Genomic DNA, 72,089 nt, shown 5'->3' on the forward strand with positions numbered 1-72,089 from the left:
GGCAGTGTCACAAGGATGGCTAGTGAAATCACTCTTCGTGGTTGTTCCTCAAAATGGGTAAACAATCAAATGGAGGTGAATGATCAGCCAATGAAAAAGTGGAGGTGACGGTGCAAACACGACCAAGGATTTAACGACTGAAGTACTACATTCACGATGGTTATTTACCGAGGAATAGTTCATTTTTTAACGAGCTTAAACGCGGGGGCAAACATTTGCTCATGTCTTATGTTTATTTTTTAACGAGCTTGAACTATGTGCTAAAACTGCTCGATGCGGGTTTATTTTTTAACGAGCTTGAACCTTGCGGTAACACTGCTCGATGCGAGTTTATTTTTTAACGAGCTTGAACCTTGCGGTTTGATTAAATGGTCCCATTTTGATTTTACCATAAATATCTCTATTCTTTCAAAGATTGTACCGTATCTTGTAGTGTCGGAAACGTAGAAATATCGCTCTTAAATGTTGCGGATGATCAGTCCGCTTTCACGAATGAGCCGGAAGGTCGTCGAGGAATGGTTGAACGATGTTTTTGATGTCATGGAAGGCATAATTCATTTCCCTCTGAAACGTCGCCCCTGCGTTCTTTAAACCAAAGGGTAATTTTTTATATGCGAATGTGCCCCATGGACAAATAAATGCAGCCTCTGACTGGTCCTGTGGGCGGATATTTATTTGATTATACCCGGAGAATCCCTCCATGAAAGAAAATATTTCGCATTCGGCGCATTCATCAATTATCTGGTCAATGAAGGGTGTAGGGTAGTTGTCTTTCGGACAAGCTTGATTTACATCCCTATAATCGATGCACACTCTAATTGTTCCTTGTTTTTTCATAACAGGGACAATATTCGATACCCAATCGGTTAGAGGAACCAGGTAGATGAAACCAGCATGGAGAAGTTTTTCAACTTCTGCCTTAATGGCAACAGCTTTCTTGGGGTGCACCTGCCTTAGTCGTTGTCGTACTGGTTTGACATCTGGATACATCTTAATTTCGTGTTCAACGATACTCGAGTCAATGCCTGGCATTTCACTATATGACCAAGCAAAGACATCTCTGAATTCGCGAAAAAGAGCGTTATATATTTCCAGTTCTGAAGGAGAACAACATTTTCCAACATAAATATTCTCTACAACATCTGTTTTGGTCGAGATATTTATGGCGATAGTCTCTTCAATGTTGGACAAGTTTCGCTTGGAATCCACCGTATTTATAGTATTTGATAGGAAATCAAACACTGAAGGATGATAAAGGTCATCTTGAGTATCTTCTCCACAATCCGGGAGAAGGGAACAATGGTGGGAATCATTCCAAGATGCCCCTTCGATTACCATTGATTGGACAATTCCTTCGTCAGTGACATGCACTCGCGACCAAGGATCTGAAGGGGTACCATATTCTTTAGACCTATCTATCCAAACGCTCGATGAGCGTTGATTTGGGTTTGCCTCCCATGCTAGGAACATTGATTGCTACAATATTTCCGTTGGACTTGGGGGCAAAACCATGGCATGATCCATGTCGATATCGTTTTCTGAGATCTTTTTAGAAGATATCATATTGCAGGTTCCTATTGACGCTACTTCCGCCAGGTTGATTGGAGGTGGAAGGGCGAAAGTTCCCATTAGTATAGGATCTTTTAGTAGGCCTACTCTGATATTTTGAAGTGAATGGGGGCTTCCATGGATCATGGGAATGCTTCCTGTAACTTGAGAACCATTGGGGAGGAAGTTTTGTTGATCGACGATTGTAATCCCTCCTTGAAAGGGAAATGCAATCTTCCTAAAATAGGTCGACACAACAGCCGCCATAGCATATATCCATGGTCTTCCTAGTAGGATGTTGTAATCAAGATTTCCATCGATGACTTCAACATCTATTTCTACTGTTTTACCTCCTAGTTCAACTTTCAAGTTACTTAGGATACCATAGGGGGAATATGTCCTTCCGTCAAATGCTTTTAATGTCGTCGAAGATCGCGACAAGGTTGGAGATCCTAAAGTTTTCCAGCAACTCATCGACATAATGCATGTAGATGCCCCCTCATCAATAATTGTTCGATGAACAGTTTTGTTGAGGGCTTTCACTTGAACAAGGAAAGCTAGTTGAGCTGGTAATTGAGGATCGTATCCTTTATGATCGAAGGATACAAGATTGGAATCCTTTGGGTCTACCCCACCAATGGTTGATAATAAAGCCTGCCTTTGGGATGGGCAATTCTGTAGTACTTCAAGAGTCGACATAGCGGATGGCGATTGGGCCAAATCTTCCACTATATTATAATGTTGTGCCGCTCTAGCGCGGGGATTAAACATCGACTTGTGTACTACTCCCTTTGGCGGTTTCATTGTCAATTCAGGAATGATGGGTGTGCAACTTCCGTCGAAGTTGTTGTCGAACTACTAGGCTGATCTTTATCCTTGTTGTTCGATAGCTTTGGATTCCCATAATCTTTGTTCCTTGTCAATATCAAAGCATCATTTTGCTGTTTTGAAACCGATAACGTTAGACTTGACACCGGGAAGCATCTTCACTCTCAACTAGATTCGTTCCTGGATTTGGAAATGGATCAGTTAACACTGCGGAGGTTTTTGAATTCTTGAAGAATTTATTAAGCTCAGCTCTGTGTGGACAATCTGTGGTCTGATGATCCTTATCACATATAAAGCATGGATTTTTTGGTTTCCTATCTCCAGGAGGGTTTGAAGAAGATTTCTCAGGTGATGATTCCTCCTGTTTCTTCTTCTTCCCTTTGCCTTTCGTCTTGCTCCCTGGTTGTTTGGTGTCTTTTCCTTTATCTGTTGATATGGCATTTACTTCCGAAGCAAGAAGTTCATCCTTTGCATTTTGACTTGAAATCTTACGGGCCTTTTTGGATGTAGCCTTTGTCGATTTCATGTCTGTTGTGCCAATCACGCCATCACCGACATGAGAGTCATTGTTCGATTTAGGAGGGCAAGTAATTGAGAATTCCGGTCTAGGGGCGTCAGGTATTTTATCGTAGAACGTGTCGGACTGAGTGTAAATCAAGTCCAGATATTGTACACGAGCGATAACTTGCTCTTCTGTTACGACTCCCCCCTTTTCCACATCTTCCGTGATGGAAGGCAGTAATGACTTGATAAACCATTCAGCTAAGAGCTGATCGGGGACATACGTTTTTACCATTCTACGACGACGTCGCCACTCATGTATATGATCAGATATGTGAGTGGCCGTTATCTGTTTGAAGTTGGTAAGAAGTTCTGCTCCCATTTCATACCTTATTGGTAACTGAAAATGGGTTAAAAAGGTTGTGGCTAAGGTACTGAAGTTGTCGAACGAAGCTCTAGGCAATTCGATGTACCATTTTGCCACCGGACCCGCTAACGTCCTCTGAAAGAGGCGAAGTCTTATCGAATCATCATTCAGGTTGTTTGATGAACACCATAGATGAAAGGTCATCACGTGATTCGATGGATCTTCACCCGGATTTCCATTAAATTTAAGAATATCTGATGGAAGTTTATGCAGAATCGTTGGCCACCAAGGGGCGTAAGCGATTGGATCGTTTGTTAACCGGTTTAAATCAGGTAACTCCAAAGTTGCCACAAAGGGTAACTGTTGATTCAGGTTAGGTGAAGCATACCCAGGATAAGATGGGATTGCCTGAGCAGTTGGTCTTTGCATACCAGCATAATGCATTTGATGCTGGTATGTTTGGTAAGGTTGGTGGGCATGACCATTGTAAAATGGTTGATTTTGACCGTTTTGAATGTACGGCTGTCCACTATTAGCAAAGATTTGTTGCTCAAAACCTTGGTATACTTGTTGGAATTGCAGTTGTTGGCATTGCACTAGCCATGGTTGTGAAGCCATGTGCTGTTGCCCGATACTAACAGTTTGACCAAGATGAGGGGTAATTGTACCCGTCTGAACCTGTGTCGTTCCACCGGTCGGCGATTGTGGTTGAGTCGCAGGGTCAAGGGGCTGTTGCATTACAACCTGAGAAACCTGAGGTTGGCATACAACAGGCAGCGCTTGAACTTGCGACACCATCACAATAGCTGGCGTAGTTGGGATATTTGACATAGGTAAGCATTGTTGCATCGAGTATACAACTCTTGGTTGTTGAGGTAGTATAGGTACCCAACCGCTTGAGGTAATTCCAGTATAACCTGAATGTGGTTGTGAACTCCCGTATGGATATCCTTCTGGAGGGGATAATGAAAGGGTATACTACCCCCCATACGGTGGTAATCCAGAACTCAAGGGAATTGTTTGCCCTTGGGGGCTGGACTCCCCAAATTGACCTCCAAATGGATCAATTTGTTGAGACTCAACATAAGAGTTTCCGGATATTATTCCGGATGAACAAACAGGAACTGACCATACTGTCAAAATGGCCCCTGAGTGGGCTCCTTCTAGTGGTTGAGAACTAGTCGGGACAGATGGTATACCGACGAACATTGTTGGAGTGATAGCAGGGAGTTCTGCCATTGCTGTGTCAGATGACACAGTCCTAGATGTTGATGGTTGTTCAGACATTTGTAGTCTATCCAAAATATTACCTAGTGATTCTACAGGAGCTTCCGCTGGTGGTAGAATAACTTCTGACGAAGAAGGATATAGAGTGATCCCGACTCCAAATTGCGTTGGAGTACTTGTTTGAGGATCTTCTACAATTTCTTCTATGGCAATCAGACCAGGTGGAAGGGGAAGACCGTCAGGTCCGTAGAATATTTCTGGTGCCAAAGAAGGTGTGAAATCGGCAACGACAGATGTTTGAAGAGCAAGACTCTCCGAACCGGTTGTAGATGGAACTGGTTCGGTAACACAAGTGTTTACTCTCAGACTAGGATCAGTATCACTGTCCTTCTGTGGCTGCTGAACTTCTTCTGTAGAGGCAGGGATTCCAGAAATGTTTGGAGTAACCAGAGTCTCTGATGTTGTTGGAACACTTGTTCTAACTTTAATAGGAGATTTGGAACCGGTTAAACGAGTTCGCTTTGTTCGTACTGGCTTCGATTCCGGAGACAAAGACGGTTGACTCGCAAGCCTCCGCGAACGACGGGGTTTCAATTGACTTTCTTCCACGATTGCAGATTACTCGATCAACTAAAATAAAGGGGAAGTATGTTTCCGAATTAAATGAATTTTAGACGCTTTGACACAACTTGTTTTTTCAGTTTTTAAGAGTCGAGAAAAAACAAAAGATGACTCTAGTCTCCTTCGATTTTTAATGAGCCTGAAGTGACAAGTGCTCAGATGGACCTTTTCCGTTAAGGAGTCTGAAAAGGAACGAAAGGGACTACTCTGGAAGTCTAGGTAGAGGGAGTACCAAACCAATCGCAAAACTGCAGAATACTTTTTACGGTATGGCAGTCAATCTTCCCAAATGCTGTTTTCAGTGCATTGCGATCGATAGGCGGCAGACACGGCTTCCTATGGATCAAGGATTAAACCTATTGGGGTCTCCCAAAATATACTCGACGGTACGTGGGAGCACAAGTCCGTACTGGCACTTATCGTCTCAAAGTGGAGGAATCACCCAACCATCAGTGAGAACAATAGTTACCAGGCTTTACGATGCCGGAATACGTCTCTAGCCTATACTTCTAAATGTTGTGCGTTAAGTTCCAAAGCGTTGTTAGATTCATTGAATTTATTTTAAGTTGATCTTGTTTATGAAGTTTGCCTTTCGGGTTCACCACGAGATGTAGATGTAATTCCTAAAATGCAATCTAAGATGATAAACAAACTTTTTGTCTTCTTTTATGCAATGAAAATCCTAGCTACTAGGGAAGAAAAAGACAGAATCTTTTCACAAAGAGAAAAGAGCACACTCTAAATGCACTTTCCTAAATCAAGCCAAACAGACTGTCTATATGTAAATGCACATGCATGTATTTTTTTTCGACTTTCTTAGTATATGGATGCTAAAAAGAAAGTTGATGCACAAATCTGAATTTCTTTTCAAGCGACGAAAATCAACAAGCTTCTTTTCGAAATCAAAAAATGGATACGATTACAACACCTTACGATTTTGAACTGAATGCTTGTTCTTGACACTAGAAAATTACAAATTTAGACCAAAAGCAATAGTAACAGGATAATCGACCGTCAACAGCAATCAGACCTTTTCCTATGATCGAAATCGACACTTGAAACAGATTCAAATCAAAGGACGACAGTACGACTATGCTACTTTTGCAAAGGAGAACTGTAAATGACTCAACAAACACACAAAAACATCTACAGTTCTTTTGTACAAAGGAGGCGGAATAACAGTAAGGAAAAGGGGTTTCAAACAGACATATACTGATCACAGGCAGCAAAATTCAGGAATAGAACTGGAAAGGATGATCCACAGAAACCACAGCTGCACAGAGCTAGTTTGATCAGCGCACCTATAACACAGAGAATCTGAAATGCAGTGCAGTTTGTCCACTCAGGAAGTGCGCTGAAATTCAGAATCTCTGAACAGTACCTGCGCTGGGCCAAAAACGAGACTCTGTTCGGTTTCCGGGTCACAGTTTGCAGTTCAGTTCTTGGGTTTTGGTCGAGTAAAAAGCAATCAGTAATGCAATAATCAGGGGTAGATCTAAGGAGGATCTAAGAGCTATCACAAGGGCAATCAGATAGTTTGTGAATCAGTTGTTTAAATCATAAATAGATCCAGTAGATGGATTGAAGTAGCAGTTGTCTCCTTTGCATTTGTTATGGCAAATGCAATTCGAATGCTACTTGTAAGTTTATGAAACAAACAACAAAGAATGATAAACAAACAAACTAATTACTTCCCCAGTGGAGTCGCCATTTTGTTACAGGGAAAAGTGTCTACTTAGAACTGCTCTATCCCACTAAGCTGTGACAGCTGCCTTAGAAACAAACAGAGAAAAACTACTTTTGTATTTCCTTTATGAATTATAGATAGAGAGGAACAGAAAGACCAACCTCTGTCTTGCGCTAATCCTTCGATTTGATCCCTCTCTTCTTTGATAGTCCCCAGCCACCTGCTCCCTTGCACGCCCGGCTTCACAAGGTACTTGTAAGATCACAGAAGCATAGCACTATACAAAGACATGGATCTATAATCATAAACAATCTAGGATCAGATGTAAATTGACCATACAAATGTAACAAGCATCAATGATACAAAAGCATGGAGGAAAACTCAAATAGCTTTTATTGATAAACAAGAAAAGATCCACGAGGAGTTACAACCAGTTGTTCTGACCCAGCAAAGAAGCCCCTCTTCACCTCAAACAAAGCTTATATCACCCAACAATCTGATGTTTGTCTCTAGAAACCAACAACAATTCCTTACAATATGCAAAATTCCAGCCTCTGGATCTCTGGGATGAGGGATCCATATATAGATATCTATAAGGGGGATGAGTCAGCTTGTGATTTGATTAGTGTCTTCTCTCTGACAGTTCTTGCTTCCACTTGGAGGCTGAGGGCCTCTTACTCATCCTTGGTCGAATTCAGTGAGGCAAGTGTCACAGGAGAAGATTCTGGAAGCTTCCATTGCCTCTCCACCTCGCGGAATGACATTGCCATTTGTCATTTCTCACCCATCGCACCCCACAGAAGGGACTTTTGAAATGCAACGCACCCTCACAGTGTATTTAGGTGAGATGCAACGCACCTAGCCAGTGGAGCAGCTGCAATGATCCTGTTTTGACCAATTCTGAGTAGTTTCTCATGGAGAACTTCTGGGAGAAGCTGTAATCTGTTGACCTTGTTCCTCTAGGAGTTAGAACAACACTTTTAGGGACTTAGGAGCCCTTGGTTTATGGACATTTCATGCTTGGGGTTGCAGGGCACAAAAATGTCTATAACAAACACTCCCTCTTAACTAGGGAGGTATTCATAATTACATAACTGGTACAAGGATTCTCTCAAATTGAAATATTCTCATATGAAGAGTTTGATTAATAAGCCATCTTTTATGCATCAAGATCATAGCCGACATTTTCAACATAGTAAGGCATTAACTAACAAGCTCTATTTATCCTAGAGCATAATGTTGCGAGGCTTTACGTGAGACACCACACTACCTCTTAAGGCATTGACCTGATCCTAATGTTCACTAGGTATGTCCTTTTAGGACTATTCTTATCTTGGATTACTAATCCTCAAAGAATATCAATCCTCTTCGACCACTCTTATCTTGGATACCTTGTCCAATCCTGAAAGAGTTTCGATCTACTTCCTAGATTAAATTCTATATCCTCAAGGAGTATCAATCTCAAATGCTTATCCAATCCTCCATTCTCCTTCCTAGTGCCTTCACTAGACTTACGAATGTTAGTCCTAATCTAGTGCATGACACATGGAGAATATGATGTCTAACATCACTCCTTCTCAAACAGAGGGGAGATACTCATTCCCTCTTGATTAGGGAATACATCTTTGCCCCTTTTTCAACATTTAAGGAAACTTCTTACGTAATGTAAACCATAGAGGAGATCCCTTACTTCCTTTAAATTGGGAAGTCACAAGCTCTTTAGTGTGTCTTCATTAATACATAAACTACTAGTTCTTCATGGAGATATTTAAGTAGTTGTATGGTTCATCCTTTCCTTTGCATATCATCATATGGATATTTTGTAATGGAGCCAAAATTTTTCAGTCTGTGATAGGGTTCAGGCCATCAAACCAATCAAATTAATCATGAACGTGATCTTCATTATCATTGAAACATAAACATTAGGTTATCCTTTTGTACTGATACCTTTCAATCCCAATATGTGTAGACATTTTGACCACGTAATACTCCAAGGATGGCCAAATCCATCCACTCAATCGATGTATTCATTGGATGAAGCTCAAAACAAACTGTTGTAGATCTACTTGCCTCAACTATCATTATTCATTTATGCAATATTATTCTAGGTAGAAAAACCATATCCAAACTAGATAACCAATACCAAAATATCATAATTACCTCAACATGATGGCCTTTAAGATATCAGATTCTGTTTTGTTCTCTTTGACATCAACAACCTTCTATATGGTCTATCTTCATATTGCACAAGAATCCTTCTCCATGCTTTCACTTTTAATCAAAGTTCCCATAGAATGAACCAATCAACAAGCTACAATATATTCTTCCTTGGATTTTTCGTTATCAACTCTTCGTATCAAGTCATGTTATCTTATAGACAAGTCTTGTTCTTTAGCCATTCTAAAGCATACTAAACTCCTTCTTTCAAGCATCAAGTAATCATAGGAAGACCTCTCATGCTCATGTTACTGATCATATTCTTATGACAACTCTTTCTCCAAGATTCCTGTAGACATGAATTCTACCTTCTAGAGAAGAGTTACTAAGAACATACATACCTTTTCTTCCATACAACCAGCTAGCCATCCTTTCTTTGAATCAATTTTCTTTTATCCTTATCGAAGATAATTTTCCCTTTATAAGAGGAGAAAGGCTTCAATTCTTCCTTTCAAAACACAACTTGACCAACTTCATCCCTTCATTATTTAAGATAATTGTTTCCATACTAGAATGGAATATGTATTAGTCATGTCATAATGCTTCTTCCAAATATTAAATAACCTTCCCTAAATGATGGTTCTTGGAGGATCCTAGTGATCCTTTCTGCAGGATGACTACCTCTAGCATTATGTTAGAAAATTCTTGGATGAACTATGATGTGCAATATCATCCAAATCTTCTCATTCTTGTAAGCTATATTATTTATTACAAAGCAATTTGATCATGTATACTTTAATTCCTCTACTATCATATGCTTTATTATATGATGCCATGCTTCACTAAAACCAAAACTATTCTAGAGAATGAAATGGTGCATGCTACTCCATTTGCTACTTTCTAATAAAAGAAAGGAAAAGTACAAATAAAACTAATAGTGATGGAGCTCCTTCCTTTTGGATTCTTTTCAGGTTCTTCCTTTTCTTCAGCCATGTGAGCTCCACTCCTTTCCTTCCTTATGTTCTTTTTCTAGTTTTGAATATCCCTCTTAAAATGTCCATATTCATTGCATCTATAGCATTATATCTTAGACATATCTTGTTTTCCTTTGGATTTTACAACAAAGTCTTGAGACCTTTCATTTGATTCACTACGACTCTTTACTTTCAATCTTGTTTCTTCCAAGACACATTGAGCCCATAGTTCATCAAATGGAGTAGTATCTTTTATTGAGTAGACACTAGTTGCAAAATTGCTCCATTCAGGTGGAAAAGCATTTATTACACAGGTGGTCATCTCTAAATCAGATATAACTTCTCCAAGCCCTTGCAATTGGTCCCTTAATTGTGAGATATTCATAAGATATGTGGCCATATATTTATTCTTTTATACCCTTATTTTATATACTTGATTCCTCAAGGATATTTTCTGACTTGATGTACTTATAGAGTACAATTTCACCAGCTTATCTTCAATAGATTTAGATGTCCTAAAATTAGCAAAAAAGGGAATGCGATGATCCTTTAAAGATTCCTTAAGAATCATTCGTACCATCACTTGTCCCTTACTATATCTTTCTAATTCTTGAGTCTTTTCTTTGTCTAGTTGAGCAATTTCTCCAAGAACATATTCCATGACTTCATTTTCTGTGAGTACCAAATCAATCCTCTTCTTCCATGCTAGAAAGTTTCTTGATCCAACGAGCTTGTTGCTTTCCTTGCAAAACGAAGTGATTTGATTTGTATATTAAGACATGGAAGACAATATGGTACTTACTTGTCAAACATGTGTCCTTCTAGATAATGCCTTTGACTATATTAATGTTTTCAAGAACCTTCAAGAGACTTCAAAGGTGTCCTTCAATAACAAAGAACCTTCAAGAGAGAAAGATAGATGTTCTTCTTTAAGATGATGTAGTGCACTAGAAAACCCTCAATGAGAGCTTATAGTAACCTTCCTTCTTATATCAATAGGTCTTCTTCCTTAAGCCCTTCCTCATGTCCTTAGAAAATGATATATTTTAACAAGCAACCTCCTCTTATGCCAACAAGATGATCTTCAAGTTGCCTTTTCTTCACCTTAGCTCTGATACCATCTTGGAGAATCAAGTAGGGAAGTTATTAAAACAATTATCCTACCCTTAATAACTACTTACGAACTTATGTTAGCTTCTTATTATTCTTATAATATTATTTTCATTAGATGATTATCAAGATCATAAACCATGAAGATTATAAAAAACAATGGACACAAAATATAGGCTCCAAGCCAGGGAAAAACCTCTTCAAAGGGGAAAACCCAAAAAGAATCTCTCCTCTTCTTATAGAATCAAATCAAATCATAAATCCAAGACCCAAAGACCAAATCCAAGACATCCTCCAAGCACCAAGTCAGCCCTCCAATAATTCCTTCCTCAAAGAAACTCTAGCCATCAAGGTCAACAAAAGTCAATCTTCAAAATTTATGGTCGAATCAGAATTTAGACCCTTTATTTCAAACTTGCAGTTTGAACTTGCAATTTTTGACTTGTTGTAGTCACCTAAAAACCCTAATCTCACATGTGTGAGAAAATCCAAGCATAAAAGTTTGAGTTTGCTTCTTTCCTTTGACGTTCTCTTGTCTTCTTGTCATTCACTCTCCTTTCTTCCTTCTTCTTGTTTCTGATTGAACTTGAAGTGTGTCCAAATGAGTTCAATCCTCCTCCTTTATATACCCTTCTCAAGAGGTCAAATAAGCCTCTCCTAGGCCAACTTTTCACTGCTAGGGCTGACATGGTCTTGAAGGTCATTTTGACTTTCTACACTAAAAAATAATTTCTTTTTCTTGTTACAAATTTCCCAAATGTATCTTATATATATGAAAAAGACTCTCTTAACTCAATAAACACTAGGAGCATGAAGAACATGCTTGAGCTAGTTGAAAAAAAAAATTGAGCATGAAACCCATGTTTAAAATAATAATTATTTTTCTTATTTTTGCAAATATATACAATGTCAAAAGTACAAAAGAAATTATGAAAATTGAATCTAGTTACATTCTCGAATAAGGAAGAGGCAATGAATCCTAAGGAAGCTAGTAATCTGTTTAGCCTGCAAGAGTAAAAAGACCAAGAAAAGCGAAACAAATGAAAGAGGGGGAAATTATATCGTCCTCCTTATGTTGTAGACAAAGTATACATTGACTACTTTCTAGGAAAATGTAGTAATCTAGTTGCAGGGGTTGTTTTTTCCTCAGCCCAAGTGTCTAAGTTTTTAGCAGGGCCAAGCTACTCATAGAGTTGAAGCCATCTTCTGAAATTTCCCAAATTCAATTGCAGACTGCACCCAACATGAAAAAACTAGAGATAAACCAAACTGCATACTTTAATGCCATAGATAGATGCCTCCTATGCTAGAAAACACGAGCGAGAAGGAAAATCACAGATGAGGTGATAAGAGTTGCACTGTGGATTGGTTGCATGTTTAGTTGCATTATGGCTGACATATTCCATATCTGAACCATTAATTCAATCACGGGGGCATGTTGTCATGTCCCTTGGTGCTTCGGCGAGGTGGGACGTTGGAAACCCCCCACTCCCCCACATAGAGATTCTTAACATGTAAATAGGCTTTGTTATAATACCATGCGCAAATACTATAACTTATCAATACCATATATTCAAAAAACCATGAATTATTTTATTTTAAGTTATTTCTATGATGTTTTTTAATTAAATAAAAAATTAAAAAAGACTTTATCTTTGAAATAAATCTCAAGTGTCTATCCTAACTACTCATCTTCATCATGTGAACAGAGACCTATTTATTATCTTTAATTTGGATGGATGGCAAGCTCTTTAAATTAACCATATTCATACATTTCTCATACACATGAATATAGATCCATCTTATCCACCCATATAGAAAGTGCCAAGAGGAATCAATTTTCTTAAGGTACAAACCTCTTTTAAGTACAAAACTTGAAAAAATGTTTGTACTTCTATAGATTTGATGGTTGGTGTTTAAGTACAAAACTTGAAAAAAGGTTTGTACTTCTATAGATTTGATGCTTGGTGTAGATATATATATATATATATATATATATATATATATATATATATATATATATATATATATATCTATATATATATATATATATAAATATAAATATGACATTTTGAATGGTAGATTACAGAGTTTAAATTACAATTTTAAGAAATTTTTACTCTTTAGAAAAATTGATTAAAATATATACTTAAAAAGGGAACAAAATATATAAGAGTGAGACTACTTAAAAAAATTTAACCTAATTTTTGTTTCCAAACTTTTTTCATCAAATATTATATATATATATATATATATATATATATATATATATATATATATGTGGTTGATACTGAAATTTTTACATTAATTATTTTTTTATTAATATATTTTTACTTACAATTCAATATTATTTAACTTTGCATATTGAAATATTTTATTATAACGGACATTGAATATTATTATTATTATTATTATTATTAAATGTGAGATTTTACTTTTACATTAAGAATTGAATGGAGAGGGACCAAATCTATGGAGGTGCAAACATATTTTTTGAGTACAAAACTTGATCCCTCTCAGGGCTTGATAGATCTAGAATTAAGACGGATATAAGCTAGTTTATAATATCTATACATTGTGGCCTTTATATATTATATATTATTATTGTATTTTTAATTATCTCTCTCATGATTATAAAATTAAAAGAAAATTCCTTTAATAGTAAATCAATCTGATTTTTATTTTCAATTTATCATTTTTTATTCAAAAATAAAAATTTGTTAATATTTTATTTTCATTCACATATTTTATTTTAATGTAGTAAAAGTAAAATAATGTGATAAAAAATTTATATTTTAAAATTTCAATAGCTTTGTTAATATCTATAAATTTCTTTGGAAAATTTAATAAACTAAACAAAATAATATTATATAAACTTATTTACATTAATAATTAAAAAAAAAATCTCTCTTAAATTTTATATTCAAATTTATAATTTTCTTACAAGTTACAATGCACCCAACAAAATTGAATCAAATAAAAAAACATATAAAATTATACAAATGTTTAACCATAAATTTTCTTCACATATTAGTAACATTCTTCATATATCGGTAACACTACATAATTAATTGTTATCACTTTGAATGCAAACATAGTAACCATTGATTCAAACCCTGCTTATGAATCTAGATGTGTGGTCCAAAAATTAAATAACAATTATTTTTGGGTAAAGTGAAACAACACACATAAAAAATAAAAAATAAAACCATATCACTAATATGCCCGATCCCCAAATCATATTCCAAATATTCCCAAAAGTCTAGGAGATTTTTTTTAAAAGGAAAGTAAAAAACATAGTGAAAAAGTGAAATAATCTGGTGAAGTGTTGATATTTTAAATTTTAATGGCTCTATGTCCACTGGGTCTTAGATAGACGGTGATCATTTGTGCATTGTTAAGTCACTCCCAATGTTAAGTCAGTGATTGAATTCTCTGCCTGATCTCAGTGTTATTCTCATACACGACCATGATGTAGCATCACCATTACCTAATTTAGAAAATAAAAAAAATTAATGGTTCTATTAATATATATAGAACTTTTTGAAAACATTACTAACCTAAACATAATAATATTATAAAATCTTATTTACATTACTCATTAAAAAATTAATTTTAAGACTCTTGAATTTTATATTTAAATTTATTATTATTTTGCATGTTATATGTGTGAGTCAACTAAATATAAAAAGATAAAAATATTTAACCTTAAATTTTCTTCATTTATTGGTAACATTCTCCATATATAGGTAACACTACACTACATAATTAATCATTATCGCTTTGAATGGAAACGTAGTCATTATTGATTCAAAACCAACGTAGTCACTGTTGATTCAAAACCTTATTAAGAGCCTAGATGCATGGTCCAAAATAATTAAATAACCATTACTTTTGATCTATTTCGTAAAGTTAAACACTACACAAAAGAACTAAACCCAAAAAACCAGTCCACAAATATGCCCAAAACTAAACCTTAAATATTATTCCAAATATGCCCAAAGATCTAAGAGAAGAAGTCTAAAAGGAGAGTAAAAATATGGTGAATCAAAAAATGGTTGATTGCTACCGAACTTTTGTTTGTGTAATTCTTTACCTACAAACTTTGTCCATTTTGTGTATGCTTTCGAGCTTGAATGGACGTATTGCTCAATTAAGTATAATTATATATGATAATAAATATTTTATATATTAAATGGGATTAACCCTAAAATAATTGTAAATTATAAAATATTATATTAATAAATATATTATCCACTCTCTCGTGCTTTAATCCTAACCAACAGATCTAAATCATATTAATTTTTTTTTATCTATATTAAATTATAATATTGTAAATATAAATTATCAAATATTATATTATTATAATTTTAACTCACTTGGAAAGATGATAAAAAATGTTGACTTGCATACTTTCTTGCATTACACCTTCACACCTCTCCCATATTGGGTTGTCCTTTCTGCTCAATAACAAGTCCAAAGTAAAATGTTTTACATCTTCTTCATATTGGATTATAAATAGTACAACCACATTAAAAATGTTAATGTGGTTGATATACCCAAAAGCTTCATAAATATAATAAAAAATATTATTGCACAAATTTTCTTGATTAACCATGTATAAAAATGTTATGGGTAAAAAAAAGGGAATTACACATTTTATTCTAAAATTGACCATTTTGCTAAATAATTGTTTTTTATATATTAATTTCTCCATCTAATTAGAATATGGACTTATTACAATTGGAATCATCTCAAATCCCTAGGAAATTGGTGGGCGGGAGCTACGTGGCACAAATCTAATTTAACTTGAGAAAAAAAAAAATCCATTTTGCTAAATAAAATTTGCTTATATATTAATTTCGTCATCTAATTAAAATATGAATTTATTAGAATTAGAATAATCTCATTTCTTTAGGAAATTGGTGGGCAAGGAGGCAAGTGACACGAATAGTCAATGCAACCTAACAAACTCTGTAACACTTACGGTAGTTGATAAACATTTAGACAAAGCGTATGCTGAGCACATATTCCCCTGAAAATCAATCTAAATCATCAATTAAAAAACAACAAAAATCAATATATCCTCATCCATCCACCTTAAATTGAAATAAAAAAAAATTAACAATCATTTTAATAAAACTATTTAAACATATATATTCATTTTTGCTTTATATTATTGTTATTTTTTATTATAATTAACATCATATTTATTTAAAAAATATATCTGCCAATAAAATCACACATCGTCCTCATAATAAATTATACAATACCCCTCTCGACGCAATTACTCATCTTCCGCATATAACGAAAAACCTAGGAAGGGCGATCAGGTATTTTCGTTGACCTAGAACTCGGTGCTTTAATTCGGAGAGAATGCGATATCATCTGCTAATCACTAAGTTTAATCATGAACTTTCCAATCACTGCGCGACACATTTTCTTCTACTCTAATTGGTTGAGAAATTGGTTCGTGGAAGGTCTTAAATACAATATTAAAAGAGAAATTGATGAACAAAACTGTCGGTGGATTTAAAGTTGGAGTATATAATGGTCTAATTTCCAATCAATCAATGTAGGGAACCACTTAATGGAATAATTTAATTATTTTCCTTCTTGAGTTTACAATTTTGTCTTATATTTTTAAAAATAAATTATGGCATTTTTTAGTATTTTAAAAAGACAGATTTTTATATAAAATATATAAAAAATACAATAAACAATATAGCATTTAAAATGGGTTAAATTCTCTAATATATAAAGTTTCCTTTTTACTTTAAAAGAGCCTCAATTTTATAGTTGTTGTTGGGAACTCTTATACATGGTTTAAATGTTCTTTGATTGTTAGGTATAATTTGTATTTAAAAACTCTATGTAATTTAGTCAATGGGATGCAAGAATATTATATTCATTTTATGGATGGTTGTACTGTAAAGAAGATTGTTTAGAAGGTGAAAACCAAATTGCAAAACCATGTAAATATTGATAAATTATATGTCTAAACTTTTTATAGAAGAGGTTATTGAAAGTATACATATAAGAATATGAAGATTTTGATTGAAAAAAAAGTAACTTAGCGCACTATTATTTATAAAAATAAAAATTTTAATAAAATTAAATCAGTTAAAATAAATTATTATGCAAATCATACCCAAATCTCTACCTTATTATTTCTACATTTTAACAAATAAATTTACTTATTTTACAACTAAAATATTTAATTCTAATTCTAAATGATATTCAAATTTCTACTTTTCTATTTCCACATTTTAACAAATAAATTTATCAAATTTATCTATTATATCTCACCATTAAAATGTTCAAATTCCATCCCTAAATGTATTTCATATCATCCCTTGCATACTTGTAATGAAACAATTACCATTGTTGTGAATATGCTTCCGTTGTAGACTCTTTATCTACCTTTGTTAGATTGGTTTCCTCGTGCAATAACGTGCATCTTTTACTGCAAATTGGGCCCACTCCCCCCACTGTATTTTAGCACAACCATTCACTGTACCTTTTCAAGCGCACCACGTTGTAACTTGCCCTCTCCGGCATGGCAAGTTTTCCTACTCTATTGCCTGTCAGGTTACCCTTATGTCAATTATGAATATAAGAAGCAGAAGCACCAATTTGATTGTTTACTGCACTTTTTAATAGAGGGGACATTCAGCATAATTGGCTAATTTTGATAAAAGAAAAGAAGTAAAAGATGAGTGACATATATAGCAAGTTATAATAGAGGATAGAGGGTAGAGGGGACATCAGTATAATTGTCTAATTTCTAAAAAAGAAAAGAAGTGAAAGATGAGTGATATATATATAGCAAGTTACTTCTTTATCAAAAAAATATATATGATAATGAGATTAGCTAATCTAAATAAATGGACTCACGCTATAAAATTTAACAACCCTAATGAAAGAAGAGAAGAGAAACATGTTCACATTTGCTAAATGAGGCTAACTAATTTAAATAAGCACCATGTAAAATTTAAAATCCTTTAGGAAAAAAGACAAACAAAAATTAAGATTGGATTTTAGGTCTTTATCTTTATTTATTTTACTTGAAAAAAGTAAAAACAAACTAATAAAATTGGTACAAAGTTAGTGAAAGAGTTTGACATAAACTATTTGTTTACTACTGGTATACATCTATTTTAGCACTAAATTTACCAAAGGTAGAGAAGGGTCAAATATTTTTACCAAGTACATAGAGGGACCAAATCTCCCAAGATGAAAATATATTTTTGAGTGCAACAATTGATGAAAGATTTGCACGTCTAGAGATTTGATGTCTCTTTATACTTAGTATATCAATAGTTAAAATGGATCTATGCTAGCTCTTCACAATATTATTTTTCACATCTCTCTTTATAAAAATATTATTTTTCTAAATTTGATTATCTATATATATATATATATATATCTATATATATATATATATATATAAGTAATTTCTTTTACAAATTTTCGTATTTTTTAATTTGATTCCTAATGTATATAATGATGATGATGATGATGATTAACGTCCACTAAGATCAATGTCGTCTATCAGACCTCAAGAAAAGAGAGTCTAATTTTTATTCTTCAAAATTTTGTTTCTGTGATCAAGGAGCAAGGAAATAAGCGTTCCAAGATAGATATAGTTGGGTTGGCTTAATAAGTCAAAGAGATTGGAGGTGTGGCTAAAGACAGGGAATTGAGAATGGATGTGGGAAAGAGTCGGCCAGTCTAAAAGGAAGTGCTTTTCATCTTCCACCTTCTTAGTATCACCAATCTGACAAATTCTATCGTCCTAAGGAGTCTTGGGAGTACACCACCACCCGGTATCACTTCGAAGCTCATGAGAGTTAGTTCTAATCCTAGCAATATTCATTTTCTTCTTAGTGCTAGTCAACACAGACAAATAATTTTGGTTATCAAGGGTGGTGTTGATCACCTCCTTATAGTACCTTAGCTTCCTTTTACCCTCCAACTCCTTAGTGTCCCACATCTTGTCGTTAAAATTGGAGGTAATAGTATCTTTCATATTATCCTTTCTTCCCATGATGATTTCCTCCTTAATCCCCCAAAGGTTGAGCCAAGACTGAGCATCCTCATGCCACCCGTGCTTGAGGTGCAGGTGGGGGTTTTGACTAAAGTTAGAAGCAATTTTTGGGAGCCTCTTGGATTCCATGTTGTGAAGCTTCTTCTTATACATCAGATATCTAAACATAGCCGCACTTTCAATGGGAGGCAAGACAAATTCAATCAAGAGGATAGGATAGGGAGTATTTCCCTTGATCTTGAGGTTATAGGTTATGCATTTCTTTTGGATCATCTCAATCTTTCTCCATGACTCCCTAGAGATACTTCACCCATAAATTCACATTCGTATAAGATAACAGGGGTGATGAGAGTCTCAAAGAGGAACCTTCTTTTACTCCACATGTAAATATTGATTGACTTACAATTGTTTTCAAGCTCATAATAAGCTTTCCAACCTCCAATAATTCTTTTCTCAATGCTATAATTCCAGTTGACCAGATGAGGAAAGCCAATACCCAAATATTTATAAGAAGAAACCCTCTCTAGACAATGCTTATCATAGACGAAACTACCATGGGTGATCTTTTTGGATTTAATGATCATGACTTTAGTCTTGTCGGTATTAACTGTCATACCCATCTTGGAGCAATAGACATGAAGAGTCTTATGTTGCTTTTCTAGGTCATCATGGCTCCTTGCAAGAAGAATGATATCAACATAAAGGAGAAGAGTAATGATAATACCAAGGAGCTCGCCACGTTTGCATCCCGTAGTTTCTAGATGCTCCTCTAGTTTATCAATGTAAACACCAAAAAGGGTAGGGGAAAGGGGACACCCTTGCTTAACCCCAATATTTCATTTAATATCTTTAGACCACCCTTTGTTTGTCTTAAGCTTGGCAATGACAGTCTCGTAGAGGCAGATCACAACAATCCTCAGTTCAGGAGGAACCATGATCTCTTCAAGCCTCTCCCAGAGCTTATCTCAAGGGACAATGTCAAAAGCTTTTCTAAAGTCCACAAAACAACAAAAGAGATCAATTTTACTATTGTGACATTCCTCTGCGATGATCCTAAGAGTGACAAGGTGGTCGATAGTCAAGTGATGTCTCCTAAAACCAACTTGTCGTTTAGCTCTTTTACCCTAGTTCTCAAGCCAAAGGCTAAGCTTTTTTTCCAGAATGAGCCCATAAAGCTTGGCTAGGATGTGGCTAATCATAATGGTCTTGTAGTTAGAGGGAATGATTTTGTCCCCATTTTTTAAGATAGGCACAATAAGGCTTTGCGTCCAAAGCTTAGGGAAGCCATGCTTTATAGCCAAATTGAGAAGCTTGTGGAGATGAGGAATGAGGATAGATTTTCCCATTTTAAAGATCTCAACTTGGTAACCTTCAATATTGATGACTAATATAATTTAGAAAAAAGATATATTGAAAATATTGAATTTTTATATGCTTACTAATTAAATTTAAATATGAACTTTTGAAATATAATGGTGATTAATATAAATCATTATTTTAATTTATTTGTTTAAATGGATCTTAGTTTATTGATACAATTATAATTTATATACTTGAAAATAGTAAAATGGGAAATTCTTTTTGGTATGGAGGGATAAATCGTGTTATGTTTATGAGTTTCTCAGCTGAGAGGAAAAGTCAATAAATTTTCTCATCTGAGAGTTGAAAAAATTCTCGGATTAGATTTTTACAGTGTTTCATCCGAGAGTTTGGTCAGGTTAATGCCAAGGTTTAAAACTCTAGGATGAGAGTTTGACAAGTTTTTGACCGAGAAGTTTGGTAAAAAAAAAATCTCAGACACAAACTCTTGGTTGAGAGTTTAGATTGTATTTAAAACTAATGACTGAGAGCTTAGGTTCCATTTATATTTCTCACATGAGATTTCAGATTCCATTTAAAACTCTTGTATGAGATTTTATATTCTATTTCAAACTCTTGGCCTAGAGTTTAGATTCTCGTATCATAGCTTAGATTATATTTAAAATTCTCATATGAGAGCTTAGATTCCATTTAAAACTCTTGTATGAGAGTTTAGATTCTATTTAAAACTCTCAATTGAGAGTTTATATTCCATTTAAAATTCTCGGCTGAGAATCTAGATTTTAATTAAAATTCTTGGCAAAATCTCTCGGCTGAGAGTTTTATGAGGGAAAGCCCACTGCTGTTAATAGAAATCATAGTAGCAAAAATTCTCATACTAGAGTTACAAATTTCTGAGATGATAATTGTTTTCATCTCTTGTCTGACAATTTTTCTAGGCCGAGAGTTTTCGGTCAATGAAAATTAGGAAAAAATCTGCAATTTTTCAGAAATGGAAACTTTAGAGAAGCCAAATCCTTGTAAAATTTAAGAGTTAGATGAGTCATTTGATACCATCAGATTCATCTTTGAATCTAGTTTCTAATGATATAAGATTTATTCATTTTCATGAAGAATTGATATTTATTACTAATTTTATACTAAACTATGTCACTACAAATTTTGAGAGTTCTGAAAATTACTTGAATTGAAAATTCAATAACTTCAAAATTGAAACACCAAATCATTTGAAAAATCACTTCACGCTTCCTCTCTTTGTCATCTTTAAAACAATATTTTTAATTGACTTATTGATGATCACATTAAAAAGAAAAGTGATGGATTGTTGAATGTGTTGAAAAAGCACCATTTTTTTGTCTTACCTTATTTCATTAAATGATAAAGCATAGTGATTGAATTTGAAAATTCTTCCAAAATAGTCCATGGTCTAGTGTAACTTGTGTAGATTGTGATGATATAATTATTTTTCCCAAAATGAATCACCATCTCTAAAAACCATGGTGGTTCGTTAAGTCACTCATTATACTTGCCTGAAATTTTCAAGTATATGCAATCAATAAACACCACATTTCTCTCGCTATATATGTCCATAAAAATAAAATTAAAAAAATAGAGTACTGAGGCAAGACAATTCTCTACAAATCTTGTTTTTATTGTAAAGAAAAAATCTCAAAGAAAATATGAGTTCCTGATGATTAATGTTTATAAAACATAAAAATTCACAATTTTATATGTCAAAAACTTATAAATGTTTTTTATTTTTAATTATAAATTTATTAATTAAAAAATTACAATGTAATAAATTGAATTCACTTGAATAATTGAACCAACATTACGTTTTATTATTATTATTTTTTACATGATATCTCTCCTAAACTCTCTGTGTTGTTGTTAGGATCATAAAACTGAGAAAAGTGCTGGTGTCTAACTGTACCATTGCTTGGGATGGAAATGGCCACGAGGAAAATTTTACTTGGAGTATTTATGCCTTTAAATAGCCTACATTCCACATGAATACCATGGATTATCATAAATTTTGAGATTGAAAACCGCAAAGTAACTTGACTAAGTCAGGTTTACCTATGCTACCCTAACAATCAACCCCTTAAACTTGACTTGGGAGATTAACTTTGTCCCAATCACATTTTCAAAGCCCTTAAAAAAAGGTTACCATTTATTGGAGTATATTGGTAACTAGCCTTTGAATGCACAAGTTATCAATGACACCTTTTCACGTACATTGATGAGCCCCATAAATGGTTCATTATATGGGCTCATTTGGCCTCCTAACTCAGCTTAATCCACCATTCTCATTAGTTTATTGCATGTTTTTGATTATATTTATGCTAATAGAGTGAATTGGGTTACTCATTATGCCATGAAGTCTAATGTGTGCTTTATGCAGATTTTTGGTCAATTTTGAGACAAAGTCAAAGGTTTAATGAGCATTTGGCAGCCAATATTCCAAGAAAACAAGGGAAAGGATTTGTAGGAGGGTGTCCCCCTCATTTATGACCCCCACTTTGAATCCTCCTTCAAAAAACTCGGAGTACAAGCAGCCACATCAATGCATCAAAGGGGCAACCGAGAAGGTGAAGAAGAACTGATGTCTATCTCTAGTCTTGGGAATCAAGTCTCCTTGATTTTAGGAGAGATGTTGGAGGCTCCAATTGTATAAATAGGATGGCTTAGGTGCTCTATAGTTTAGTTGGATGTTAGTCAAATTTTTGCACTTTTGTTGCAGCTTTTGCTCAACTCATTTCGAGCTTACTTTTGTGAACAGTTTATGTAATGTGACTATTATTTTGATAATGGAGATGAAATATTTTCTGAGCCAGCACTGAGTTCTTTCAGGGGGCTGAAGCTCTTGGGTTAGGGCCCAACCCAAGCTTCCCAACACCTCTTGTTTTGTATTTATATGTTTTTCTTCATTTCTTGAATTAGTTGTTGTTAGATAGATTTCTTCCTTAGTAGAATAGGTCGCTTTTGGTGGTTTACATAGCTATTTCCATTTCAGTTGCTAAAGTAGGTTAAATAGGGGTAAGATAAAGATACAAAAAGGCCATCAATAGAGCCTGACCTCCTTTCCTCCTTTGGGGACCATGAATTGAGGTCAAGATCTGCTTGCTGCCATAAAAACACAGTTTTGCTTTCCCCATGCAATTTCTAGTGTTACAATTTGATTTAGAGGTTAATGCTTTGCTTCAGATCCAGTTTGTCATGCTCATTTATGTTTCTGCAATAAATCTCTTTCCATGATTTCCTTTCCATATAGCATTGTTCAGCATTTTATTTTCCTAGATTAGAGTTTAGGTTAACTTGAGATATAGTTCTGTTTTTTGGTGCAGCTAGTTCTTTTCTTGCTCATATTCAGTGTTTTGATTTGCAGCTCTCTTACAGTACATCTATACTCATAATAAGTCAATAATTCTATCATGACCATCTCTTTTGCTACATGTTTCACATGTCATTCATCGCCCTTCATAAATCTTCCCTAATTCCTGCACTTTTTTCAAAAGCTTTCCTCTTGTCTCTTGAACAAATCCAACCATCATTTTCTTTCCTAATCATCCTTGATGAACTTCAGACACCTTAACACCTCCCTATAGTCTTAAGCTACCCTTTCCCAACATTTTTCCACCTTTAAAACCTCTAAAATAGCCCTCGACACCCTCCTGTAGATTCCCTGCAGCCTCTTGTAGAATTTCTTGTGCGTGGATTTTTGAAGTCCGATTGCAGGTAAAGCCTCCAGAAGGTCACCAGAGGCATCCTAGGACCCCTCCACACCTTGCTACACCTCTTCAAATCCCAAAGTCGCCCTCTAATGCCACCTAATCGCTGCCACATCCATAAACAAATAAATTACATGCATAACAATTTCACATAAAATACACCAAATTCCAAAAAAGATGTTTTTTTCTTATTTCCTTTTGGAAACAACTTGAATAGGTGTAGTTTACTTCCTCCATATGTAATAGCACTCCTTTCCTAGATTTTCACCTCTTTTCTTGCAAAAGTAGGGTTAGTCGGTAAATTAGGGTTTGCTAGGTTTACCTCACATTTCAATCTTCTTTCTCTTTCTACAAGTAGAATAACCTCTGTAGAGTAAGCTTTCCTTTCTTTCATCACATTTAAAGCTTCTTCTAGAATTCATAGAAGTTGGCTTGAGCTCCTAGTGATCTTGCGCCAGCTAACCAAGTGACAGCCTTCAGTAAGAACTAGTACTTGTGCATACAACACCGTCGCTTTCAAGTTTGTTACGAACTATCGGGTTGATAAAAGTAAAGTAGGAAGCCCCAAGAGTTGCAGCATTATTGCTGCAATACTGGTGCTCACCACTTTTTGCCGCCGTCGCTGGGGAAGCATCAGATTGTTTTGTGATTACTGCTTTTCTTCTATTTTCTACTGCAACATTCTGCTAAGTAGTTCATTTCAGCAAAAGTAGAGTAGTTGTTTCTCTCAATTTCTGCATTTCCTTGCTTTCATTTCAATTCTGCAATTTCCATTTCAGCAAAAGTAGATTAGTCCTTTCAATTCTACAATTTCCATTTCAGCAAAAGTAGATTAGTCCTTTCAATTCTACAATTTTCATTCCAGATTAGTCATTTCCTTGCTTTCATTTCAATTCTGCAATTTCCTTTCAGCAAGTTCATTTCAGTAGTTGCAATTTGTTGTTCAATCAATTTCAGTTTTGCAGGTACAAGCAGGAAAATAAAAAAACAAAAATCACCCAAAAAGAGATTTCCTTTCATGCCTCGTAGGAACAAAGATAATTCAGGGAAATTCTTACCCAACACCCCCACCACATCACAAAGCCACCCTTCTCTCTTCTTCGGTGGTAGTGATCCAGAAGAACCTTTAGGAGAACAACTTGAGATATTTGAAGAACCTATAGGAGAAGAAGAGGAAGAAAACATCCCTCCTGAGACAATGGCTGAAAACAGAAATGCTAGGGGGAATGGAGAAAGAGTAGAAGGTACCTTTCACATCCGAGAGACCAATGGGGAAACTAAAATGAAGAACATAAGCCCTTCAGCCCTACCTCACTTCCATGGATTGAATACAGAAGATCCTGACACCTTCCTATTTGAGTTTGCTATGTCGAACCTATGACTATGTAGAAGATGAGCAGAAGTTGAAACTGTTTCCTTCTACCCTCAAGGATGTAGCATTGCTTTGGTTCATGGGGTTACCTGGCAACAACATCACAACCTAGGGTCAGATGTAGTAAGCCTTTAATAATAAATATTGGGACTACTATAGGTCAAAAGATACCAAGGAATAAATCTTCTGAATGACCATGGGAAGTGATGAGTCCTTGGAAAATTATGAAGAGAGGTTCCAACTTAGTTATAAAAGGTCCAGGTGTACACTTGACCCAGAATCTTTGAAGTTGGTCCTACTCATAGGAATTCCGGAAAACCCTCTAGACACCCTACATTTATTGGCTGGGGGAGACATCTACCAACTACCTTATGAAGACATAAAGACTGTTTTTAGAAACCATTCTAAGGCAGCCAGAAAGAGAGGTAGGAGGAGTCAACCCACAGCCAATACCTCCTCATCTAGTTCATCCCTTAACGGTGAACTTGGAAACATGCTAGAAGATTTCAAGAGTGAGATGATGTAGACTGTTGCCATGCAAATGGATACCTTGCATATCAAAAGGAAACAAGAGGAAGTAGAGAGGGCTTTGGCCATTTTTTGTCCTAGGTGCACCAGAAGGCATCCTAGGAATGAATGTTCATTAAACTCTATAGAGGTTTGTTTTGTCTGTGAAGAAGATCATTCTACAGATAAGTGCCCTTCCTTGCCCGGACTTAAAGCTGTATACCAAGGGGCCAAAGGAGCCACTGAACCACTCTATTTCATGAACCAAAGGAGACCGCATGGACCTAGACCATACCAGTAGGGAATGTAAGGGACATCTCAGGCATACTACAACCCCAACCAAGCCACTTCCATACCTTCTTGGGGTCCCCTTACTCATCCTTCTTGGTCCACACCTCCTCCTTGGTCCTATCCATCTCAATATCATGCCCAACCAGCCGCTCATTCATTCCACTCCTATACTCAGCCACAACCTCAATGGAATGCATCTCATCACAGGTGGAGGCCCCAATACAACTCTCCTCCTGCTCTTTTGCCTCCACCACCTGCTCAAGTGCAACCATTGCCTCCTGCTCCACCAAGGCAACCAAAAATGCCTGCTCAACCGAACCCAAACCCGAACAACAGACAGGCTTAGCAAATATATAGTGGGGAACCATCATGCCCAACCTATGTTGTGGAGATTCGGGAGATTAATCTACGATCTGGGAAATTCCTCCCGAATAGCCTGCCTCCCCCTCAGGAGGTTGAGGAAGATAAAGTGGAAAGTGAACCAAAAGAAAATCCACCCTTTCCTGAGAGATTATCCAGAATAACACAGTCTACCCCGGAAGAAACTAAACTTTTGGGAGAGTTGAAACAGCTATGTGTAAAGCTACCACTTCTCCAAGCCATAAAGGATGTGCCTATATATAATAAGATGATCAAAGAGAAGTGCTTTAGGCATCTAGGTAGGTGCAAGAGAGTTGCCCCAACCATCAATATCATAAGACAACTGTCCGACCTGATGTTGGGGTAGGTAATTTGTCCAAAATATCTAGACCCTGGAAGCCCAGTAGTTGATGACCACATCAATGGCACCATGATTCCCCATACCCTAATCGATATAGGGGCTACCATTAATGTGATGATCAAGGACATCATGCTCAAGCTCAAACTCCAGGGCTCCTTGAGAAAGACCATGATCGTACTGCAGCTAGCAGACCGCTCCACCGTGACCCTTAAGGGGATTGTGGAGGATGTGATGGTCTCCATTGATTCTTGGGAGTACCATGTTGATTTCTTAGTTCTCCAACCGAAAGAAAAGCTCACTGGTTATCCTCTCATCCTGCGAAGACCCTGGTTGGCTAAAGTAGATCCCTACATTAGCTGTTGAGCTGGGAACATGACAATCAAGAACAAGCATATGTTTAAGCAGCTAATCCTATACCCTCCTGCCCAACCCTTGCTAGATCATGATCTACCTCTCTAGTTGGAGGAGGAGGATGATGATGAAGTCTATTCTGCACCACTGTGTATAGTAGAAACTGTTATGAGGGGGGAACCGCAAAATGAGGATGATATCATTGAAAATCTAATTCAGAATACACCCCCCATTATTTTGCCATTAGAAGATCTGGTGAAAGACACCCAAGACAATCCCTTAACTGATCTCTGTGTGGTCAACCCAACCTCTCTTCGTGTCAATAATATAGAGTTCGGCCCTGAAAGAACCTTGAAAATCAATTCATCCCTATCCACCTCCCAGGAGAAGGAACTGTGTAGCCTATTGAGAAAACGTTTAGATGCCTTCGCTTGGAGCTATAAGGAGATGAAGGGAGTGCACCCTTCAGTCTGTACCCATCACATTTACATTGAGGAAGCTTGCAAACTAGTCAAGCAGCCTCAAAGGAGGATGAATCTAGCCCTTAAGGACTTTGTCAAGGAAGAATTGCAAAAGTTACTGGATGCAGGATTAATCTACCCCATCTCGGACAGTGAATGGGTCTCTCCTTTGGTGCTAGTGCCAAAGAAAAATGGTAAGTGGAGGATCTGTGTCAATTATCGGGAACTGAACAAATCCACTAAAAAAGACCATTTTTCTTTGCCTTTCATAGATCAAGTGCTAGATGGTCTGGCGGGGAAAAAGTTTTTCTCCTTCCTAGATGGGTTCAGCGGGTACAATCAGATCCAAATCAGTCCGGAAGACCAAGATAAGACCACTTTCACTTGTCCTTGGGGTACCTTTGCCTATCGGGTCCTTCCTTTTGGTTTGTGCAATGCTCCCGCCACTTTCCAGAGAGCAGTATTGAGTATATTCTCTGAACTAGTTCATGATGCATTGGAAATCTATATGGATGATTTTACTCCTTATGGTTCTAACTTCCAGGAAGCTTTGTCTAACCTAGGAAAAGTTTTGGACAAGTGTATTGAAATGAACCTGTCCCTCAGTTCAGAAAAATGTGAATTCTTGATGACTGAAGGGACTGTGCTAGGTCATGCAATATCTCAACAAGGATTGTAGGTGGACCCCAACAAAATCACCATCATCCAAAGGGTCCCACCTCCTCAAAAGGTGAGAGATGTCTGAAGTTTCCTAGGCTTAACAGGATAATAGATAAGATTCATTAAAGATTTCAGTAAATTAGCCTCTCCATTGTTTGGTCTTTTGGGAAAAGATGTCGAGTTCATATGGACTGACAACTGTCAAGAAGCCCTAGATACCTTGAAAAGTAAACTTGTGACTGCCCCAATTTTGAGAGGTCCAAACTGGGCCCTACCTTTCCACATTCACACATATGCCTCAAACAATGCAATAGGAGTAGCCTTGGGGCAAATTGGTGAAAAGTTACCTTATGCCATATACTTTATAAGTAAAAATTTGTCCAAGGTAGAGTTAAACTACACAGTCACAGAGAAGGAACTCCTAGCTGTAGCTCATTCCTTAAATAAGTTCAAACATTACATCACAGGCTATCAAACCTTTATACACACCAATCATGCTACAATTAGGTATTTAATGAATAAACCAGATGTAAATGCTCGCATTATTAGATGTTTGCTTTTATTGTAGTAGTTTGATTTAACCATTGTTGATAAGCCTGGTAAGGAAAATGTTGTTGCTGACTTTTTGTCTAGAGTAAATTTGCCTGCAGGTGACGAAGGAATGATGGATGATCAAATGTCAAATGAAGACCTATTTGCTATCTCAGTACTCTCCCCATGGTTTGCTGATATAGCAAATTACTTGGTTTCAGCACAGTTCCCACCACACCTGTCCTCAAAAGAGAAGAGAAATATTGTGAGAAAAAGTGCCCCTTTCACTTGGATTGGGGGCAATTTCTTCAAACTTGGCCCAGATCAGATTTTGAGAAGATGTGTCAGGGAGGATGAATTTTTTGACATTCTCCTGACCTGTCATGACGGGCCTTGTGGAGGCCATTTTGCAGCAAAAAGGACAGCCTTCAAAATTCGGCAAGCAGGTTACTATTGGCCCACTCTTCATCAAGATGTGAAGAGATATATTAGCCAATGTGATCACTGGCAAAGGATGGGGAAACCTACTCCAAAGGATGAGACGCCCATGCAGCCTCAAGTGACTTTTGAGCCATTTGAGAAGTGGGGCATGGAATTTTTGGGTCCAATCAACCCTCCTTCAAAACAAAAACAATACATCATTGTGTGCACCAATTATCTGACAAAATGGGCAGAGACAAAGGCAATCAAGGCAGCAACAGAAGAAAAATTAGCTGAGTTTTTAAGAGATAACATCTTCTATAAGTTCGAGTATCCAAGAGAACTGGTTACAGATCAAGGTAGTCAGTTCACTTCCAATTTGATTGGAGACCTGCTCACACATCATCAAATCAAGCACATGACTTACACCCCTTACCATCCACAAGCCAATGGACAGGTGGAAGTCACTAACAGAGTTTTGGAAGGAATTTTGACCAAGGTAGTGAGAAACAACAGAAAAGATTGGGTAGATAGATTGGTCGAGGCCACCTGGGCCTACAACACCACATGGAAGACCACCACAGGGTTCACACCCTATGAACTGGTCTATGTGAAGAAGGCTTTGTTTTCAACAGAGTTTGAATACAATACACTAAGGTTGGCAGCTCAGCTGGACCTAGATCTCAGCCATGCACAAAGGGAAAGGCCACTTCAGCTCAATGGATTGGATGAACGAAGATTGCAGGCCCTTCTTCACATAGAGGTAATCTAGCTTCAGAGGAAGATATGGCACGACAAAAATATCAAGGAGAAGTAATTTCAAGGAGATTGGGTGCTACTGTATGACTCAAGGTATAAGGATTTCAAAGGTAAGCTGAGGACAAGATGGCTGGGAACCTACACTGTAGAAAAATGTAATGACAATGGTTCAGTTATGATCAAAACCTTTGATGAGAAACCCATCCCCATGCTTGTCAATGGGCATAGATTGAAAATTTACAAGAAGCCCCTCTCCAAGGAAGAATTCATTGAATATGTGAATAAGATAGTGTTGGTAGTGGAATAGGTCTCAGTCTCCACTCCATCCACTCACTGAGGAAAAAAATAAAAAATAATGACTCAAGTGGAAACCTCTATGGATGCTTGAGTCCCATCATTGGGTTGAAAGCCTCTCTAGAGGTGGCCCAATGATGACAAAAACACAAAAAGAGAGAATAAGATCCCTAGGTGAAAACCTCCATTGGAGGCATCCAAGGCAGGCAAGTAGGGTGAAAACCTCATGGAGGTGCTCTGGTTGTCTTTTCAAAAAAAAAAAAAAAAAACAGAAAAAAGAAAAGAGAAAATTGACCTTTCAAATGCATTGCAAGTTACAAATGGACTACAGGATGTAAGGGGACATGCCACAAAGCCTATTACACATCCTTTATACTCTTCTCCATCATTTATAACTTTGTTTTCCACCTCCCTATGTTTTTTTCTGAAGATTGTGCATCCTACAGGAGACCCTGTGTGTTCTACGGGAGGCTCCTGTAGAAATCACAGAGAGCGATTTCACAAACAGTTTGAGGAGCTAAGGATTTTCCTGGAAGGCATGTAGGCCATCCTATAGCTATCCACCATCCTAGCCCTCCATCCCACACCTGCATCACCTCATTTCCATTTGATTTCTTTCCTTCCTGCAAAAAAAAAAAAACACAGAAACCAGTTTTTAAAAAAAAAAAATAAGGAAACAAAAAAGAACAGCACCTCCGCAACTCACCTGCAGCTTACCAAATCCCTCTCCATTTCCATCAAAATCCTTAGTAGCATCCTCACAACTCCCAGCACAAGCATCAACTAAAAATTTTAGAGGGAGAAGCAGCTACAGGAGCTCCTGTAGGATTTCCTGTAGCAGTTGATCCCCTTAAAATCAAGCTCTAGCAGCAAAATAGGTGTAGCCACAGGAATGCAGGGGATGTCAGAAGCAAGATTCAGTTAAAGGGAAACTATACCAAAGAAACTGAGCACATATCAAGAAGCAAAAAGCATATAGCAAAATAGATATAGGCATGCAGCACTGAAATCCCAATAGCAGCAACAACAAAACCTAGCAGCACTGTAGCACGAGCATTTGACTTGCAGGTAAGTGTCTAACCCTCTCCTCTATTGCATCTGTATAATTCAAAAAATGCACAAATGAATGAGATTGTTGGGATTAAATGAAAAATGTGGCTAGTTAATTGGCCATCCTCGTCCAATTAGACTGTGCTCATCTGGAGATCCAAAAGACACGTATGTCTAGTCAACTCACGGAAAATCCAAAAAGGCAAGTAGTGGCAGATGTTTAAACTCCAACACAAATGATGGGAAGTGATTGCGAGCTAAAGGCATGAAGACTCATGATGACACAGCAGTGGGGACCAACGGTTTGAATAATGACAATGTACCCTTTTTTCCACCTCACATCATCGTTGGAAATATCTCCAGTAAACATAAGTACTCTGCCTTGAACTCATTCACCACCTTTGTTTCCATTTTATCATTGTCCCCATAGATGCAGAAAGCTCCATACCACCTCCATAACCTCAAAACCACCTCTCTATGTCATTTTCAGTCCTCCTCCTCTTATCGGGTTCTATAAGAGCATTATCAAGTTCTACAGGAGAACCTCTAGCCATTTCTACAGGAGGGCCAGTAAACAGTTTTACAGAAGAGAACACGGGGTTTTCATTCAAATTCGGACTTGAAGAGGTAGGCTCAGTACAAACCCACTTTGCATATTCATATATACAAGGGGTGATGCAATTTTAAGGAAGGATTAAGCCTGAAAAAGAAGAGGAATTGCATTCAAAAGTTCTGCCTATTTCTTAAGAAAAAAACATAGTTTTTATATGTTTCCTGTTTCTGCAAAAGAAGTGTTGTCTCCTTCTCCACCTTGGGCACTCACATATACAAGGGGTGATGCAATTTTAGGGAAGAATTAAGCCTAAAGAGAAGAGAAATCGCATTAAGAAAGTTTGCATGTTTCTTAAAGAAAAACACATTTCTTTTCTCTGTCCTGTTTTTGAAAAAATTGTTGTCTCCTTCTCCACCTAAGGTATTCCAATGGATTATAAACATAATGACATGGGGATTCATGAGGAAGGAACCCCTGAATTCAGTCAGGCTGCATCAACATCTTGAGGTAACAACCATTTTTACTAGAGCCAATTGGATGCCATTTTTCAAAGAACTTCGAGGGTATGATGAAGAAGTGACTCAGGAGTTTGCACTTTCCTTGGTACCTCACTCAAAGACCCATGCCACTATTACTTTCAGAGGTCTCACCATGGAAATCACCCCAGAGTTTATCAGTAGGGTTACCAATCTTCCACTTGGACTACCCTGGAGCAAGGAAGAAAAGCCACTAGGTCAAGTTGCCAAGAAAATCTTCTTCCAGCCAAATCAGCATCCCGTAGAGGATAAAAATGGCATCAAGAGAACAAGCATACCTTACCCTTTGGATAAAGTCAGTTACCAAATTATCAAGTACATTTCGTATGAAGGAAGGTATAACATAGTTTATGGTTATCATTTCAGAATTCTGCATGAGCTGAGATATGGCATGGATATTCCCACACCCCAAAAACTCAGCATCCCCTATTTTCTTCTACAGTCCCTTATAGGTTCCAACATTAAATTTAAAGTAGGAGGTCCATATCAATTGGCTCACCATGGACTAATTAAACTACTGGTGGAAGAATCCCTCCACACCTTCACAATCCCCATAGCCTGGGAGATCTTCATAAATATGATAGGAGAAGATGATATAAAAGCCCTCACATATGACCTTAGTCCTTCTGAAAGTGAGGGGGAAGAAAAAAAAGGGGAATATGAGGAGGAAACCAAAACAGGAGATGAGAAGGAAGAACCTAAAATAGAGGATGAAACCTAAACAGAAGATGAGAAGGAAGAACCTGAAACAGAGAAGAAAAAGACCAGAGCAGAGAAGAAGGAACCTAGGACAGAAGAGAAAAAGACTAAAACAGAGGAGAAAAAGACCAGAGCAGAGAAGAAAACCTAGGAAAGAAGAGAAAAAGACTAAAAGGAAAAGGAAAAAGACTAAACCAGAGAAGAAAAATACTAAAGCAGAGAAGGTAAAAACTAAACAAGATGATAAGGAAACCAAAAAAGAGCTAGAGTAAACAAAGCTAGCAGAGGCAGAGAAGAAAAAAGAAGAGGAAAAAGGGGAAAAGAAGACAAAAGTGTCTCTTGAGACACTAGAAAGGGAAGCAGCAGCTGTTCTTACTGCCCTTAGCACCCCAATTAAACCCAAACAAAAGAGGAAAAGGCCACCATCAATGTATTTCAGGGTCCGAAAAAGCACAAGAATAAAAATAGGGAAGCCATAGCCATCCTCAAAAGAGCCTATCATAATTGAAAATTCCCCTACTATCAAAAGGGGAGAATCTCCATTCAAAACCCCCATTACTTATGAGAGAGGAAGTCCTAGATCTTCCACTTGGAAGGAAAGAGTAAAACTGTAGGACTCAAAAACAGTCCTACAGGAGGCACAAACTGCTCTATAGGAGACCCTAACAAAGCTACAGGAGACTGAGAAACTTGAGAAAAGGGCAGAAGAGCAGACCAAAGGGAAGGATGAAACAATAGAGATTCCAGAACCTGACCCCCAACCTAGTTTAGTCTCTTATTACAACCTTCTTCAATGGGGAAAAATTATTCCACAGAAATTTGTAGTCCCACTTTTCTTTGAACTAGAAAAAGAAAGGGTAAGGAGCCATAGATGGATGCAAATTTCCAAGTCAAAAGGGGTGGAAGACATTGGCCACATGGAGAACAAGCTGAGAGAAATGGGTAAGGAGTTGAGCACTGTAAGACATACAAAAGCAATCAAAAGATCTCACTTGGAGGCAGAAAATGAAATGTTAAGGAAACAGCTGCAAGAAAAAGACACACAATTGGCATGCATGGCCAGCTGGTCTATGGAGGCACTATAGTGTAGGAAACCAGCCAAATCATATGGAGTATACCTCAAAGACCAGTGGCTACAGTTTCAAATCAAGACCTTGGCACAGAGAGGCACCATGCATTTTCAAGATTATAAACAGTTTACAGACCTATGTGAACAAAGTTCAATAGAAGACAAGGCAAAGTTGGTAGAGTTTTATTTTTATCATGGCCCTCACTGATATGAACCTATGGGACCCCAATGCTAGGTTGGGGGAATTGTAGCTAATGGCCACGGCATCATGGATGAATCATGAGGAGAAAAGGGTGGCAGAAATCAAGAAGTTGATGGCAAAAGAGCAAAATGAACCCTTAATGATCCGAGCTGAGCTAGCAGACCCCATGGCTCTCATCAGTGTCCACCAGCAGCTTGCAGATAATCCTCAAAGTGCCCCTAAGTATATTGTTGATCAGGCCTAGGCTATTGCACATTTTGAGGACATGGAAAGATTACTTGGAGATGATTACATTCGTGCCTGTTTGAGAAGGTGGAACACGCTGCCACATAGCCTACAGATCAGGGAGTATCACTCCCCAAATAGGATGAAAGAAGCATTGAGGAGAGTGCCTCTATACAAGCGCTCTATGCAGAGTTTGAAGGCCAATTGGATTGGCCTCAAATTGAGTCCTCCACTACTGCTAGGCCTACTGGAAGGTGTAAAAGAAGAAGAAGAAGAAGAAAAGTGGGAAGAGCTTGACAAAAAGGTAGGATTCCATGATGAGGAAGAGGATCTCACATCAGAAGCATGAGCTGTCAGGGAGTCTGTTAGGGCCATCAAGGATGAGGAGATAGACTAGTTGCTTAGAGGATGAGCAACACATTCAGTAGGCGGGTGATGATGAGCCCCATAAATGGGCAATTATATGGGCTCATTTGGCCTCCTAACTCAGCTTAATCCTCCATTCTCATTAGTTTATTGCATTTTTTTCATTATATTTATGCTAATACAGTGAATTGGGTTAGTCATTATGCCATGAAGTCTAATGTGTGCTTTATGCAGATTTTTGGTCAATTTTGAGACAAAGTCAAAGGTTTAATGAGCATTTGGCAGTGAATATTCGAGGGAAAGAAGGGAGAGGATTTGTAGGAGGGTGTCACCCTCATTTATGACCCCCTACCTCGAATCCTCCTTTAGAAAGCTCAGAGCACAAGTAGCCACATCAATGCATCAAAGGGGCAGCCGAGCAAGTGAAGAAGAACTACTGTCAAACCTCCTTGATTTTAGGAGAGTTGTTGGAAGCTTCAGTTGTCTAAATAGGAGGGCTTAGATGCTCAGTATTTTAGTTGGATGTTAGTCAAATTTTCGCACTTTTGTTGCAGCTTTTTCTCACCTCATTTCGAGCTTGCTTTTATGAACAGTTTATGTAATGTGACTATTATTTTGATAATGGAGATGAAATATTTTCTGAGCCAACACCGAGTTCTTTCAGGGGGCTAAAGATCTTGGGTTAGGGCCCAACCCAAGCTGCCCAACACATTTTTTTTGTATTTATATGTTTTGCTTCAGTTCATGAATTAGTTGTTGTTAGATAGATTTCTTCCTTAGTAGAATAGGTTGCTTTTGGTGGTTTACATAGCTGTTTCCATTTTAGTTGCTGAAGTAGGTTAAATAGGGGTAAGAGAAAGATACAAAAAGGCCATCAATAGAGCCTGACCTCCTTTCCTCCTTTGGGGACCACGAATTGAGGTCAAGATCTGCTTGTTGCCATAAAAACACAGTTTTTCTTTCCCCATGCAATTTCTAGTGTTACAATTTGCTTCAGAGGTTAATGCTTTGCTTTGCTTTCCATATAGCATTGTTCAGCATTTTATTTTCCTAGATCAGATTTTAGGTTAACTTGAGATATAGTTCTATTTTTTGGTGCAGCTAGTTATTTTCTTGCTCAGATTCAGTGTTTTGATTTGCAGCTCTCTTACAGTACATCTCTTCTCATAATAAGTCAATAACGCTACCATCACCATCTCTTTTGCTACATGTTTCACAGGTCATTCACAGCCCTTCACAAATTTTCCCTAATTCCTGCACTTTTCTCATAAGATTTCCTCTCGTCTCTTGAACAAATCCAACCATCATTTTCTTTCCTAATCATCCTTGATGAACTTTAGACACCTTAACACCTCCCTCTAGTCTTCAGCTACCCTTTCCCACCATTTTTCCACCTTTAAAACCTCTAAAACAGCCCTCGACACCTCCTGTAGATCCTCCTGTAGATCCCCTGCAGCCTCCTATAGAATTTCCTGTACGTGGCTTTTTGAAGTCCGATTGCAGGGAAAGCCTCCAGAAGGTTACCAGAGGCCTCCTAGGACCCCTCCACACCTTCCTACACCTCTGAAAATCCCAAAGTCACCCTCCATCACCACCTAATTGCTGCCACATCCATAAACAAATAAATTACATGCATAACAATTTTACATAAAATACACAGAAATCCAAAAAAGATGTTTTTTTTCTTATTTCCTTTTAGGAACAGCTTTAATATGTGTAGTTTACTTCCCCCATAGGTAATGGCACTCCTTTCCTAGATTTTCACCTCTCTTCCGGCAAAAGTAGGGTTAGTTGGTAAATTAGGGTTTTCTAGGATTACCTCACATTTCAATCTTCTTTCTCTTTCTGCAAGTAGAATAGCTTCTGTAGAGTAAGCTTTCCTTTCTTTCATCAAATTTAAAGCTTCTTCTGGAATTCATAGAAGTTGGCTTGAGCTCCTAGTGATCTTGCGCCACCTAACCAAGTGACAACCTGTAGTAAGAACTAGTACTTGTGCATACAACATCGTCACTTCCAAGTTTGTTACAAACTACCGTGCTAATAAAAGTAAAGCAAGAAGCCCTAGGAGTTGTAGAATTATTGCTACAATACTGGTGCTCACCACTTTTTAGCAACGTTGTCGGGAAGCGTCAAAGTATTTTGTGATTAGTTCTTTTCTTCTATTTTCTACTGCAACATTCTGCTAAGTAGTTCATTTCAGCAAAAGTAGAGTAGTTGTTTCTCTCAATTTCTGCATTTCCTTGCTTTCATTTCAATTATGAAATTTCCATTCCAGCCAAAGTAGATTAGTCCTTTCAATTATGGAATTTCCATTTCAGCAAAAGTAGATTAGTCCTTTCAATTCTGCGATTTCCATTTCAGCAAAAGTAGATTATTCCTTTCAATTCTGCAATTATCATTCCAGATTAGTCATTCCTTGCTTTCATTTCAATTCTGCAATTTCCTTTCAGCAAGTTCATTTCAGTAGTTGAAATTTGTTGTTCAATTGGTTCATGGGGTTACCTGGCAATAGCATCACAACCTGGGCTCAGATGCAGCAAGCATTTAATAACAAATGCCGGGACTAGTGTAGGTCAAAAGTTACCATGGAATAAATCTTCCGAATGACCATGGGAAGTGATGAATCCTTGGAAGATTATGAAGAGAGGTTCCAACTTAGTTATAACAGGGTCAGGTGCACACTTGACCCAAAATCTTTGAAGTTGGTCCTACTCATAGGAATTCTGGAAGACCCTCTAGACACCGTTCATTTATTGGCTGGGGGAGACATCTACCAACTACCTTATGAAGACATGAAGACTGTTTTTAGAAACCATTCTATGGCAGCCAGAAAGAGAGGTAGGGGGAGTCAACCCACAGCCAATACCTCCTCATCCAGTTCATCCCTTAAAGGTGAACTTGGAAACATGTTGGAAGATTTCAAGAGTGAGATGTTGCAGACTCTTTCCATGCAAATGGATACCTTGCATATCAAAAGGAAACAGGAGGAAGTAGAGAGGGCTTTGGCTAATTTTTGTCCTAGGTGAACCAGAAGGCATCCTAGGAACGAATGTCCATTGAACTCTATAGAGGTTTGTTTAGTCTATGAAGAAGATCATTCTACAGATAAGTGCCCTTCCTTGCTCGGACTTAAAGTTGTATACCAAGGGGCTGAAGGAGCCACTGAACCACTCTATTTCATGAACCAAAGGAGACCGCATGGACCTAGACCATACTAGCAGAGAATGGAAGGGATATCTCAGGCATACTACAACCCCAACCAAGTCACTTAAATACCTTCTTAGGGTCCTCCTTCTCATCCTTCCTAGTCCACATCTCCTCCTTGGTCCTATCCATCTCAATATCATGCCCAACTAGCTACTCATTCGTACACTCCTATACTCAACCACAACCTTAGTGGAATGCATCTCATTATGGGTGGAGGCCCCAGTACAACTCTCCTCCCGCTCTTTTGCCTCCACCACCTTCTCAACTGTAACCATTGCCTCCTTCTCCACCAAGGCAACCCCAAATGCCTGCTCAACCAAACCCAAACCCGAACAACAGACAGGCTCAGCAAGTATACAGTGGGGAACCATCATGCCCAACCTATGTTGTGGAGATTCGGGAGATTAACCTATGATCTGGGAAAGTCCTCCCAGATAGCTAGCCTCCCCCTCAGGAGGTTGAGGAAGATAAAGAGGAAAGTGAACCAAAAGAAAACCCACCCTTTCCTGAGAGATTATCCAGAATAACACAGTCTACCCCGGAAGAAACTGAACTTTTGGGAGAATTGAGACAGCTATGTGTAAAGATACCACTTCTCCAAGCCATAAAGGATGTTCCTATATACAATAAGATGATCAAAGAGAAGTACTTTAGGCATCCAGGCAGGTGCAAGAGAGATGCCCAAACCATCAATGTCATAGGACAACTGTCCGATCTGATGTTGGGGTGGGTAATCTGTCCAAAATATCTAGATCCTGGAAGCCTAGTAGAGTATGTCCACATCAATGGCACCATGTTCCCCCATACCCTGATCGATCTAGGGGCAGCCATTAATGTGATGACCAAGGACACCATGCTCAAGCTCAAAATCCAAGGGTCCTTGAGAAAGACCACGACCATACTGCAGCTAGCAGACCGCTCTACCGTGACCCCTGAGGGGATTGTGGAAGATGTGATGGTCTTCATTGATTCTTGGGAGTACCCTGCTAATTTCCTAGTTCTCCAGCCGAAAGCAAATCTCATTGGGTATCCTCTCATCCTGCGAAGACCCTGGTTGGCTATTGTAGATGCCTACACTAGTTGTTGAACTGGGAACATGACAATCAAGAACGGGCATATGTCCAAGCAGCTAATCCTATACCCTCCTGCCCAACCCTTGCTAGATCATGATCTACCTCTCTCGTTGGAGGAGGAGGATCAGGATGAAGTCTATTCTGCACCACTGTGTGTAGTAGAAACTGTTATGAGGGGGGAACCACAAAATGAGGATGATATCATTGAAAATCTAATTGAGAATCTACCCCCCATTATTTTTCCATTAGAAGATCTAGTGAAAGACATCCAAGACAATCCCTTAACTGATCTTTGTGTGGCCGACCCAACCTCTCTTCATGTTAATAATATAGAGTTTAGCCCTGAAAGGACCTTGAAAATCAAGTCATCCCTATCCACCTCCCAGGAGAAGTAACTATGTAGTCTATTGAGAAAACATTTAGATGCCTTCACTTGGAGCTATAAGGAGATGAAGGGAATGCACCCTTCAGTATGTACCCATCACATTTACATTAAGGAAGATTGCAAACAAGTCTAGCATTCTCAAAGGAGGATGAATCCAGCCCTTAAGGACATTGTCAGGGAAGAATTGCAAAAGTTACTGGATTCAGGATTCATCTACGCCATCTCGGACAATGAATGGATCTCTCCTTTGGTGCTAGTGCCAAAGAAAAATGGTAAGTGGAGGATCTATGTCGATTATTGAGAACTGAACAAGGCCACTAAAAAGGACCATTTTCCTTTGCCTTTCATAAATCAAGTGCTAGATGGTCTGGTGGGGAAAAAGTTTTCTCCTTCCTAGATGGGTTCAGCGGGTCCAATCAGATCCAAATTAGCTCGGAAGACCAAGATAAGACCATTTTCACTTATCCTTGGGGTACCTTTGCCTATCAGGTCCTTCCTTTTGGTTTGTACAATGCTCCCGCCACTTTCCAGATAGAAATATTGAGTATATTCTTTGAACTAGTTCATGATGCAGTGGAAATCTATATGGATGATTTTACTTCTTATGGTTCTAGCTTCCAAGAAGCTTTGTCTAACCTAGGAAAAGTTTTGGACAAGTGTATTGAAATGAACCTATTCCCCAGTCTAGAAAAATGTGAATTCTTGATGACTGAAGGGATCGTGCTAGGTCATGCAATATCTCAACAAGTATTGCAGGTGGACCCCAACAAAATCACCATCACCCAAAGGCTCCCACCTCCTCAAAAGGTGAGAGATGTCCAAAGTTTCCTAGGCTTAGCAGGATATTATAGAAGATTCATTAAAGATTTCAGTAAGTTAGCCTCTCCATTGTTTGGTCTTTTAGGAAAAGATGTCGAGTTCATATGGACTGACAACTTTCAAGAAGCCTTAGATACCTTGAAAAGTAAACTTGTGACTGCCCTAATTTTGAGAGGCCCAAACTGGGCCCTACCTTTCCACACTCACACAAATGGCTCAAACAAAGCAATAGGAGTAGCCTTGGGGAAAATTGATGAAAGGTTACCTTATGCCATATACTTTATAAGCAAAAATTTTCCTGGGGCAGAGTTAAACTACATGGTCACCAACAAGGAACTCCTAGTTGTAGTGCATTCCTTAAATAAGTTCAAACATTACATCATGGGCTATGAAACCTTTTTACACACTAATCATGCTACAATTAGGTATTTAATGAATAAACTATATGTAAATGCTCGCATTATTATATGGTTGCTTTCATTGCAGCAGTTTGATTTAACCATTGTTGATAAGCTTGGTAAGGAAAATTTTGTTGCTAACTTTTTGTCTAGAGTAAATTTGCCTGCAGGTGAGGAAGGAATGGTGGATGATCAAATGCCAGTTGAACACCTATTTGCTATCTCAGTACTCTCCCCATGGTTTGCTGATATAGCAAATTACTTGGTTTCAACACTATTCCCACCACACCTGTCCTCAAAGAGAAGAGAAATATCGTGAGAAAAAGTGCCCCTTTCACCTGGATTGGGGGCAATCTCTTCAAACTTGGCCCAGATTAGATTTTGAGAAGATGTGTTAGGGAGGAGGAAGTTTTTGACATTCTCCTAACCTGTCATGAGAGGCCTTGTGGAGGCCATTTTGCAGCAAAAAGGACTGCCTTCAAAATTCTGCAAGTAGGTTACTATTGGCCCACTCTTCATCAAGATATGAAGAGATATATTAGCCAATGTGATCGGTGCCAAAGGATGGGGAAATCTACTCCAAAGGACGAGATGCCCATGCAGCCTCAAGTGACGTTTGAGCCATTTGAGAAGTGGGGCATGGACTTTGTGCGTCCTATCAACCCTCCTTCAAAACAGAAACAATACATCATTGTGTGCATCGATTATCTGAAAAAATGGGCGGAGACAAAGGCAATCAAGGTAGAAACAGAAGAAAATGTAACTGAGTTTTTAAGAGAGAACATCTTCTATAAGTTTGGGTATCGAAGAGAACTAGTTACAGATCAAGGCAGCCATTACACTTCCAATTTGATTGAAGACCTACACACACTTCATCAAATCAAGCACAAGACTTCCACCACTTACCATCTACAAGCCAATGGACAGGTGGAAGTCACTAACAGAGCTTTGGAAGGAATTCTAACCAAGGTAGTGAGCAACAGTAGAAAAGATTGGGAAAATAGATTGGCTGAGGGCACCTGGGCCTACAACACCACATGGAAGACCACCACAGGGTTCACACCCTATGAACTGGTCTATGGGAAGAAGCATTTGCTGCCAACAGAATTTGAATATAATACACTAAGGTTGGCAGCTCAGCTGGACCTAGATCTCAGCCATGCACAAAGGGAAAGGCTACTCCAGCTCAATGGATTAGATGAGCGAAGATTGCAGGCCCTTCTTCACACAGAGGTAATCCAGCTTCAGAGGAAGATATGGCACGACAAAATTATCAAGGAGAAGCAATTTCAAGAAGGATATTGGGTGTTGTTCTATGCCTTAAGGTATAAAAATTTCAAAGGCAAGCTGAGGACAAGACGGCTGCGACCCTACACTGTAGAAAAATGCAATGAAAATGATTCAGTTCTGATCATAACCATTGCTGAGGAATCCATCCCCATGATTTTCAATGGGCATAGATTGAAAATTTACAAGCCCCTCTCCAAGCAATAATTCATTGAAGATCTTAATAAGATAGTGTTGGTAGTGGAATAGGTCTTAGCCTCCACTCCACCCACTCACTGAGGAAAAAAGAAAAAATAATGACTCAAGTGAAAACCTCTATGAGGCGCTTGAGTCCCATCATTGGGTTGAAAACCTCTTTGGAGGCGGCCCAGTGATGAAAAAAACAAAAAAAGAGAGAGAATAAGATCCTTGGGTGAAAACCTCCATTGGAGGCGTCCAGAGTAGGCAAGTAGGGTGAAAACCTCCTGGAGGCACCCTGGTTGTCTTTTCAAAAAAAGAAACAGAAAAAAGAAAAGAGAAAATTGACTGTTCGAATGCATTGCATGTTACATATGGATCACAGGAAGCAAGGGGACCTGCCACAAAGCTTATTACGCATCCTCTATACTCATCTCGATCATTTCTGACTTTTTTTTTCCACCTCTCTGTGTTTTTGTCTGAAGACTGTTCATCCTATAGGAGACCCTATGTGTTCTACACGAGACTCCTGTAGATATCAAAGAGAGCCCGAAATAGATTTTACAAATAGTTTGAGGAGCTGAGGATTTTCTTGGAAGGTATGTAGGCCATCCTATAGCTATCCACCATCCTAATACTCCATCCAACACCTGCATCACCTAATTTCCATTTGATTTCTTTCCTTCCTGCAAAAAGAAAAAAAAAACACAAAAACCAGTTTTAAAAAAATAAATAAATAAGGAAACAAAAAAGAACAACACCTCCGCAACTCACCTGCAGCTTACCAAATCCCTCTCCATTGCCATCAGAATCCTTAATGGCATCCTCATAGCTCCCAGCATAAGCATTAGCTAAAAAATTTAGAGGGAGAAGTAGCTACAGGAGCTCCTCTAGGATTTCCTGTAGCAGCTAATCCCCTTAAAATCAAGCTCCAACAACAAAATAGGTGTATCCACAAGAATGCAGGGGATGTCAAAAGCAAGATACAGTTAAAGGACACCTGTACCAAAGCAACCGAGCACATATCAAGAAGGAAAAAGGATATAGCAGAAGGGATGCAGGCATGTAGCATTCCCAGCATGCAGCAGCAACAGAACCTAGCAACACCGTAGCATGAGCATTCGACCTACAGGTAAAAATCTAACCCTCTCCTATATTGCATCTGTATAATTCAAAAAATGCATGAACGAATGAGATGGTTGGGATTAAACTAGAAAGGTGGCTAGTTAACTGGCCATCCTTGTCCAGTTCGACTACGCTGATCCAGGGATCCAAAAGACATGTGTGTCTAGTCAACTCACGGAAAATCTAAAATGGAAAGCAGTGGCGGATGTCTAAACTCCAACGCAAATGATGGGAAGCGATTGCGGGTAGAAGGCATGAAGACTCATGATGACATAGCAGTGGGGACCAACGGTCCGAATAATGACAACGTACCCTTTTTTCCACCTGACACCATTGTCGTAAATAACTCGAGTAAACATAAGTACTCTACCTCGAACTCATTCACCACCTTTGCTTCCATTTTATCATTGTCCCCACAGTTGTTTCATTTTCAGTCCTCCTCTTATCAGGTTCTACAGGAGCAGTGATAGTTCTACAGGAGAACCTCCAGCCATTTCTACAGGAGGGCCAGTAAGCGGTTTTACGGAAGAGAACATGGGGTTTTCGTTCAAATTCAGACTTGAAGAGGTAGGCTCGGTACAAACCCACTTTTCATATTCATATATACAAGGGGTGATGGAATTTTAAGGAAGGATTAAGCCTGAAAAAGAAGAGGAATTGCATTCAAAAGTTTTGCCTGTTTCTTAAGAAAAAAACATAGTTTTTATTTGTTTCCCGTTTCTGCAAAAGAAGTGTTGTCTCCTTCTCCACCTTGGGCACTCACATATACAAGAAGTTATGCAATTTTAGGGAAGAATTAAGCCTAAAGAGAAGATAAATTGCATTAAAAAATTCTTCCTGTTTCTTAGATAAAAACACAGTTTTTTCTTTGTTTCTTGTTTTTTAAAAAATTATTGTCTCCTTCTCCACCTAAGGTATTCCAAAGGATTATAAACATAATGACAGGGGGATTCATGAGCAAGGAACCCCTAAATTCAGTCAGGCTCCATGAACATCCTGAGGTAGTAGCCATTTTTACCAGAGCCAATTGGATGCCATTTTTCAAAAAACTTCAAGGGTAGGACGAAGAAGTGACTCAGGAGATTGCACTTTCCTTGGTACATCACTCAAAGACCCATGCCACTATTACTTTCAGAGGTCTCACCATGGAAATCACCCAAAATTTCATCAGTAGGGTTACCAATCTTCCACTTGGACTACCCTGGAGCAAAGAAGAAAAGCCACTGGGTCAAGTTGCCAAGAAAACCTTCTTCTAGCCAAATCAACATCCTGTAGAAGACAAAAATGGCATCAGGAGGACAAGCATACCTTACCCTTGGGATGAGGTCAGTTACCAAATTATCAAGTACATTTCCTGTGAAGGGAGGCATAGCATAGTTTATGGTTATCATTTCAGACTTCTGCATGAGCTGAGATATGGCATGGATATTCCCACACCCCGAAAGCTCAACATCCCCTATTTTCTTCTACAGTCCCTTATAGGTTCCAACATTAAAATGAAAGCAGGAGGTCCAGATCAATTGACTCACCATGGACTAATTAAACCGCTGGTGGAAGAAGCCATCCACACCTTCACAATACCCATAGCCTGGGAGATCTTCAGAAATATGATAGGGGAAGATGATATAAAATCCCTCATATATGACCTCAGTCCTTCTGAAAGTGAGGGGGAAGAACAAAAAGGGGAAGATGAGGAGGAAACCAAAATAGGAGATGAGAAGGAAGAACCTAAAACAAAGGAGGAAACCAAAATAGAAGATGAGAAGGAAGAACCTGAAACATAGAAGAAAAAGACTAGAGCAGATAAGAAGGAACCTAGGACTGAAGAGAAAAAGACTAAAACAGAGGAGAAAAAGACCAGAGAAGAGAAGAAGGAACCTAGGACAGAAGAGAAAAAGACTAAAACAGAAAGGAAAAAGACTAAACCAGAGAAGAAAAAGACTAAAGCAGAGAAGGCAGAAACTAAACAAGATGAGAAGGAAACCAAAAAAGAGCTAGAGGAAACAAATCTCGCAGAGGCAGAGAAGACAAAAGAAGAGGAAAAAGAGGAAAAGAAGATAGAAGTGTTTCCTGAGACACTAGAAAGGGAAGTAGCAGTTGTTCTTGCTGCCCTCAGCACCCCAGTTAAACCCATAAAAAAGAGGAAAAGACCACCATCAATGTAGTTCAGGGCTCGAAAAAGCACAAGAATAAAAATAGAGAAGCCACAACCATCCTCAAGACAGCCTATCATAATTGAAGATTCCCCCACTATCAAAAGGGGAGAATCTCCATCCAAAATCCCCATTACTTATGAGATAGGAAGTCCTAGATTTTCCACTTGGAAGGAAAGAGTAAAGTTGTAGGACTCAAAAACAGTTCTACAGGAGGCACAAACTGCTCTACAGGAGACCCTAACAAAGCTACAGGAGACTGAGAAACTTGAGAAAAGGGCAGTATAGTAGACCAAAGGCAAGGATAAAACAACGGAGATTGCAGAACCTAACCCTAGCCTATTTTAGACTCTTATTACAACCTTCTTGAAGGGGTGAAATTATTCCACAGAAATTTGCAGTCCCACTTTTCTTTGAACTAGAAAAAGAAAGGGTAAGGAGCCATAGATGGATGCAAATTGCCAAGTCAAAATGGGTGGAAGACATTGGCCACATGGAGAACAATTTGAGAGAAATGGGTAAGGAGTTGAGCATTGTAAGACATAAAGAAGCAATCAGAAGATCTCACTTGGAGGCAGAAAATGAAATGTTAAGGAAACAACAGCAAGAAAAGGACACACAATTGGCATGCATGGCCAGCTAGTCTATGGAGACACTATAGTGCAGGCATACAGCCAAACCATATGGAGTATACCTCAAAGACCAGTGGCTACAGTTTCAAATCAAGACCTTGGCACAGAGAGGCACCATGCCTTTTCAGGATTATAAAGAGTTTACAGGCCTATGTGACCAAAGTTCAACAGAAGACAAGGCAAAGTTGGCAGAGTTTTATTTGCATAACACGGCCCTCACTAATATGAACCTATGGGACCCCAATGTTAGGTTGGGGGACTTGCAGCTGATGGCCATGGCATCATGGATGAATCATGAGGAGAAAAGGGTGGCAGAAATCAAGAAGTTGATGGCAAAAGAGAAAAATGAACCCTTAATGATCCGAGCTGAGCCAACAGACCCCATGGCTCTCATCAGTGTCCACTAGCATCTTGCAGATAATCCTCAAAGTGCCCCTAAGTATATCAATGAGCAGGCCTAGGATGTTGCACATTTTGAGGACATGGAAAGATTTCTTAGAGATGACTGCATTCATCCCTGTATGAGAAGGTGGAACACACTGCCACATAGCCTACAGATCAGGGCGTATCACTCCCTAAACAGGATGAAATAAGCATTGAGGAGAGTGCCTCTGTACAAGTGCTCGATGCAGAGTTTGAAGGCCAACTGGATTGGCCTCAAATTGAGTCCTCCACTGCTGCTAGGCCTACTGGAAGGTGCAAAAGAAGAAGAAGAAGAAGAACAGTGGGAAGAGGTGGACAGAAAGGTAGGATTCAATGATAAGGAAGAGGATCTCACATCAGAAGCATGGGATGTCACGGAGTCTGTCAGGGCCATTATGGATGAGGAGATAGACTAGTTGCTCAGAGGATGAGCAACACATTTAGTAGGGGGGTGATAATGAGCCCCATAAATGGGTAATTATATGGGCTCATTTAGCCTCCTAACTTAGCTTAGTCCACCATTCTCATTGACACCTTTTCACGTACATTGATGAGCCCCATAAATGGTTCATTATATGGGCTCATTTGGCCTCCTAACTCAGCTTAATCCACCATTCTCATTATTTTATTGCATGGTTTTGATTATATTTATGCTAATAGAGTGAATTGGGTTATTCATTATGCCATGAAGTATAATGTGTTCTTTATGCAGATTTTTGGTCAATTTTGAGACAAAGTCAAAGGTTTAATGAGCATTTGGCAGCGAATATTCGAGGAAAACAAGGGAGAGGATTTGTAAGAAGGTGTCCCCCTCATTTATGACCCCCTACCTCGAATCCTCCTTTATAAAGCTTGCAGCACAAGCAACGACGTCAATGCATCAAAGGGGTAGCCGAGCAAGTGAATAAGAACTTATGTCTATCTCTAGTCTTGGGAGTCAAGCCTCCTTGATTTTAGGAGAGCTATTGGAGGTTCTAGTTGTATAAATAGGAAGGCTTAGGTGCTCAGTAGTTTAGTTGGATGTTAGTCAAATTTTTGCACATTTGTTGCAGCTTTTGCTCAACTCATTTCGAGCTTACTTTTGTGAACAGTTTATGTAATGTGACTATTATTTTGATAATGGAGATAAAATATTTTTTGAGCCAACACTGAATTATTTCAGGGGGCTGAAGCTCTTGGGTTAGGGCCCAACCCAAGCTGCCCAACACCTCTTTTTTTGTATTTATATGTTTTGCTTCAGTTCATGAATTAGTTGTTGTTAGATAGATTTCTTCCTTAGTAGAATAGGTTGTTTTTGGTGGTTTACATAGTTGTTTCCATTTCAATTGCTAAATTAGGTTAAATAGGGGTAAGAGAAAGATACAAAAATGCCATCAACAGATCTTGACCTCCTTTCCTCCTTTGGGGACCATGAATTGAGGTCAAGATCTGCTTGCTGCCATAAAAACATAGTTTTTCTTTCCCCATGCAATTTCTAGTGTTACAATTTGATTTCTAGGTTAATGCTTTGCTTTAGATCCAGTTTGTCATGCTCATTTTTTTTTTCTGCAATAAATCTCTTTCCATGATTTCCCTTCCATATAGCATTGTTCAACATTTTATTTTCCTAGATCAGAGTTTAGGTTAACTTGAGATATAGTTCTGTTTTTTGGTGCAACTAGTTCTTTTCTTGCTCAGATTCAGTGTTTTGATTTGCAGCTCTCTTACAGTACATCTCTACTCATAATAAGTCAATAGCGCTGCCATCACCATCTATTTTGCTGCATGTTTTGCAGGTCATTCACAGCCCTTCACAAATTTGCCCTGATTTCTGCACTTTTCTCATAAGCTTTCCTCTCGTCTCTTAAACAAATCCAACCATCATTTTCTTTCCTAATCATCCTTGATGAACTTCAGACACCTTAACACCTCCCTATAGTCTTCAGCTACCCTTTCCCACCATTTTTCCACCTTTAAAACCTATAAAACAGTGCTCAGCACCCTCCTGTAGATCCTCCTATAGATCCCCTGCAGCCTCCTGTAGAATTTTCTGTACATGGCTTTTCGAAGTCCGATTATAGATAAAGCCTCCAGAAGGTTACCAGAGGCCTCCTAGGACCCATCCACACCTTCCTACACCTCTGAAAATCCCAAAGTCGCCCTCCATCGCCACCTAATCACTGCCACATCCATAAACAAATAAATTACATGCATAACAATTTCACATAAAATACAAAAAAATCCAAAAAAGATGTTTTTTTCTTATTTCCTTTTAGAAACAACTTGAAGAGGTGTAGTTTAATTCCTCCTTAGGTAATGGCACTTCTTTCCTAGATTTTCACCTCTCTTCTTGCAAAAGTAGGGTTAGTCGGTAAATTAGGGTTTGCTAGGTTTACCTCACATTTAAGCCTTCTTTCTCTTTCTACAAATAGAATAGCCTCTGTAGAGTAAGATTTCCTTTCTTTCATCACATTTAAAGCTTCTTCTGGAATTCATAGAGGTTGGCTTGATCTCCTAGTGATCTTGAACCTGCTGACCAAGTGATAGCCTGCAGTAAGAACTAGTACTTGTGCATACAACACCATGGCTTCCAAGTTTGTTACGAACTACTGGGTTGATAAACGTAAAGTAGGAAGCCCCAGGAGTTGCAACATTATTGCTGCAATATTAGTTCTCACCATACATGGTTCATCAACCTGTAATAGCCTTGGGTTAAAATTTCATGTAATAAAGTTAATAAAGGAAAAATAAGACCAAGGTCATGAGACACGTAATCCAAGTTGAATGTTGGGAAAACATCCTATTGGGTGTTCATTTTGGTTTATCATGGCTAAGGGAAATTGGAAAAGGCTTTGGAAAGACAAAGACACATTAATTGACATTTATTTATGAAAATAAAGGAAAATAGGAGAAAAGGGATATGAAAGGTCACAAAATTCGCATAAGGAGGAAATTGAAGGAAAATTAGTGGAAATTGAAGAAAATAGAGACCTCAATAATAAAAAGGCTTCGAGGATCAGTTCACAACTTTTTTGTCAATTTAGTTTTGGAGCTCTCTCTATTCTCTCATAGTCTAGCACACTTAGAGCATTCTTGGAGCATTCTAGAATTGGAGAAAGGAAGGCAAAGAAGGGCAAGGAAAGCAAGAGATAAGAAAGGAAAAGTTCGATCAAGAAACTTTAGCATGAATACTTGCAGGTAACAGGTTACATGTGTGATTTCCTAGGTTGTTTGTGAATGCATGGTATATGCATGTGCACATTTTGTTCTCTTGTTATCATTGGAATGGATTTTTCCAGTTGTGACACTAGTTTCAGCCTTGCCTTTCCATTTCCAGATAGCCATGGTGTGATGGGGTTCTTTCATTTGGTTGAGCTTTGGATTTTTTGATGGTTTTGGAACCGTGTGAGGTGGTCTGAGGAAAATTCCCAAGGGCCTAGGAATCCCTTGACCGATTTTGGCAGGATTGTGGTAAAGCCTGAGGGTGGAGAGAGGAAAATTCCTCAAGGTATCGTTAAAGAAATTTGGAGTCATCTAAGCATGTTTTGGGCCTAGTGATCCCTTGACTGGTTTTGACAGGATTGCGGTAAATCTTGGTTGTTTATGTTCTTGTTTTGGGCCTAGTGATCCCTTGAAAAGTTTTGGCAAGATTGTCATAAATCCTGGTGATTTATTTTCTTGTTTTGGGCCTAGTGATCCCTTAACCAATTTTGGTAGGATTGCGAAAAAGCCTAGTTTTTTATGTGCTTGCTTTGGGCCTAAAAATCCCTTGCCCAGTTTTGGTAGGATTGTGGTAAAGCCTGAGGGTTGAGGTGGTGTAATATCTAGGAATCCCTGGCTATTTTTGTCTTGAGTCCACATTCATGTTTGGAATATGGCACGAGCGTGATTAGATGAAAGAAAGATTTGGTTAAGCTCAATTTATGGTCAGGTGTTATGTGGAAGTATCTGACCTGGTTGGTTGTTTCATATGTTAATAAGAGCTATTTTCCTCTTGTGTTTCTTGAGTATTTGTACTTGTTATTATGTGGCTTTGACGACAATTCTATCATGGTTATTATTCTTTTTATATGTTGGATATAAGTATGGTTTCATAACCGGTTCTAGTTATGGCTCTTGACATGTTTTGATTAGATGATGAATGGTTAATAAACGCATGAGCTAATACATGTTAATGCAAATATTGTGAGAGGGGATTAGACCTTCTTGATTATTTTCAGATAAGAATCTGACTCATATGTTTAGACATGCATTTATGATTTGTAGATTACACGTTCTCAATATGTTTAAAAAAATGAATGTCATGGTTATGCCTAGCTAGTTCAAGTTTTTTATTCAAGTTTGATTGAATAGACTTGTCATCATGTTAGAAAATATTATGGAAAGTTTCACTACGTTCTGGGCAATGGTCTAGAGGTTGACCTAGAATTTAGGCTCAGAATCTGGGACCACATGCTTTGAACTGGACATTTTAGGTTGCAACCGCATGGATGTAGGGTTGTGCATGCGGTTGGAGGCTTCCAACAATATGGAGGGATTATTGTATGAGTGGTTGGCGGTCTGGGGTAGAGAAGGAAGGGTCCAACTCAAGGTGTAGCCACCTGGGATGGCTTCTCAACATTGAGTGTCCTGTAGCACCTGTAGGATGTTGTGAAAGATTAGTTGTCAGCCCAATTCCTTAATGAGACCTAGGAGGTTGGGTCATGTCATATTAGCTCTTTGTCTCATGTTTACCCTGGAAATCCTGAGAAATTGGGTAGACGTGGGAGGGATGGTTACTAATTGGTATCAGAGAAGGTTTCATTCTATTTGGTGTTATCTCATACTAGGTTGGAATTAGAGAATAGTTCAATACATGGAATGAATGGGTGGAATGTGTTTGGCATGCATGCATGTCAATTGTCTATATGGTTGTTATGCATGCATTGTATCTAGTTAGTGTTATAGTTTGTGAGATCATGCATGGTAACTATATGATGATTGAGATGATGTTAATATATTGATATGATTATGTATATACATGTATCATGCAAATATTTACTAATTTTGTAGACAAGATAGCCTCCTCCGAGCTTAACTGAGGTATGTTTATTATGTTTATATTTGGTTTATCTGACATGGTATGCTTGTAAGAAGAATAAGATCAAAGATGACTAAAAAAATGGTGGATTATATTTCATGAGACCCCCCTTAAAGATCAGATGAGCATCCAAGAGATGAGAGATCAGAATTTGTAAGGCAGATAATGAAATAATCATTCAGTCATAAGAGAGACATCCTAGGGCAGAGGAGAAACAAGCAAAGGTCAATGAAGTTATCCTTTAGAATTTATCAAAATTGCAGAGACATTGATAGCCACATATCGATTATGGAAAGGAGGACATGACTAATGGGGCATATGGTAGTAGGTCTCATGGTGGCCATAGGTCGAATAGGAGTGACATAGTAAGAGATGGTAGGTTCTTGGATACACTTGATAGGAGACGCGGTGAACATGGGTTCTATTCTAGTTACTTTTCCGAGAGGTATCATGGTCATCATCGTTATCAATCCTTATAGGACGAGTGATAGAGGATATTTGTCGGATGAGTTCAAGAAAGCCAAGACATTTAATGGAGAGATAAATAAACCAGAATATGTAGAGGCATGGTTACCTAGGATGAAAAAATTATTTGAGATGCATGATTACATAGAGAACATGAAGGCTAGAATAGTTATTTTCAATATAAAAGGGAAAGAAAACATTTGGTGGGAAGATGTGAAGCAGATCAGAGACATCAGGACAGAGGAGTTGAGTTGGCATGAATTCAATAGACTCTTTAGGAAGAAGTATTTGTTAGAGAGGTACTATGACGGAAAAATCGAGTCTTGTGAGCTAAATGTGGGATCGATGACAGATGATGAGTGAACGACTAAGTTCCTAGAGTTTTAAAGGTATATAATGTATCTTAAGGATGAGAAGACAAAACTTTAGAGATTTATCATTGGATTACCATTAGCATTTAAGGGTCGAATTGAGTATGATGAGCCTTAGTTGCTGGAAGAATTCATTGGAAATTTGAAACACTATTATGAGCAATCGAAGTGTAAGACCGAATCTAATGAGGGTTTTGTTGTAGCATCTACAACCACCCTCCAAAATTTTTCCTTTGCTTCGTTTTGGAGCCTCCCTTCTAAACTACAACAACTCATCTCGCACTGACCCAGTTAATTGTTCTTTGATTGAGCTTCATCCTTTGCATTATGGCTTGCGTTTTCTCACTTGTTTTACTGTCTAATCCACAAGCCGATATATTGACTTGGTTCCAACCTGGTTCCAGGCTTGCCTTAGTGAATTACGCAATCCTTGAGGGAAATCAACCTTTCTCTCAGGAATTGTGTAGTTCAAGCTAACAGTGAGCCTTTAGCTCCAAAATAGTGCAGAGCTATGGACAGGAAAACTTTAGCTGGGAAATTGCACATAACATGAGGGGCAACCCAGAGCCACTCAGAAAAAAAATTGTGTAGGACCTCACTGTGCTCAGAAACTGCACATTAAATGAGCCAGAGACTTGCCTAGTCCTTCCCAGAACTATGCAATATTTTCGGGCAATGCGTGGCATGTTTCCCCCACCAGAAAAGAAATAAAATAAATGGAAATAAGCATCCCTAGGAAGCAGGGATCTATTATTAGTTTCCCAAAGCTGACACATTTCTATCCTTTGAAGTTCCTGTCAAGTGTTTCTTTTGTCCTTGATATCAGGCATGTGCATCATAAATTTGAGTTTGCACAATTCTGTGTAGTGGATGACTTTAGTGATCATTTTTCATCAAGTCCTAGCATTCCCAAGAAGAATAAGGAGCCTTCAAAGCATTGTTGTCGCTTTTCTGGGTGAGTTTTTCTTTTATCGTCTTTTTTCACTTTTTCTGTCGCTTTTCATTATTTAGATTGTTAGAGTGTTGTTTCACGTGGATCTTTGAATGACTGCTAGCATTTTAACTTGTTTTAGCTCGTATAAATGTTGTTTCAAGTTATAAACTGCCTTTCCCAAAAGTTGCATGAGTTTTCCCATTTTTCACTAACAGTTGTTGTTATGGAAACTCTCATCACATGCTTCGTTGTCCTTCAATTTTATTAATTGATGCACTTGTTTCACATTCATGCATCAACACTTCGTCATATCTACACCGATCATCACATCATCCTTCAGATCTTCTTCATTTTCAAACTCCCCATGGGCAGATCTAGGATCCCCTTGCTTGTATCTCACACTTCACTGTATGCATTGCGCAGTGTAGGAGATCAATGCCTTTGCCTTGGCTTCTGGAGTCGCGTAGAGCTTGTCCTAGCCTAGCTCCAACTACGCACTATGCAAGGAGCTAGTCTCCTATCTTGGCCATTGAGACTACGCAATATGCAATCTCTCCCAAGTCCTGACCTAGACTAAACTGTGCATTGTTCAGTTCCATTCATAAAGCTTCCACGCTCACTATTAGGACTGTGCAGTGCACAATTCCCACAGTTAGTCAGTAACCCTTGTCAGTCGAAATTACGCAATCCCTTTCATCATATGCCTTGATTTTTTCTTGAACATGTTGTGAAATTAGATTTGTAAGAGCTATTGTTTTCTTGCCATGAGTGTCCCTTCTATCCCACAAGTACCACACTCATGAAGCACTTCTCTCCAACAATAATTGTACCATGGCACCAAAGAGAGTAGGTTCAAGAGGGACCACAGAAATAAGTATTGTGGAAGTAGTTGAGCAAGCACCAGTTAAATTGCCAATATATGCGAACACTCAATTGCGCATAGAAAGGAGTCAACACTAACATGGCAGCAAGACCAGCAGTAGTAGAAGAAGGCAATAATTTAGTACAATATTAGGGAAGGGGGAAGTTGCTACATAATAGTGGGATATCGAAGCTGCAGAGTGGAAGTAGATTCAATCTTCATGCAGGAAAATTTGGAAACAAAAACAAAAGGAAGCAGAGGACACAGGCAATAGAGCAGAGGAAGAGAGAAAAGCAGAGCTTGCAAGTAGGAGAACTGAGATTGCAGCAAGTAGAGCAAGAACTGAATGAAGGATGGGAGATGAGGATGAAAGATCAAGAGAGAAGCAGAAGTAGGAAGAATAACAAAGGCAAGGTGCAATGACAGAGCAAACAATTCCAATACAGGTTGATGAGATGAAACATGCAGGAGTTGAGGAAGAAAGTGAACATATGCAAGTTCCCTCACCAATGATAAACACCATAACCAAGTCTAGCTAGAGATAGATGAGTACGTGGAGTAGCTAAAATGAGAGGCCACCTGAGAAGACTTAGAGCTCAGCGCACACAAAATGCAGAAGTACATTGGTGGTCCTGTCAAGGTCAACATCATGTTGCCCATGCTTCAAAATGAGTTGGATATAGGTTCTGAGACCATACAGTCGGATGCCATGGAGGCAAGAGTTCGCCTTCAAGAAGACAACATCAAGCAGTTTGGGGACACCATCATGTAGTACTAAGCTTGGCATGTGACCAAGAAGCACCAAGTGGAGGTTGTTGAGTTGGTATTTCCCCAAAATTCAGAGTCATAGTGTTTTGTCTTGTTAGGTTGTCTCTAGCCTATTTTGTCTTACATGGGTACATGTGGAAAATGTAATATTATTTGTAAATATGTTGTAAGTGAAATTCCAAGTGTCATTAGTGGAATTTGAAAGGTCATCATTTCATGTAATGAATTACTTGTAAGGAAGTTGAAGAGTCATCAGGGTAGTCAAATAGTCACAAAATGGAATGTCAAGGGTCATCCCACCCTTTGTTGTAAATAGAACCTCATAACTCATAGAACAAGATTTTTGGGAGCCAAGGTTTTTGGCTAGGCTTAGGCTTAGAGAAGGCTTGGGAGTATTGTTACGAGCCTTGGCTTCTCCACAACATATTGTGAGTATAATTCTTTGGAGGAGCAAGTTTTCTTGACTATAATGTTCCACTATTAGGGCTAGTGGTTGTCAATGGTGTATGTATTGATGGAACTTTCACTTATAATAATAATAATAATAGAACTAGCACGCTTTCATGCATATGTTGTTATTGTAGTTGAACTATTTTGGTTGCTTTAGCAATGTATGTTGTTTAACTTACGCATTTTATTATGAACTACATTGTGTGCAATTGTATGAATCTTGGTGAATGCATGTTGTTGGATTAGCCCATCACTTTGATTTGTGGATTATTCTGCATTTCAACTTATGATGTCTTTCGACTCGTGTGTTCCTTTCAAGCTACATACTATTACAATATTCTAAGGGGGACACTTCCTTTTCCCCTCTGTGTGTTAGAAACCCTCATGCATCTCACTTGACTTGCTGCAAGGTCACACACTTGCTTCCACCCAAAGTCATCATACTTATCTTTGTATGCTACCACAGTCAAGGCATTACACTACCACCCATTGTCGGGACTCCTACTCCAAATGGCCTGATGTGTAGTTGGGACTTCTTACTGGGGAGATCCATTGAATGTTGGCGGGTCCATCACCATCAACATTTCTGGTGCTAGAAGGAGGGCCACATGACAAGCTAAGACCTTGAAGTCTATTTTGAATTTTTGCACATCATTCATGACTTGTATCACAATCACAACCCCGACATGTTTTTCTCATGTTGTTCATTTTAATGTGTCAGCTGATATTATAGATGACTTGTCACAACTCAAATTTGATGGCGAATGCGGAACATCCCTCTTAGTCCACACATTTTACTTTCTGGTTTTCTGTGATAGGAATGAGGTCCTCTCGAACGACATTGCCTATGGGTTGTTTGCTAGCCTCTATACACTCTTTCAAGCACATGATCAAAGAATTAGGCCATGATTTCATCTTTTACGACTGTAAATCACTTCATCACAAAATTTTAAAATTGTGAAAAGAACCTGATGAATCAATTTCACACTTTTATGATTGTTTTCATCATTACTATTTTGAATTTCCAAAAGATGAAGTTGACTGGAAATTTCAGAATGGAAGATTTTATTATCTTGTTCACATCTCTTAGAATCCACATGAGTTAGTATCTTTTGATTCCTCCCAACATACCTTAGTGTTAGAGCTTCAAAATCTTAGACGAACAAGGTTTCTATCCCAAGTGACTCTCTATCCCCTTCTCATCAAACAACTCTAGCTCCAGAGGACGAGGTGGGAGAACTTGTGAACCTACCTATTGAACTATCACCATCTCCTCCTACACCAATTTCTCTAGATTTCTACATAGATTTGGACTGAAAGTCTGATGGTTGTCACATGATCTCATCCGCTCAGCCTCCGTCCACTGGTTCCTTTGATCCTATGGATTTTGGTATGATGTGTTCATTCGTTCCGGACATTACATGTGATGTTCATGAGGTTCAAGTTATGGATGGATTTGGTGTTTAAAAACCAACATGTGTTATTATTTTTGATAAGTACGTGTGGGAATCTGAACAAGAAGTTGCAGTGAAGGATGACCTCCTTCGGTCCGCACATTGTCTGCTTTATCCTGACATATTATGTGGTTCTACCATTTTTGAGTCCTTTTGTGAAAATATATATATGGATGTTTCCACTTCTGATCATTCACAGAACGTGCAAGATCTCAGTCTGTCATCTAATTGTGGAGAGGACAAATATTTCTTCCTGAATCCACTTAATCTCTCATATTTCATTTCTAGGAAATTAGAGGGTGAAAATTTGTGTTTCTCATCAACCCCTCTCTATGATTTGTCAAATCATGAGGATGTCATTGTCCCTCTTGAGTTTTTTGATCATGATTTTCGTGATATTTTAACTCATTCATGTGATCACGATTCTGATTTACCTACTATTGATCTTTCTAAGCCATCGATCTTTGATGATCCATATTCTGATGAAGTGGAAACTCCTCAAGTTTTCGAGGCCCTTCAGCCGGAGTTGATGATTATGTCAAGTTCTTGTAGCCTTGAGTTTAGTCCCACTTCCAATTAGAAATTTGTTGAATCTCCCCAGAATCCTCATCACTCTCATGTTCACATTGAAAATCAATCCAATTCACAGTTTTTGCATCCTCCACTACAATCACACAATCCTATTGCTCATGCATTGGAGAAGTCATATGTGGAAAGCACTGTTGCAAAATGAAAATTTCTTCTTTCTTCATGTTTTCTAATTTGTTGAGTTCAAAGGTGTGTACATGCTTGGCTTCCATTCACAATGTGACACAACACCATGATATGTCTGCATAGTTCCTTTCATGTGCTTTCAATTTTTTCTTTTGTACGAATGTATTCAAACTTCAAAATTTTTGGTTTGCATTGCTTTATCTTTCTTGTCTATTGGTATGCTTGAATATATTTCTCAGCAACCATCCCATCACCTACATGGGTCAACCAATGCACCAATGGTTGCATTGGAAATATCACTTCATGTGAGTTGGCCCATGCTCTTCTTAGCTTAGGAGTAGGAGTAGTGTTTGCTTTTCCTTTGTTTCTTTGCTTGTGCACTCATAGGATTAGTTTCCGCATGAAACCGTGTTTGGCTTCTTGACACGAGTAGGGTGAAATACAAGAGGAATTGTTCAACTATGAACACTTGGTTATCTGTCTATTCCCTCTCTTTATGAAGATATTGAATTTCTTCTAGTCAATGATACCTTGATGGAAAATACGTTCTTTTAAGAGTGAGTCATGGTGAAATCACAACGCTTGCATTCTTGACTAGTATCACCTACTCTAATCGATTTTATATATTTGGTTAACCCTTGTCAACTCAGTCAAGTAGAATAGGGAGAAGGGGGAAACCTTAACAAGTATGTCAGAGGTATATATAAACATCCATCTCTGAAGGGACAACATATTTTTCTCTCAATAAGTCAGATCCCCCTTCTTCTTCATGAATAAATTAGTGCCTATGCACAATTCTTTGCAAAATGAAAAACGAAGTGAAAGAAATAAAATAAACATGAAAGAAGAGAAAGGCTTCCTGCACAGAGAGGTGAAGCAAGTAACTCTGTTGGGGTACTTTCTAGGCTCGCTAGCAGGAGAGCAATGCCTATGTTCCAGAAGTGACTTCGTCTGGGTACTGTCTAGGCCTGCTGGCAGCAGAGCAACACCAAAGATGAAACTAAAACTATAAGAATATATATTACTTGTGCATTTATATACCCCTCATCCCCAATCGAACCAACTGACTTGATTTGTCTTGGTATGTTTTTTGTTGATAAAGAGAAAGGTAGGAACTACATATTTAACTCAGGCTAGTGAAGAAGTTGTGACGATCGAAGAATCAAACAATACTTCTGGAAGAGTTAGAATTGGTTTATAAGAGACAAAGTCCATACAGAGAGCTGGAGTCCTACCAGTGTGTTGCCAATGTTGTAGAGGCTACAACCACCCTCAAAAATGTTTCCTTTGCTTCATTTTTTATCCAAATGGAAAATGGCATCAACCCATGGTACTCATCCACCCATATTATTCATCGACCCATGGAATTTACCAATGGTATTGTAAATGGCATCCACCCATGTATTGTAAGTGACATCCACCCATGGTATTCATTCACCCATGGTAATTGGCCCGTGGTGTTGTGACATCCGCCCATGGTATTCATTCACCCATGGAATTGACCTATGGTATTGTAACTGAAAAATACTATAAGTAACAAGTCACATTTTGTGGTTGACAAACTATCCTTTTACAAAATGTGACTTGTTACTTATAGTATTTTTCAGTTGCAATACCACGTGTCAATTCCATGGGTGAATGAATACCATGGGTGGATGTCACAATATCACAGGCCAATTACCATGGGTGAATGAATACCATGGGTGAATGTCACTTACAATACCATGGGTGGATGCCATTTACAATACCATGGGTAAATTCCATGGGTCGATGAATAATATGGGTGGATGAGTACCATGGGTTGATGCCATTTTCCATTTGGATCAATTTTGGAGCCTCCCTCCTAAACCACAATAGCTCATCTCGCACTAACCCAGGTACATGTGCTTTGATTGAGATTCATCCTTTGCATTATGGCTTGTTTTTCTTACATGGTTTACTGTCTAACCCACAAGCTGATATCTTGATTTGGTTTCAACCCGATTCTAGGCTTCCCTTAGTGAACTGTGCAATATTTGAAGGCAACCAACCTTGCTCTCAGGAATTGCGAAATCCAAGCTAACTATGAGCCTTAAGCTCCAAAATTGTACAGAGCTAGTGGACAACTAGCCTTCAACTGGGAAATTATGTTGAACATGAGAGGTATCCCAGAGCCACTCAACCCAGAAATTGCGCAGGACCTCACTGTGCTCAGAAACTGTGCAATGTATGAGCCAGATAGTTGATCTAGGTGGATATTGGTGGATACCCTTCTATTCCACCTAGACCCCCCAGTCATTTTCATCTGTTTCCTTGTTCTTTTCAGCATTTACTAATTTTAGTAGTTTTTTTAGGGTCCTAAACTTTCAAAGTAGTTTTGACCCCCTAAACGACATTTTTTCTGGGTCCATGGCAAGACCAATACCATCAGCAATGGCCTTCAGCAAAATATGAAGTACTCAAAGGGACCTTTCTAATAAGGGATTGCACGTGCCAAACGAAGATTATATGACCAAGTTACAACCCCGGGAAGTTGGCTACCCAACTAACCCCAATGGAGCCCACAAACTCTTGGTGTTACATCTCCTAGGGTTAGGGTTTTGATTGTTTAGGGTTTTCTCATGTTTTCCTACAATAAATAGGCCCTTGATCCTCATTTTAACATATTTCAGAGGCATGTAGCCACCACATTGCTTCTCAAAGACAAGCTACCATTGTCGAAGCTATCTTATTTCCATTTTGTTTGTAAGCATAGTTCAATATTTTTTTATTAATGAAATGAAGTGTTTTTATTTTTCATCTATTTGTTTATGATTATATATGTAAGTTGTTGCATTCCTATTTAAGTTCAGATCAGTGGTATCATAGCAGTTTTCTCTTTCTCTATTTTTCTTTGCATGTCCCCAGTGAGGTCAGGGTATAAGGAGTTAGGGCTTGATCTGGTTGAACCATTGCAAGATCAAATTCGCAAAACCCAATGACCTCCCATGGTGGAAGAAAATAAATATGAGGGGGTAGGAGATCCTTTCAAAATGTTGCTCAAGGAAGCCCTAGAGTGACAGAGGGATGCAATAATGGATAATTTTTCCCAGATCCTTCGACGGCTACCCACAGGCAATGCATCTTCATCCAGCAGCCACTCTGGAGGCACCACTCCTTTTAAGGTACAAGTTAAATTCAATATTCCCATATTAGAAGGCTTGATAGATGCAGATGCCATAGATAAATTCTTAAATCTATTGAAAGGATATTTTTTAGTTCATGACTTTTCCAATCAAGAAAATATTACTTTTTCACTTCTTAAAGCTGCCCCACACATCAAGGATTGGAGGGAAACCTGCTGTGAAAAAAAGGATGAGAGTGAACCCTCATTGTTTTCAGCCACACCCACTTGAAATTCTTTCTGAGACACCATCAACGAACAATATTACCCTATCGGGAGCTATGAAGAAAAATACATAAAGTGGACCATGCTACAATACGGAAGGGACCAAGATGTGCCAGAGTTCACAAATATTTTCCACACCCTTCGCACAAGGCTGGGTATCAAGGGTACGAAGAGGCATTTGGTGCTCAAGTACTGTGGTTTTCTATACAAGTACACTCAGGATGATATGTATTTCCTAGACATTTCCTTGCTCGACATGACAATTGGTACATTAATAGAGTTTAGGCTTATGTGATCCATATCAAGTTTATAAAGGATTTTTCGGCGAAGATCACATGAGACATCATTTGTCAAGAATGAGCAGAAGTTTAAATAGAAGAAGCAGGACTTTGGATATGTTTATACAAAACAAGGAAAAGGCACCCCCAAACCACAGAACAATGAACCAAGACAAGGCAGCGTTATCCAGGATAGCTCATCGAAGCCATAAGCAAAAAACAACACCCCGAAGACAAAGAAGGACATGGGAAAATTGTGAGTTCCACAAGAGCTCCACTCACAATATAAGTGAGTTCTAAGCCAACCAGTCACTGGTGGCCGAGCTGAAGGCTTCCAAATCAGACACAATTTCTGACTATGGATCAAAACCCGATAAGGGAATTGACAAAGGGAAGCAGATCATTGATGTGGAGCCCAGTGCCACCACGGCCACCACTAAGATCCAGGAGATTGAGCATGAAGATCTAGAGGAGGGGGGATGCCTCTTCCACTCATAGATGTGGGTGAAGCGTTCTCCCCTACAGTTCATTGTCCACAACGAGAGCCAAAAGAACCTCATTTTAGTAGAGGTCATGAAGTAGTTGGGCCTAAAGGCTATAACACATCTACACTCATACACCATCAGTGGCTTCAATCAAGGATGAGATCTTCATGTCAGCGAGCAGTGCCACCTTACCTACAACATCAAGCCCTTAATGGATGAGGTATTGTGTGACGTTGCTCCTCTTGAAGTTTGTGATGTATTGTTAGGAAAATCAGACTTGTGGAAGTGACATGTTGTATATGAGTCTAGACCTCGCTCTGTGATTATCACTATGGCTAATAAGTTGTACATGATACCGAAGCTAGCCTCGCCTACCACCATCTATTTGATCACTACAAATCTATACAGTAAGATCAATTCTCAGACCAGGAAATTTGTTTTCCTTATGATTCACCCCCAGGGCAAGAAGAAGGTTGTGGCCACAGCTTCCACTCAAGGCCCCTTTGCACAATAGCAACATATGGACAAGGTTGTGGAGGAGTACAGGGATATTTTCATCTCACCCACAGGAATACCTATGCACTTTCAAGTAAAGCACTCCATCGATCTGACCCCGGGCGCACCGCTGCCCAATGGAGCGATCTATCGACACTCTATTATGGAGAACAATGAGATCAAGAGGAAGATTTAGAAACTATTACAGAAAGGAAACATCAGGCCAATCTCATCACCTTGTGGGAGTCTTATTGTATTGGTACAAAAGAAGGATGGGACTTGGAGGCTTTGTATTGAATATCAGGTGCTAAACAAGATCATTGTTAAGAATAGGTACCCAATCCCACGGATTGATGACCTTTGGACTAGCTCAAGGGGTCCAAATATTTCAGCAAGATTGACTTGAAGTCGGGTTATCACCAGGTTCCTATCAAACCTCCGATGTGTGGAAGACTACCTTCAAATCCAAGGAGGGCCTTTTCAAATGGTTGGTCATGCCATTTAGATTGATGAGTGCCCTTACAACTTTCATGAGACTGATGGAAAACATCTTGCGACCCTTCACCAATGCATTCATGGTGGTGTATTTAGATGACATCTTGATCTTTAGCCAGAGTTGGGAAGAGCACCACCATCATATTCGATAGGCCCTTCACACCCTGCACCAACATAAGTTGTGTGCTACCTTGGAGAAATGAACATTTGGCTTGACCCAGGTTCAATATCTAGGGTACATCATTGATGAGAAGGGTGTACGTGTGGACCCATCCAATATACAAGTCATTCAGGATTGGCCAGCGCCAACCACTCTAACAGAGCTCCGCAGCTTTTTGGGTCTTGCCAATTTCTACTGTAGGTTCATGTTGGGGTTCTCTTATATCACTTGGCCTTTAAGTCAAGTCACCAAGGGCAAAGCGAAATAAAAGTTTTTTTGGTCGAAAAGCTAACAGCAAGAATTCTTCGAGTTGAATAATCGCCTCCCTTCTACACTAGTGCTCACATTACTAGACCTGCAACAACCATTTGAGATTGAGATAGATGCCTTAAACTATGTTATTGGTGTGGTTCTTACTCAACATGGGCATCTAGTGGCTTACCACAGTGAGACACTTTCAGACACAGTTCGAAAGTACCCCACTTACAAAAAAGAAATGTATTCCATTGTGTAGGCCTGCCGTCAATGGAAGCATTACATTCTGGGGAAGGAAATGGTCATCCACACAGACCGCCAACCTCTATAGTTCATACAGACACAAGGGAAGTTACAAAACGATCACCATCAGAAATGGTCCACCTATATGCAATTGTTCCATTTGAACATTAAGTATAAGAAGGGAAACACCAATAATTTTCCTGATTTCCTCAACCAACCATCAGTCATGGCATTGATCACTGTGCTCGACTCTTGTGGGCACGAGACATTAGGGAGGCTACATCTTCGCAAGAGCGGTCCAGAATTCAGTAGCATATACGAGACACTCCTGGAAGGGAATAAAGTTCCAAATTTTCACCTTCATGATGCATTGTTATGCCACCTGGGACACATCTGTGTTCCTTCAAGTGAGCATGCCAAGATCATTTGGGAGGTGCACTACAGTCGAGTCGCTGGACATTTGGGCGTAGAGAAAATAGTGGAGGTATTTAAAAACTATTTTTAATGGCTGAAACTTCGTTAGGATGTTGGGAAGTACATTAGATCCTACACCGGCTCCGCCATTGCCAAACTAACCATCAATAAGCAAGGACTGTATACTCCTCTACCTACTCCTAGCCATCCTTGGGAATCTGTCTCCATGGATTACATGTTGGGTCTTCCTTCTACTAAGCACGACAATGATTCCATTTTTGTGGTTTTCGACAAATTATTTAATATGGCCATGATGGCGGTTTGCAAGAAGAGTATCATAGTAGAGGCCACTACTAAGCTCTTCTTTGGGCAAGCATGGTTACACTTTGGGATGCCATAGTCCATTGTCTCATATCAGGGCAAAAAATTCCTAATTTCATTTTGGTTAAGCTTATGGTCGATGCTGGATATAAAAATTACTAAGTCCATGAATTTCCATCCCCAAACTGATGGCCAAACAGAGGTTGTGAATAGGATGATCGTACACATTCTACGCATGTACAACTCAAAGAATTCATGCACGTGGGATGAAAGTCTCCCCTATGTCCAACACAGCTACAACAAAGCTCTCCACAATTCAACATGCCACAACCCCTTTCAGGTAGGGATGGGATTTTAGCCATTATGCCCCATTGATGTGGCCATACCATTTGCAGCCTCTCAGGTAGATTTGGCTCATGTTCTGTCCAAAGATGAAAGGGCTAACATTGTCATTGGGCGCATTCAACACATCCACTAGTAGGTCCATGATATGTTGGATAGAGCCAACACTAAGTACAACAGCACCATGACCAACATCAAGTTCCGCACAAGTTTTAGGTGGGCGAAAAATTTTGGCTACATTTGCTGAAGGAGCACCTTTGCTAGACCCCACCACAAGCTTCACCTGCTTCAATATAGGCCATAGACCATCACCAAGGCCATCGGTGATAATGCCTTCAAGCTTAGCATCCCACCGTTCCTTGGTCTACACCCAATGTTCAATTGTAGATCGCCTTCATCCATACTTTCTACCATTGTTGGACACATCTGACATTGCAAAACAAGTCACACTATTAGAGCTCAACCTGGACTGCATGGAATAGGCCACAACTGATCAGATCATGGACACACATATTAAGAACACTTACCAACAGAGGATACAAATATATCTAGTTTTCAAAGTAGGCCAACTCCTTCACCGGGGCAAGTGGTTCAACAAGGACTAGGTTCAACAGAAATTTCTGAACCTCATGGAGGCTCAGCACGCAATGGGACCATTGCTTCCTAAGGGGGAGGAATGATCCAGGTGTATATTCATGGCCACCCACCTATTCCACCTAGACTCCCCAGTCAGTTTCACCTTTTTCCTTGTTCATTTCAACATTTACTATTTTTAGCAGTTTTTTAGGTCCTAAACTTCCAGAGCAGTTTTAACCCCCTAAACAATGTTTTTTTGGGGTCCATGGTAGGCCTATGGCCATAGGTAGAGCCCTACGGAAAAATATGTAGTACGTAGGGAGACCTTTCCAACAAGGTATCTGTTGATGGCGCTGGACCCGCCAACATTCAGGGGATCACCCCGATATGAAGTCCCAGCTAGACCTCACACCGTTTGGTGTGGGAGTCCCATCTGGTATGATGGTCTGGTTGCCATTGTCTTAAGGATTTGCCTCAACTCTTATTTTTCAGCACAGGAGAGTGGTTCGCTTTGTCTTCGAGAAGTGAGGTTCACATGCCTGGTGATTGTAAGTGTACTTGTGTCAATTGTTCTTTCACTGTGAGGGGAAGAAGGTGAAGGTGAGTTCCAGGTTGAAAGGGATTAGTCCCAACTAGCCTATGAACACACAACACAAAAGGACATACACAACTTCCAACGGCGAAGTCCACTCAGATGCGGCAATCACAACATACAAGGTAAGATAACACGTACAACACTCACTAAATAGTCTAAACGAGTGCAACGGTTGTTACAACAAGGTTCATGTGAAAGGTTTGCTTGATGTCTAACAGAGAAACTGACGTGGACGGGACAACATTAACAGCATATACAACACATTTCCATAAATAGATTATGCATTACAACAAATGAATCAGTTCATATGTAGAACACAGGTTAAAGCAACATGCATTACAAATGTTAAGTTCAATCTTACAACAAGTACAATACATGTGCGAAAACGTGCTGGCCTGTTAATAGGCTTCTGAATTAAGAGAAAGTTCCAAGACACATTGTTACACCATACATCACTAACCTTGTCAGTGAGGTGTTGGAGCCACTACTTACGCCTCAAAGAAAAGATTACAAACTCTCTTGGCTGTGTGGTAGGAACTGAGGTGAAAAGTCCTTTCATGTACAAATGAGGGGGTATTTATAGCCAAGGGTGAAACTAACCCTTGTGGCTGTTTGACTACCCTCATCACCGTTCGACTTCCATGACTTTTCGTTTACATGACTCTATGTTCAACAAGTGGGTCTCTTGGACTTCCACGTTACATCACATTGATTGACAACATAGCCCATAGTGGAGATGTGGGCGACATGACTCATGACATGACTCGATGTGACTTGACATGACAGTGCTGGTACACTCGTGTTGCTGCTAGAGTGCATGTCGATCTACAGTGTTGTTGAGTGATGGATGTCTTCCTGGTGTATCATAGCTTCACCTCCGCATGGAAAAGTGCATGAAGTATTCGATGGTCCTTGGTTCACTTGATGAAGCTTTAGCATGTTGTTCCTTGCTTGCATGTTGGAAGGCTTGACAAGCTCAACTATTCGCGAAGGTGCATGTTCATCGCGTTCGTTCGCTTTGCATGCTTCATTTGTTCATCTATTGGTGAACTTAACCTTCTGTATGTGCTCCCTTTGTTCATCCCATTTGTCATCTTGACATGTTTGTTGGTGTACCTGTACTTGCAGTCACTCATGACGAGATGACATCAAATCCAAAACCTCCTAGTCTACCATGACACATGATCATTTCAGATGTAGGTGATCGGGAGAGGCAGCAAGGTTGCAAAGCGGGATGTTGGCTCTGGGAACTACTGATGAAAACTGTGAAAGAGTCACTGAGTGATGAAGACAGGAAATATGAGTTGACAGTGAATGTCTACGAGGTCTGGCTCAGCCGAGAGGAAAAATTGCACAAATTTTGAGAGGGATAGTTCAAGCTGCAGGAGGGCAAGGTAGGCATGCTCTGTGCATTTTTCGGAATGAATAGTCACTGGGGGCTGGACAACCAAATTTGCATAATTTTCAGGAGGAATGGGTCGAGTTGTATGGAGGGTCACTAGCAGGGATTGCACAGTTTTCTAGGGGAACTGCCTGGGAGACTGGCAGCCAGAACTGTGCAATTCCTATAGGGAACTGCTAGTTGGCTTCTGGGGTCACTGGTAGCTAGAATTGTGCAATTTCGAGAGGGAAATGCCATTTTACTGCTTAGTCACTGGCAACAAAAACTACGCAATTCCCAGAGGGAACTGCAAGTTGACTTCTCAGTCACTGGCAGCAAAAACTACGCAATTCCCAGAGAGAACTGACAGTCTGCTCAAACCTGATCTCCCTTTCTGGAGCTTTTTAGACCCATTCACCTTCTATGAGCTTCTTTCCCTTATCTTCACTAGTCATCATTCCACTCCGCAGCACAATATTTACCTTACGATCCTCCTCGCGAGACTCAACCCTCATCATCAACAGGTTCTGAGTCGGCTGCTAAGGTTGCACCCCTTTCTTGCATATCTTAGCTAAAAATATAGGGCAATCCTCTGTCTCATGGTCAAACTAAGTACAATATCAGCATGAAAAACATGTCAGGTTTAGGAAGTATCACGCGTAGTGTCCCGATCCTCCACAGTTGTAACAAATAATCTATCCCTGACCTCTACCACATCCTCTTCCACCTCGACCTTGTCTGCACCCCTAATATTTGCCTCGTGCTCCACCATCGCCTTGTTCTGGAGGTTGGGTTTCTGCCTCCACCCTATATGCGGACATTTTATCCATCATTATCTCATAACTATGGAAATTATGCTCATCATGACCTACCGATTGATAGAAGTTGCAAAGGAGCTATTGCGCTTGTTGAGCCATTAATATGCCATTATTATTATTACTTTTGAACGCTTATTCCACCCATTTCTACCATTCTTCATCATGTCATTTATCATAATTTATCATATAATTCTATTTTATAATTATTTATGTTCTTATGGATAAATATTATTTCTTCTCCTTTATTTTTAATAAATTGATTATTATGCATATTTTTACCAATGATGGTTTAATAATAAATTTGTTGTAACATCACTCACCATTTTAGCCTTCAAAGATATTTTCCAAATTGAAAAATTGATCATTAAATGTGCCAACTCAGAAATTCGTTGGAATAAGAAGTGACAATTTTGTATTGAACAGATCGATCAAATGGAGAAGAATCTGGAAAATATAAAACATGGGTTTTGTTTAGAATTGACCAAATTAGTTTTGGTGAGAGCCGTTTTCCCAAATTCAGCCTGTACTAAGAGAAACAAAAGGTTCTTTGAAGACCTTTTTCTCAGATTCGCTGTGTGGCCGTTTTCCAAGTCATCTCAGCTGAAATGCCAAATTCGACATGTTCCTGTTGAATGATTGATAGAAGGATATTTTAGATATGATATTACATATCAATTTGTTGAGAACAATCCAATTGTGTAATATAAATCATGTTGTAATCATCTCTGTTGTAAGTGCTTTCTGCTCTCTCTTTATTTAAATGAAAATAGAGATCAGAGAAGGGGATGGAGGAGTGAATGATTGATTATTCATGATGGAATAGATTATGAAAGATTAAGTCAGGGATTATTAGAGATAGAATAGGATAGGAGGAAAGGGGGACTGTTTCATTACCATTGTAATTCTCAAGGCTTTTGCCGTTGTAAAGATTTCACAGTTTGATGATTAATAAGTAAAAGGGTTGCTATGACATATGGTGTGGTCTAGCGCAATATTCCACATTTTAGTCACACGAGATTCTTTTATTCCTACTTTCTGGATAACTGTCAATCCAAGAATACCCTGAACCATCCCCCATGTGTGCTTTAATAGGAAATGTGTCCAACATCACTTATATATGTTGTTGAAAGGGACTTTCCCCGTGATGGCTTACAAACTCTGTGCATTCAAGGTATTTTTTTGAGCTTCTGAGTGATGATGATTTAAATTTAATTTATAATGATTTAGCAATAATTTATAGGTATAAATTATAGGTTGAAATAAAAGATTTATATATTACATTGACTAATGGTAAGGTAATTATAACTTATAAAATATTATATAAGAAATTTACTTTGGTATATTTGTTGCTTTAAACTTAATTTATAGGGAGTTGTTTTTAGTGTGATTTTTTGGAAATTTTTGTGTTTGAATTTGGTGGAAAATTTTGAATTGAAATTTTGATTTGTGTTCTTTAAACTGGTTTTTTGACTGTATATATGGATTCAACACCCTGAAAAACCCCTAGGGCACTTTGATTGTGCAAGAGTTATCCAGCAAATTTGTGATTTCAATAAATTTATGCCAGATTTTAGAGAAATTAGACTAGTAATACCAACCGAAAGCTTCCAAAAAAATGGCACTGAAGACAACTCATTTATAGTGTCATAATTCTAATTAAAAGATATACATAATATCAAAAATATGTTATGTATATTAAATTTGGTTAATATTAAGTATAAATTATAAAATAATATACTAAAAAGTGTATTATTATAATTGTGTCTGTATAAAAGTATATAAAAATACAAAATTGCTTAATCTTAAATTTTCTTCACATATTGATTACATTCATCATATGTTAATAACATGATAGAATTAATTGTTATTAATTTGAATGTAATTATAGTAAAGATTGATTCAAAACATGATTATCAGTTTATTTGTTTGGTGGGAAAAACATTAAATACCCATTATTTATGATGCATCCAATTATAAAAATATATAAAATATAAAATTTTAATTCTAAATTTTCTTGGCATATATATAACATTTTGTTTATACTCCAAACACTATAGAATTAATAATTATCACCTTGAATGGAAACATAGTAATCATTGATTTAAAACCTGATTATGAACTTAGATGCATGGTAAAAAAAATAAACAATCATTACTTATAATACATTGCTAAAATAAAACTATTTTACTTTTGGATAAAGTGAAACAAAACTCACACAAAATCAACCCAAAAAATCAGTGAACATATATGCCAAAACCTATCCCTAAATCCTATTGCAAATATGAACAAAGATATCTAATAAGATTAAAAGAAAAATAGAAACACTGTGAATAAAAAATGATAAATTTCTATTGAAATTCTGTCAATGGAATATTTCCGTCCTAAGACTTGCAAACTCTATGCTTTCTTTGTATTTCCTTTGGCATCCACGGGTTCATTAAACTAAATGTATAGTACATTTAACTATACATATAAGTTATATATTATAATAAATATTTCATATATTAAATGAGATTAATTATCAAATAGTCTTATAAAATATTACATTAAAAAATATATCATCCCACCCATGGTGATTTAAAGTTAATGTATGGTTTTTAAATTTTAAATAGTTGATATAAATCATATTAAAAAAATGGTATGTGTATTAAAATATAGTAAATGTAAGTATATATTATAAAATAACATATTAAAAAATATATTATTATGCCTAGTTGGATGCTTTTAAACCTAGTTTATAGTGCTTTAAAACACATATATATATAAATAATATTGCTTATGTAAAATTAGAATTATGGTAAATTATATTAAGTGTTAATTATTATTTTTTAATTTTAATTTCATTTTAAATAATTTCAAAAAATAAACATTACGTAATATTTTACGACATTTTTACCATACTTGGTTGTATAACACTTCTTAACAAAGTAATTTCATACTTTTTTATCACTCAACTATATTATAGAATTATGTTAGCAACTTTCCAATTTGAGAATTTGAGAGACTCCATGAATCTTGAAAAATAACATATTATAAACATAGTATCTAGAATTGATGTTGGGACATACATGAGACTTCAAAAATGTCTCTTAAAAAATTCTTGCTCCTTCATCTTACTTAACTCTTTTTTCCTATTTCTACAGTTGTGGCTAGTGGCTTATAATTCGTCATCCATAACCTTTGTAATACATCTCTTACATACATGCTTGGAAAAATAAAAAATCTTGTTTAGGTTGCTCAACTTCTATTCTAAGAAAATACTTCATGAAACCCAAACCAATCATTTCAAATTTAGTCTGCATTTCATGTTTGAAATTTCTAAAGCTGTATAGATTATGTCATCAACGTAAAACCAAACTATTGAAAATATGTTCTTGGTAATTTGAATTTTCATACTCATTTGTTTCTCTTTCTTCCACTAAACCATTCGTAGTGAAAAAGGGATATTTTTTGTTGCACCAAGCTCTAAGAACTTACTTCAACCCATACAATGCCTTATTCATCATGTATACCTTAAATTCTCATTGCTAAATTATATAATAAAGTGGACCTTTAACATCATCTTATCCTTAAATAATTGCCTTTAGTAAGGTTGATTTAACATCCATTTAATAAAATTTCTAGTCGTTTTGAGCTACTAGTGTGAAAACAATGATTATAGTGTCCAACCTAGTTATAGTGCAAATGTTTCTCCATAATTTATGTTGGATTTTCACACTCACCTTATTGGAAATCGAATACACCTTGGGACCACTAAAAAAGGTAATGATAATGGTTTGAAAGTTTATTAATGATTGCAGTTTTTTGTGTAATGGGAAACCTGAGCATGGTATCATAGCCTTGGCCAACGTTCGATTCCCTGATTTACGTTTGAGGGAGGGTGTTCTATTTTCACACTAACCTTGTTGGAAATCCATCAC

Source organism: Pinus tabuliformis, chromosome X, assembly GCF_031772625.1.
Source record: "Pinus tabuliformis cultivar Carrire ecotype Pingquan chromosome X, CPIR1, whole genome shotgun sequence".
NCBI classification, from domain to species: domain Eukaryota; kingdom Viridiplantae; phylum Streptophyta; class Pinopsida; order Pinales; family Pinaceae; genus Pinus; species Pinus tabuliformis.